Genomic DNA, 72,089 nt, shown 5'->3' on the forward strand with positions numbered 1-72,089 from the left:
AGGTACCTGCTGGCCCCGTCATTTTAGATGCTAGTGGCCGTGTGTTTGGATGTTGCATTCGTAGTAGCCGTGCTGGGTTCATGTCGTGTTTCTTACAAATGTTGCCATTTTCCTACATGTTTCAAGGACTGAATATTGTTTGAATGCTGCGTATCGACGGGACTTTTTTCTCCTTGCTGGTGCCGAACAGCTTCCATGTTGATGGTACTTCAGACGTCAAAGCCAGGTGATGGAATTCCGTTACTGACTTCTCTCTTGTAGGTTTTGAGAAGTCATGAGGTCATTCACTCACAGCTCATTTTCAAGACTCCGACCACCACTTGCCGCCAGCGTATGTATGTGGCTGTCCCAGTTCGGTTCCTGATAAATGGTAATTCCATCCATGTTTCGAGTCCTTGAATAAGCGTTTCTAAATCAATGAAAATGCAAATGTAAATGTGAGCATGAGCTCTATTTTGAGATGAAACAAACTGGCTCTTTCGGGCACGAATGCTGCTTGCGACTTAATTATTTTGAAGAATGTGTGGAATTTGGGTATTGACTGTTTCGATTTCATTTGGGTTAATTGTCCTGACCATTTTCCAATCATCAGTCGTGATCCACACTTCCGACTACATGATTGAAGCAAAGTCTTAGATGAATCAAGTGAAGCTATTTTATCCTTGCACAGTGTCTTGGGGAAATTCTGCAATTAAGTTCTGAAGTCACATTTTTCCCGAAATAACGTCGTAATCATCTTACTTTTTTCCACGTATGAGTTCAAAAATTGCTGAGTTTCCTCTAATTGATTCGAGTTTCGTTGGGTTCAAGGGAAACATTTGTGGATTGAAGTGTTCCATGTTTATAATTTTAGAGTTCGGAAATATGGATAAGTTTAAGTCAGTTTGTTTTAACATCACTGTGAAACACTGCGAAAAAAAATAGTTACGTTGGTTCAGGACAAAAACACTTGCATATGTTGCTGTTAGTTTGTAGCTCTCATGGTACATCAATTGTGCTTCAAGAGATAATCGCATGTAAATTGAATAAAGGTTGGAGCAATCCAGCATCGCTGCCAGAAATCTATCGCACCTTAAGACATGGAGGGCTTTTTCGAGGGTATATAATGCAAGAGGCAAGCATAATGTATATGAAGGGACAAATTTCTATCAGTATACAAAATGTAATAGGGTAACGAAAATGAATGTGTGACCCTTGGAAGATTGTGCTATGGTGTTAATTTTGGGGAAAGCATAAAGGACTGAGACATTAAATCAATAGTTTGCCGCAGTTTAAATATGGAAGACAATCGTCGTACTCGAGTGGTAATAGAAAATGCAGACATTATAGAAAAGAAGGAATGTCGAGCTTTCATATTCAATATGGGAAACATAACATACACATCTGCTGGAAGTCGCCATAGCGTGATGACTTGCATACTTTGTCTTAACGGAAGTGATTTGGGAGAGAGTGGATACAGTGTTTACAACGTTCCCAAAAAAAAACCCTGTTTGCAAGAAAAAGTTTGGTAAAGAAGGAATCTGTTAAAATCATGAATTTATTCATAAAGGGAGAAAAGTAAAATGTAGGAAGACATTGGCCATGTCGTGCAACATCTGCCATTGGGAAATTACGAGAACCAATTAATAAAGTTGCAATATAAGAACACTTTGAATGTCAAATTCCAATACATAATGGTTCTCAAAGAATGAAGGAAAATTAAAGCCAATCAAAGGAACAGGCCCTTTTGACATCCAAGCCTGTGCCGATGATTTTAAGCAAAGTAAACAAAAAAAACATATTCTGCCCTTACTTGGTCCGTATCCATGTATTACATCCCCATTCAGGTGTCCATCCAGTTGCCTCTATAATGTTGCTAATTAGCCTGCTTCCACTACCTCCTCTGGCACTGCTTTCCAGGCACATACCACTAATTGCATGAAAAGCTACCCCCCAGACATATCCCTTAAATTCGCCCCTCTCACCCTGAATCTGTTCTGCCTAGTAACTGATACGTCTACCTGTTGAAAATGCCTCTGACTATCTACACTCTCCATGCCTCACTTAAATTTGTAGATCTCTTTCATGTTTCCCTTCCGACTTTCTCGTGAAATAAAAATACTCCTAGTTCATTCAACCTCGCCTCACAGCCAATACTCTCCAGGCCAGCGAACATCCTGGTCAACCTTCTTTGCACTGTCTCCAAAGGTGCCACTTCCTTCCGGTGGTGCGGTGACCAGAACAGCATGTAGCACTCTAAATGAGGCCTTACAAAGTTCTTATGGAGCTGCAAAACTATTTTCCAGTCCTGCACTCAGTTCCCCGGCTGATGAAGCCACGAATTACATAGGACCGGATAATCTTGGCCTGTGTCCCCATTCTTTGGGAAATGTGTACCTTCACACCCACATCCTTATTTGTGTTATTGTTCCTCAGTGTTCTGCTATTTAGATTATAATTCAAATCTACATTTGATCCTGCAAAATGCATCACCTTGCATTTTCACGGACAGAACTCCATCTGTCATTTATTTCTCCAAGTCTCTTCTGACAATCCTGGGCACTATCAGCAACTCCACGAATTATCGTTTAATTCTCAAAACGACGAACCAGGTCAATTATATATATTACAAACAACAAAACTCCCAGCACTAGCCGTGCGGAACGCCACTATCAACATATCTCCATTTTTGAAAAGATAACACCCTTCCAACGCTGTCCCCTGTTTTCGATAACCAGCCAGTTCTCTATACATCCAGGCAGCGCACGCTGATCCCATGTGATTTTAGTTTATACGCAAGTCTGCTACATGGGACCATGTCTAAAACCATACTAACGTTAAGGCAAACTATATCCATGGTCTTTTCCCTATCAATTATGTTTGTCGCCTCTTCAAAAAAAAAACTCATTCAATTCGGTGAAACAAGATTTTCCAGTCACAAAACCACGCTGCGTATCACGAACGAGTTAATATCCTTCCAAATGTGCAGGTTCCCTGTCCTTCTGTTGATTCTCCAAAAGCGCCCTCCCCCTCCCCCCCCGCCCCCCCCCCCGCCCCGCCACCCCCCAACCCCGGATCAATTTCAAGCGCCTATATTTTCCTGCATTATCCCTGCTTCTTTTCAAATGCAAGAAAAAGCAGTCTCTATTGACCAGTCGACAGGAACATCGCTTGTGTTCAGAGATATTATGAAGATATCTGTGATGGCCCAAGCTAATTATTCCCTTGCCTTCCCCAGTAATCTTTGATAGATCCCATCTGGTCCCCGGAATTTCATTGATTCCCTACAATGAAGAAGGAGGGTTTTGGGCCCATCGAGGCTGCACCGACAACAATCATACCTGTGCCCGAGGCCTGAGGCCCCTCATATTTAACCCGCTAATTCATCTAAAGTACACATCCCAGAACATTAATCGTCCATTTAGCATGTCCAATGCACCTTACGTGCACGTCCATGAATGGGCCTACTCTTTGTCTTACTGCGCTCCTAGTCTATCTTCTATGTTTCTTTGTTTCTATATTTGGACTGTGGGGGCAACCTACGCACACAAGTGGGAAACGTGTAAACTCCACAGCAGACAGTGACCCAATGGGGATCTTGTCTACCTTAATGCAATTGAGGACAATCAACACTTCGTCCTTCAAAATATTGACATTCTCTCGGACATTCACACAGCTACATCTGATCTCAGCATACGCCACATCCTTCTGCTTGGTGAATACCGATGCAAAATGATGATTAAGTATCTCACCCACTTACTCTGGCTTCATTGTTCTTGAATGGGCCTAATTTTATCTTGCTATCCTTTTGCTGCTAAGATGTGCAGCCACTGTTTTGGGATTTCCCTTTACCCTGTTTGCCACATACGTTGTGTGGCCCCTTTCAAAACATCTAATTTGATCTTTAATTTCCAATCAACTTTAAAAGTACTCCTCAAGGGTTTTCTTAGATTTACATTCCTTGACATTTAACATGGTCCTTTATTTTGCTGTGCTTAAATTTCACCTTGTCTTCCATTGTTCCAGATTCCCGACATTTATATCCATATTTTGCGCACGGTCATGCCTCCCTGGATAAACTATATCGACGGAATCAACCTGCCATTAAAGCCTCCCACATGCAACACGAGGATATGCCCTCAAATAGCCGATGCCAAACCACATTCCTCAGTTCCTGTCTAATTTGGATGTAATAGTCCATCAGCCAATTAAATTCCCTCACCGGATGGCCACTTGTTGTCCTTCCTAGCCCGGTGCTGCACGGCATTCCAAGTCCATACAGGGGGTATTAAAGTCGCCCAAAAATGATGAGTGTAGGTGATGACAAATTGGTTTTATTGCTGAAAAATTCATCCCGCAACTCAGCTTATGTAGGGGGGTGTTCGAATCCCACCAGGGCTGATGGTGGAATTTGAGTTCAATAAAAATGTATTGAATTAAGTGTCTACTGAATACTCTGAAATCATTGTTGATCTGGTTCAATAATGTATTTTCAAAATGGAAATCCGCGTGAATTCAGAGCCACAGCAATGTAGTTGACTGCCAACTTCCCTTGGACAATTAGGCTTGTGCAATGAACGCTGGCCAGCTGGTGATTCACAAGTTCCATGAATGAATACAAATGCGAATGGGAAAAAAAATCACTACTTTGAGTGAGATTTTTGATCATGAAGAAGTAAGATATGTAATTGGTATCCTGTAGATATCGCATTTCTGGATTCCAGGAGAAATTTGTTCAGATGTCACACAGACGGCTGATAGACAATACAAGTTCAAATAGGATAAGAGGTATTTTATTGATTCAATGGACGATTGGCTAAGCATTAGAAAACAGGGATTCGAAAAAAATGTTGTTTTCATTATTCTGGTTGAAAAGATGTAATCATTAGTGTATCACAAGATTTGCTCCTCAGGCACCAAATAATTGCCATGCATATTACGGATTAGGATGCTAGTTAGATGTTCCCATATCATAGCAAGCTTGATAATTACACTAAAATTTGTCGACTTGTAATTTGCAGTAATGAAAAAAGAATAGAATTGCAAATGGATATAGGTAGGATAAGTTAATAGGGAAGAAAGGCAGAGCTGTTATACCACGAAAAAAGTGAAGTTATTCATTTTGGCACGAAACATTCAAGGGGAATTATTACCTAAGTTAGGAGACGAATTGGATTGTTTGTGAAACACGAATATGAAAATCGCGTATGAAGCTTGTGAGTGACATGCATTGAACATAAGTTGAGGAAGACTACCCAATTGGTTACAGAGTGCGAATCAAACGTTGCATGTTCGGCAAATGTCTATCCTCGCGATTCAATAATAATGAACATTCCTGATAATATGTTCCTGGAGGCTTTCAAATAAAAAAAACTTTGTTACCGACATTTCTGACAGGGTAACATTCTCAGATTCTTCCTTAAGTCAGTCCATCAACTGGGACCGTAACACCGTGACCATAGATGGGATATTCGGGAAATTTATGCACTAAATTTCCATGGACGCTTTGACCTCACCTGCCATGTTGAGATCTTGCTTTGTTTAATGACACTAGAATGACGTTAGGAGCTGAGCAAAACTGACATCGCAGAAGAGCTATATAAAGACAAATAATGTTTCATTCTGTCATTCCACGTGAAATGCAATCATATGATTACATCAAATGAGCTCTAGAGAAAGAATGCATCATGACATGTCATCTTTCTTGGTGAATTACTTGCGCAATTATGGCACTTCATCACAAATGAATCCTGTGTTAACATTAATTTTATTAAATATCAAGACAATAAATAACATTTCCAATCGTCGAACTAAAATGGTTAATTGTCCGAATTATAGAACTGACAAAATGCGGAGAATCACTCAAAGAGTTAGGTAAGAGATTGTGTTTTATATCTCTCCACCTCCCTCTGAAGATGTTCACGTCAATCTGCAATTGAAAATGATCCAGAGCATTATTGTGCTATTTAGCAAGATTGATGAGGAATTGTAATAATTGGGGGGAATTTTTCAATGACTTGATCGTTTTGATCATATTTTGGGACACAAAATTTCATTTCTGACCTGAAAGTTGTTCCAAAGAAAAAAAAAATTCAATGTTGCAAGGTAAAAAATTCTTTTCTGGCATTTTTAATAGCCAGGCGGTTTAGAAACTGTCTGGCTGGTGTTATTGGAGTTTCTGGGCAAGTACATCTTAGTAGTACTTGCCATCTCAGGGAAACAAATAATCAAAACATCACAGAGGCAATTCCCGTCGATTAATTGCACATGCAATTCTTCATCTTTCACACTATAACAGAAATCAAAAACAAAGAAAGTGAAGAAGGTAATTGCACAAAACGTGCACTTCGTGCAGAATCTTAAAGAGTGATGATTGATTCCTTAGGAGTGTTCTATTTTGGTTGACCTGTTCCAGGAGATAATGTAGATTGCTTTCAATGGAAGAAGACTCGTCATCCAATGGATGCATGAGAAATAGATCTGAGGCGACTAAGAGCCAAACTTGACATTCAGCATCTTCAACTTGCTCTGCCATCCCGTAAGGCGAAGGCTGATCAGATATTAAATTTAAAATGTCCAATTATTGAGCAAGTTATTAAAGTTTGCATTTTTATGAAAAAGCTGGTCTACCCCGGCCGATAAGAAATAAAAATGAACAGGTTTGCTACTCCGGAATGTTGAGGAAATGGGTTTGGAAACTCATCAACATCTGAGAGTTAAATAACATTACTCTACCTCAGTCTATAGTTAGTGGCTCTGCTTTTTTATATGGCGACAGCTCTTTCAAGATCATCGACACATGGATATTACCATGACCTTTATATACTTACATGTTTCAGTCACGATGTGGAGCAACCAGCGTTGGAGTGGGGTCGGCACAATAAGAAGTCTCACAACACCAGGTTAAAATGCAACAGGTTTTTTGACAGTACGATCTTTTGGAGCGCTGCTCCTTCATCAGGTATCTCACCAAATAAACCTGTTGGACTGTAACCTGGTGCTATGAGACTTTTTGCCGTGTTTCAGTCAATTAGCCACTTTTACCCTTTTTCGTAATCTTAATGTTCCTCCCACTCATACGCTTACATTTAGACTTGTTCTTAATCTTGATCTTACTCTTATTTTTTTGCTCTTACGCATTTGCTTACTTTTACTCTTACCCAAGCTTATTCAACACTTACTTAGACTGCTGTGTCACAGTGCCAAGGATCCAGGTTCGATTCCCAGCTTGGGTCACTGTCCATGCGGATTCTGTACGTGCTCCCCATCTCTGAGTGAGTTTCCTCTGGTGGCTCTGTTTCCTGCCACAGTTGAAATAGATCCGGGTTAGGTTGGTTAACCATGGTAAATTATCACTCAGTGTACCTGAACAGGCGCCAGAGTGACGCATTTTGGGGATTTTCACTGTAAATTAATTACAGTGTTAACATAAGATTACATTTGGCAAAATAAATAAATAATGGATAGATAAATGCATAGGTAGATGGATAGATAGATAGATAGATAGATAGACAGACAGACAGATAGATAGATAGATAGATTGATAGATAGATAGATAGATAGATAGATAGATAGATAGATAGATAGATAGATAGATAGATAGACAGATAGATAGATAGATAGATAGATAGATGTTTCGATAGATAGAAATATATAATTCGTTAGTTTGATATATAGATCGATACACTGACATACATACAGACAGACAAATAGATGAACAAACTCTTATGTATAAACAGATACTCTAATGAAATCCAGCAAAACATGCTAAGTCTTTTGAAGATTTAGAACATAGAACATAGAAAAAATACTGCACAAACAGGCCCTTCAGCCCACAATTTGCGCCGGTCATGTCAAGCCTACCTCGGCTTTCATATAGGCTTACATATAACCCTCAATCCTAATAAGTCCCATGTACTCATCCAGATGTCTCTTAAAATACCCTGTCGAGTTTGCCTCCACCACCACTGATGGCAACCGATTCCACTCACGCACCACCCTCTGAGTGAAAAACATACCCCTGACACCTCCCCATTACCTACTCCCCAGCACCTTAAACCTGTGTCCTCTCGTTTAGCCATTTCAGCCCTGGGAAAAAGCCTCCGAGAATCCACCCGATCTATACCTTTCAACATCCTGTGCACGTGGATCAGGTCACCTCTCATCCTTCGTCTCTCCAAGGAGACAAGACCGAGCTCCCTCAACCTATCCCCATAAGGCATGCCAACTGATGCAGGCAACATCCTTGTAAATCTTCTCGGCACCCTTTCAATAATTTCCACATCCCTCCTGTCATGAGGCGACCAGAAATGAGCACAGTACTCCAAGTGGGGTCTGACGAGGGTCCTATAAAGTTGCATCATTATCTCAGGACTCCAAAACTCAATCCCTCGATTGATGAATGCTCGCACACCATGCGCCATCTTAACCACTTCCTCTACCTGCGAGGCCAATTTAAGAGTCCTATGGACCCGGACCCCAAGGTCCGTCTGATCCTCTACACTGCCCTTGATATTATACTCCTTCATCCCATTTGACCTTCCAAAATGGACCACTACACATTTATCTGGGTTGACGCCCGCCTGCCACTTCTCCGCCCAGTCTTGCATTCTATATATGTCACGCTGTAGCTTCTGCCATCCCTCCAAACTATCCACAACACCACCAACCTCCGTGTCGTCGGCAAACTGACCAACCCATCCCTCGAATTCCTCATCCAGGCCATTTATGAAAATGACAAACATCAAAGGTCCCAAAACAGATCCCTGGCGCACTCCACTGGTGACTGACCTCCAATCAGAAAAAGACCCATCTGCAAGCACTCTCTGTCTTCTGCAGGCAAGCCAGTTCTGGATCCATAAGGCAACAGCCCCGTGGATCTCATGCCCTCTCACGTTTTCGAGAAGTCTTGCATGGGGGACCTTATCGAACGCCTTGCTGAAGTCCATGTAAATCACATCTACCGCTTTTCCTTCGTCAATGTGTTTAGTCACATTTTCAATTAACTCCACCAGGCTCGTAAGGCACGATTTGCCTTTGACAAAGCCTTTGCACATAAACCAGCTCGGTTTTTTTGTTCTGTCGTTAGTCTTGTAATTATTTTTCGGAAGTAATAAAAATACTCATCGCACAATTCATTAAAACAGGAGACAATACTGAAAAGCGAAATCCATATGTGGCCTGACCAGTGTCACTTTCATCAAATGTATAACCTCCACATTTGCGTATTCATCTCCCTCTCCCAACACCACAATAAATAATAGTCTGTAGTTCCATTGACTAATTACTTGCTCCATTTGAACACACAGTTTTTCTGACTATATTCGCACAAAAAAAAAGCTTACCAACTGGGAAATGTTTTTAAACCAACGTCCTGCACATGTATTTTTATGCTATCACAAAATGTGCAATAAATATTATATCATTTCCTCACTACCAACATCATCTATAATGCTTAGTTTGCTCGCAGACAGAGGTGACGAGAATAGCTGAATTTAAGTGTTGATTAAGAAAATGATGTCATGAAGCAGACCTATTGTTCACATGCTATGACTTGAAAAGGTGCAGAAACACGTTTCGTTGCTTAATAACTGCCGTCATTCGACCATTGGCCCTGTCAGATGTATATTTTGTTTGGGCAGATTAAGCATTCCAGACATGTTTGCATCACAAGCTGAAATTAGCGAATTGTAAATGGCGCTGGTTTACAAGTGAATGTTTCGCACTTTCCACTGATTGAAACTGAAATCAATGACTTGACCATGAGCAAAAAGCAGCGGTAAGTTGAAACATGCCCATGACATGCCATGCGTCCAAATTTAAACCAAGTCGAGTCACTGTGAAATTATAACATTTGGGCCAGGCAACATGTAGCAGATAGCGTCCATCCAACATCTTAGAGTGCAACAAATGCCTTGCAATTCATGACATAATAATACAGAATCCATTACAAAGGAGGGAAAATCAACTCAACAGTAACTTCTGTGATGTTATTTACAAGGAAATGGTAAAGTCACTTCGCATTTCCAAATCAATTGTGAAAATATGCAATTGACATTCATTGCAAATCTACGAACTAACGGAAAGCATCAATTTAGTGCAGCTCGATTTTGGCATTATGCAAACCAGGAGGCAAATTCGTCATGACTTAACCCAGCTACATCATCCAAAGTGTGCTCTACATAAGCCGACATACGGCACTTCTATATGTGCATAAATATATATGCATTCGGTTAAGGTTTTAAGGATTATAACTTTTCCTATCACCAATGTTGTTTTGTTTCTAAGAGAGCTCAATTTTAACCAGTTTCACTGATATCCTATAACGCCAATAAATGGATTGTTCCCTTTGCTTTGCAGATTTAAGTGAGTGTAAAGATGCCTTGAAAGATTTAGGTGAGCGAATAAATATGGTTCTCTCATCATTTTATCCTATTTTTTCCAATAAAGCAAAGACGCTTTCAAACATATTGTATATTCCACAGAGAACATTCCAATTTTTTTCAGTTGACATTGTTGCCCTATCCCTGAAACGTCAGGTAAAATTTGCACAAGTAAAACTGAGCGATAGAAACCATTGGTCATGTTTCTAATACAATGACTCAATTATTTTTCTTTTCTTTCAGAATTTAGTTTAATAGAAGTTTTGTAGAAGACATTCTGCATCTACAATAACATATCTGTGAATTTCAAGTCCACTGCCTTCAAAGGGGAAATACGATCAATCACCAGGGCGTTTCTCCTGTGCACTGGCGCCATGGCACATCAGTCATCACGTTATCATTTTGAGGGTGATTCTACCGTTGTTGCTGCAATCCGAACAACGTTGTATTTTGCGTTTTTCTCCATTGATTCTCCTTTGTTTCAAGCAGTTCATTAAGTTTTATAACTTTTCCAATCACTGATGTTGTTATGTTGCTAATAGAGCTCAATTTTAACCTGTTTCACTGATATCTTATAAAGCCGCAATGTGCATTCAGTTGGTGTGGCAAAAAAACATATTGTTGCCTGATGGCGATGTTGGAAATCCCTTCCTATATGCATGCTCAGCACAATCAGCATGAATGTCTTAATGTGTTCAATAATAGTTGCTGGCCCATATATAAATGAACACACCTAGTAAACTGAAGCAAGAAGGATGATGCAGGTCCATATATCACAAATGTTGCAAGGAGTTGTTCTTGCAATTTTGGTATTATTATGGAATGCAATGTTTCGGAAAAGATTATAACTTCCGCCCATGTTTTCCACAGAAATGGGGACCGTGTCAGAGAAGATAATAAAGGAACGATGCTTTTTACGTTTATAAATGATATCCATGTTGCTCAGATGAAACCACGTGCTTATGACGCTTTCAACTGCACAATTTGCCAGACTAAGAACGTGGAAAACGAAACAAAAATATACATTGCTTGAAAGGCGGGTGCAAATTATTTGACGTGCAGACCAATTATAAAGAGAACGGCTGCCTTGGAGAATCAATCAGATAACTGCCCTGCATTCATTAAATTCATGCCAGTCAGATAAAATCTGATTGGTCAAGTTTGCATGAAGAAAGTGGAACAATTTGCATGTGCTCCTTTTCCCGAGCAGTGTTTACAGCTGCATTCACCTTTCCAGAATTTAAAATCTGTCCCTTGCAGAAGGAAGAAACATACGGTAAATTTGTGCGTTCTGGCGAGTGCCAACGGTAAATGTTCACCTCACATAACGTTTCAACAAATACTCAAGTTCAAAATATAATCAGAACACTGTGCCTTCTATATTCTGTGTTAAAACTTAGTGACTCAGATTGCGCGATGCTACTAAAAAATGATTCACGCTCAATGATAATCGGCATGTTTCATCATTTATGTGGTCAACAGAAAATGTAAAAAAAGGTAAGTCAATGAATGTTGTGGCAATTAATAACTAATCATCCAAAGGGGTGTGAATACGCAAGCCTATCAGTGAGTGGAAACCTGTAATGCTAATTATAATTCCACAAATTGATTTTCCATTTATCCACTAGCATTAAAGTGAACACATAATATCACATGTATCCCGCAAATGTATTTGCAAATACTTCACATGCTGCAGACAGATAACACCAATTTTAAGGATGATTGAAACACCTGTTTTTTTATTCAACAGCTAGCTTCACCAGGTCTTCCTATTCAGATCCGTCTTGAAATTCATGGAGAAGTATCTTGTTTTAATTCCAACGCTTCTCCTTTCAGTTGACTTGAAACTTCTTGAAGCTTATTTTTCTCAGTCGATGGTTCGCAAAAGTAAATCGTCTTTAGATTTTTTTCTGACATTTTTCTTGTCTATTGTACCTTCTTTCGCTTCTGGCAGAAGGCAGAGAGCTATCCAATTTCGAGTGGATAATCTCATTCAGCCTAGATCCAAATAAAATTAATTCCCATGAACGATCCACAACAATGTCCCGTAGTTACTATTCAGGGTTCAGTTTTACCCCAAACACGGCAAACTCAATCATGACTTATTTTAACATGAAATCTAAATCCAACCCAAAAAGAAAAGCATTGTGTTTAACAGGACATTAACTTGCGATAATCCATTGAACAGAAATAAAAATAATCCTCAAGAATAGCTATTGTTTCTTTCCAATATCCATCAGCCTTACATAGATCGCTTAAGGTTAACTGTGCTCCCAAACACAGGGAGAAATATCTCTGGAAGTGTACAATCAAACTTGTGCGATCTTTGTTAAGACTCGCATCATGAGTGAAGCTTTGGCGAAAATTAAAGGCAGGTGTCATTATAATGGATGAAATAGAGAAAAGTGATATTGTGTGCGTAATTTGCAATTACCTTGAATTGGACTCGGGCTGCTAATGAATGGTGCGGTAGGTCATTGATCAGTCTACTGCATGCGTTTCTGTCCACGAAGTATTACAGAATAGTTGTGTGTTCTATTTTCTGAAAAATATATATAACACTGACAGCATTGATGGAGATGCACAGAAGAGTTTTCTTTCCGAATAAATCTGAGTCAAATCACAACGCTGACATCCACCCGAAAAATGTGTAACATTAGCGAGTTGGCGATATCCAATGATGGAGCACAAATCCATTCCACCCAATTGTTGCCCATCTGTCCATGTTTAATGATCGGAAAAGTCATGGAAGGATTTAGTGACATTGCTATAAAACTTTGCTTTGTGGACTCAGAACTGGCTTGCCCACAGAAGGCAAAGAGTGGTTGTAGATGGGTCTTTTTCAGCATGGAAGCCGGTCACCAGTGGAGTGCCCCAGGGATCTGTTCTGGGACCCTTGCTCTTTGTGATTTTTATAAATGACCTGGATGAGGAAGTGGAAGGATGGGTTGGCAAGTTTGCCGATGACACAAAGATTGGTGGTGTTCTGGATAGAGTAGAGGGATGTCAGCAGTTGCAATGAGACATTGATATGATGCAAGACTGGGCGGAGAAGTGGCAGATGGACTTCAACCCAGATAAGTGTGTGGTGTTTCATTTTGGCAGGTCGAATAGGATGACAGAATATAATATTAAGTGTAAGACGCTTGGCAGTGTCGAAGATCAGAAGGATCTTGGGGTCTGGGTTCATTGAACGCGAAAAGAAGCATCGTAGGTCGAGGCTGTGGTTGAGAAGGCGTACGGAATACAACCCTTCATCAATAGAGGAATTGAGTTTAGAAATCGGGAGTTAATGCTGCAGCTTTATAGGACCCTGGTCAGGCCCCACCTGGAGTACTGCACCCAGTTCTGGTCGCCTCATTACAGAAAGTATGTGGAAGCCATAGAAAGGGTGCAGAGGAGATTTACAAGGATGTTGCCTGGATTAGGTGGCATGCCTTATGAGAATATTTTGAGAGCAACGTCTTTTCTCCTTGGAGAGGCGAAGGATGAGAGATGACCTGATAGAGGTGTATAAGATGTTAAGGGGTATTGATAGAGTGGATTCTCAGAGGCGTTTACCCAGGGCTGAAATGGTTGCCAGAAGAGGACACAGGTTTAGGGTGCTGGGGAGTAGGTACAGAGGAGATGTTAGGGGTAAGTTTTTCCACTCAGAGGGTGTGGGTGCGTGGAATCGGCTGCCGGTAGTGGTGGTGGAGGCGGATTCAAGACGGTCTTTCAAGAGACTTTTGGATAAGTTCATGCAAGTCAGTAAGATGGACGGTTATAGGTAAGTCTAGTAGGTCGGGACATGTTAAGCGCAACTTGTAGGCCGAAGGGCCTGTTTGTGCTTTAGCTTTTCTATGTTCTAAAACTGTGGTTGCGAGGCAATAACCTGATCTACAAATCAGGACACGCCAGAAGCAGCCAGTTCCTCACCACATTGCAACATAAGTGCAACTATTGGCAAGTAGAGGTCAACACAAGAGGTCACCTCAAAGTGACCGCTCGGATTTCAAGGTAGCAACGTGTCGGACACCGCACAAAGGCGCTCATCAATACATAATTTCATAAATCGCGTGAGAGATACACCACTCTTTCCTGCCATAAACAGCGAAAACCTATCTGCTTGTGGTTCTTGGAGAACAATCCTTCTCGTCCCTTGACGATATACCAGCAGTTCCTATGTATTGTGGCTTCGATCCAAACATCCTGAGCGACTTGAAGAGTAACCTTCCTCCACATCCACTTCAGAAATTGAATGTTTGCAAAAGGACTGTGGTATTTTCAGCACCAGTGGCACCTCTTAAAATATTCATGCAACCTGTGGCCAAAGGCAACATGAATTAATCAGTCATATACCTGGTAAATTAAATGTCAATATCACAAAGGAGTGAATCTAACCTGTGCCATTGGCATCCAATGAAATTATCGGAATAAATGGCCCATGTAATCAAACTACAGTCTGTCTTGCTCAGCTAATGAAATGGAAATGCCACATCAGAGTTGTGGCTGGAGATCAGGTTTGATATTTTCAAGTTTTCTGGGAGTAAATACCCTTAAGTCTTCCCAATGTGTTTCCACATTCTATAAGGTACAAATCAGGCGTGCGGAGAACACTGTCTACAGAAAGAATGAGTGAAACGTGAGCAAAATCCAAGCCCCCAAACACGCCACTGCGGGCAAAACAGCCTAAGAAATTTCCACTCCATCCATCATCGTAAATAATCACTCCATTCAGTGACAACGCAGAAAGTGTAACATCTGTATTATGCAAGGCAGCGATGCACCATGAAACGTTCATGCGCACCTCCCAACGTTATGTACACTGACATCTCGATGGGCAGAATAGAGCCACGTATGGAAACGTTTTCGTCACGCCAACACCATATCGTTTTGGGACGATGTCAAAGTTAATTGACAGTTAATTTGTCACAATTTTTGCAGCATCCCACATCCCAGCACAATAGTTTTATTCGCCTCGTGGGCTGCAAAGACCCCAAATTTCAGCTCGCCATCACTTTCTCAAGTGGCATTAAGCGCGATAAAGGATAGGAATAAAGGATGGCCTGGATATCGCTCAGTCCCATCAATTTATTAAATAAAGACATGAAACCTATTTTTCTCCTTCGTTCCTCCATGCATTGTAGATGTTTCTCTTCGAGGATAGTGGCTCTATAATGCTGCTATAGGTGAAGATGGCAGGTTTAATTCTGAAATAAAATGCGAAAAAGTCTGACTTGTAAATGATCTGGAGCCTACTCCTTTTTTCAATCAATACTGGGAGCGGTGCAGAATTATTTGTTCTAGCCCCAGCCAGTTTGATGTGCGTCCAACTCGGTTAAACATATCATGAGATACAGCAAATTTTCAGATGATGTCCACAGGTTTTGTTCGTTCATTTGAAGGAGAAATGCGAAATTAATGATCGTTTAAGGCATGGCACATCTTTTAACTCGTCAGTATTGTGAGAATGTATTTCCTGCTTAACAGAATTAACGGATTGCACTTCATCTAAACTTGACACAGGTAAGTACAACACTTGTCCCTTGCCTTTTTTTCAGGTAAAACATTAACCCTTCAAGCAATCAAATGTTAAGGCATAAGTGCTCGGGAATTAGATCAACAAAGTGCGTTTTGCATTTCCACCTTGAGGGAGCGGCGGTATGACCCTAAACAAGAGGCCAGCAAACACAAATAAATCAGATTAATTTACAGCTAATATGCCGTCATGAATTGAAAATAAGTTAGCTGAAGTTTAACACAGACTGGCATTCATCTGTGTGAAAAGATGTAAAGCACAAGGAGCAGTTAAAGGCCAAAATCACTCCGAATCGATATGAACGTTTTTCACCCGGGAAGATCAATAAAATGTTTCCGATTTTGCTGAAGACACAAAGTGCGTGTAACTGCGCGTTGTAAAGAAGTAACAACCTTACTCCACGAAGGTACGGAATAGCCAAACAAGTTGAAAAACAAAAACGGATCAATTCTGTAGTAAGTTGTTCGAAGGTATTTTGAGCGACAGGATCTGCAGACATTTAGAGATGCAAGGACTGATTACGAACAGTGAGCATGTCTTTGTGAGTGGAAAATCATGTCTCACAAATTTGAATGAGTTTTTTGAAGTTGTAACCAAGAACGAAGATGAGGGCCGTGCAGGTGATGTTGCCTACGTGGATTTTAGCATGGCCTTTGACAAGGTACCTCATTGTAGGTTGTTGCATGAGGTTAAATCTCACGGGACACAGTGTGACGTCGCCAAATGGATACAAAATTGGGTTGATGACAAAAGACAGAGGGTGGTTCTAGAGGGTTGTATTTCAAATTGGAGGACTGTGACCAGCGGTTTGCCTCAGGGATTGGTGCAGGATGTACTGTTCTTTGACATTTATATCAATGATTTGGATGATAATTTAGGAGGTAAGGTTAGCAGTTTGCAAGTGACACCAAGATCGGTGGCAAAATGGACAGTGAAGATGGTTATCTCGGATTTCAACGGCATTTTCATCAATTGGGCAAGTGGGCTTAAGCATAGCAGAAGGAGTTTTCTTCAGATGAATTTTGGGAGATGGAACCAGGGAGCAGGCCTTCTGCGGTTCATGGTAGAGCTTTAGGGAAGTTATAGAACAAAGAGGTCTTGGGGCGCAGGTTCACAGCTTCTTGAATGTGGAATCATGGGTGGACAGAGTGCTGAAGACGGCATTCGGCATGCTTGGTTTCATTGTTGAGAACATTGAACGCCAGAGTCGGAACGTCTTGCTGATGTTGTACAACACGCTGGTAAGGCCACACTTGGAAGTCTGTGTACAGTTCTGGTCAAACTATTTTAGAAAGGATGATATTAAGCTCGAAAGAGTGGAGATAAAAAATACTCGGATGCTACCAGGACTTGATCGTTTCAGATATAAGGAGAGGCTAGATAGAATGGGATTTTGTTTTTCCTCTGGAGCGTCGGAGGCTTAGGGATGGTGTTATAGATGTCTGCAAAATAATGACGGGCATAGATCTGCAAGATAGTCAATATCTTTTCCCAAAGGCAGGGGAGCATGAAACGAGAGGACAGAGGTTTAAAATGCGACGGGAGAGATGCAAAAGGGTCCGGTGGGGCATTTTGTTTTTTCACACCGAAGGTGGTGAGTGTCGGAACAAGCAGCCAGAGGTAGTAGCACAGGCAGTTCAATCTTGTCTTTTAAAAAGCGTTTAGATAGTTAAAATAAGTAAAATTCGTACAAAGGGATATGGGCCAAACACATGGCAACTGGAATTGGTTAGGCGTAAAAAAAAGGGCGGCATGGAGAATTTGGGCCGAAGGGTCTGTTTCCATGCTATAATCCTCCATGACTCTATGACTCTAAATGCAATGCGGAGAAAACCGAGGCAACCTATTGGTATGGCAAAATTAAAGCCACAATAATTCTTAAATGATCAGTGCGTGAAGCATGTTAAAGTCAATGGGATCTATCTGTAATTTTTCGTTGCCAAATTAAATTCATCATGCACGCATGTTGAGCAACTAGAAGGGAAATAGTTGGTTTACTCCAATACAGTGAATTTTATTAGCGAAGTAAAGATATCTCACTGGAATTCAACAAAACATCTCCGAGACCGCACCTGGAGCAATGGTTGCACCTTTGGCCTCCTTGCCTAAGGGAATATATAGCACCCGTAGAGTGCATGCAGCAATTATTCCACAGACATATGTGTGGAATTCAGGATCTTCTGTGAGGAAATATAAAAATAGCTAGTGTCTTTATTCCACGATTGAAAGTTACTGAGGCGTGTCTGCCTTCAAAAATGCAGCATGCTGAGAGTGTCCAGCAGTACAAATGGTCGCAGGTTATTTTCCACAGCTGTTGAAACAAAGAAAAAAATATGCGAACAGTGCAGACCATTTAGAACTGAGATGAGAATACAGTTAGTTATTGAAATCCGGGAGATTCTTTTGTATGCACTTCCCCAGACTGAGGCTCAGTGGTGGTGTATGTTCTCTTCGGATATCAATATAATTAAATACAAATATAAAAAATACATCAAATGCAAAGGGACAATGCAAAATATTTTGTGGGATTTGATCTCTCATGAACTGGATGAATGAAAGGAACGTGTGAACGAGATAGACTATTTTGCTTCTCATGGCCTTACGTTCCATTACTAAAATACTTGCAATATGGAAACAATATAATCGGAGTGGTTCTAAAATAAGGCATGGTCATGTTAATGGAAGATTGGCTACGAACAAGTTGTTTTATTTCCGGACTGGCAATGCCCAGGTAAATAAAAATAAACTCAAATCTGTCCAATGCTTCAAATAATTGAGCACACGCCTGATTCACTGCTTAACAGAAAACAAGCTGAACGTGATGGAAAAAGGTATCAATAATTTTATTCAACGAAAATGACATAGACAACAGTTCAGCGCATGATTCATCACCTGTTTTGTTTGAGAAAAGATAATTAAAACATTAGTAAAAGTTACATAGCGCAAATTTTCGTGAAAAGGGTGCAGTTGATTTTTTTTCCGCCAAGCAATTGGCTAACTTTTATAATTGTACCAGTTCAATTGGAATATGTTTATTGACCCATAAATAATAGAATCCGTAAGTTAAACGTTGATGGCAAATTGAAAGAAGGTAAAAGTCAAGCTTATTCATTAGTCACAAGTCGGCTTGCATTAACACTGCAATTAAGTTACTGTGAAAATCCACTAGTCACCGCACCCCGGCTCCAGTTCGGTACAATAAGGCAAAATTTAGTAGGGCCAATGCACCTAACAAGCACATCATTGGACTGTGGGAGGAAACCGGAGCACACGTAGGAATCCCACGCAGACACGGGGAGAATGAGCAAACTCCACACAGACAGTTACTCCTGGCGGGAATTGAACCCAAGTTCCTGACGCTCTGAAGAAGCAATGCTGTGGCAACATGACACTTCATAAGGCAATATATAAGACTCCTGAGAGTGAATATTTCGCTGTCAAACCTGGTGTTGGGGTGGGATTTTATGGCCTCTCGGCCCTGAAACCTTAAATTCCTGCCCGAAGTGAGTGGAATAATTCATTTTCTACCCGTCACCCGCTCTGTTTTTGGGTGAGTGTGTGTCTGTGTGCGCGGGGAGGGTGGGGGGCGGCGGAGTGTTGGGGGGGGGGTGGATTCGTGGATGGTGAGGGGTTGTGGTGCTGTAAAATCCAGCGCTTGAGTCGAATAGCGAAGATGAAGTTATGCATTCGACAAATGGTCAAATAAGGAATTTTGGAATGGAGCATTGTTCTGATAGCCTTGAACAAAATGTTAGTTTCAAGATTTTTTTAACTTTTTGTTATTCACACGTCGGCTTACATTAGCAATTCAATAAGGAATTGTGAAAATCCCCCGGTCACCAGCGCCAGTTTGGGTACACTGAACATAGCATGGTCAATGCATCGAACCAGCACGTCTTTCTCAGTTTCGGTGGGATTCCTCGGGTGGATGGAGCTATTACAAGGGGGCATAACTATAGGGCTCGTGGTAGGAGATACAGGAAGGATATCAGAGGTAGGATATTTACGCAGAGAGTGTTTGGGGTGTGGAATGGACTGCCTGCAGTGATAGTGGAGTCAGACACTTTAGGAACATTTCAGCGGTTATTGGATAGGCACATGGAGCACACCAGGATGACAGGAAGTGGGATAGCTTGATCTTGGTTTCAGATAAAGCTCGGCACAACATCGTGGGCCGAAGGGCCTGTTCTGTGCTGTACTGTTCTATGTTCTATGTATACCGGAGCACCCCGAGGAAATCCATGCAGACTGGGGAGAACATGCAAACTCAGCACAGACAGTTACGTAAACAAATAACTGAACATGGATCCCTTTCACTGTGAGGCAGCCATGCGAACCACTGTGCCAAAGTCCAGCCTCAACTCAAGTAAAGAGCTGTGTAACATCTATAGATGATGTCGAGATGCCGGCATTGGAATGGGGTAAAAAGAGTAAGAAGTGTTACAACACCAGGTTTCAGTCCGACAGGTTTATTTGGTCGCAAAAGCCACTAGTTTCGGAACAGGCTGTCCCTTCGTCAGGTGGGTGGGAGTTCTGATCACAAACAGGGCACAAAGACACAAACACAATTTACAGGAATAGTGATTTGAATGTGAGTATTTACAGCTAATCAAATCTTAATGGGACAGACAATGTGAATGGCGGGAGCATTAAGCACAGGTTGAAAATAAGTTTATTGTCTCCAGACCGGACAACGAGTGAGATTTTGCAATTCCAGGCAGATTGTGGGGGTTACTGATACTGTGACATGAATCCAATATCCCGGTTGAGGCCGTCCTCATGTGTGCGGAACCTGGCTATCAGTCTCTGCTCAGCGAATCTGCATTGTTGTATGTCGCAAAGGCTACCTTGGAGAACGCTTACCCGGATCTCTGGGATGGATGGATGATTGGATGGATAGATGGACGGACGGACGGACGGATGGATGGATGGAGGGAGGGACGGGTGGACGGATGGACTGATGGACGGGTGGAAGGATGGATGGATGGATGGACGGATGGACGGATGGACGGATGGACGGAGGGACGGACGGAGGGACGGACGGAGGGACGGACGGACGGACGGACGGACGGATGGATGGATGGTACGATGGATGGTAGGATGGATGGATCGATGGATGGATGGATGGAAGGATGGATGGAGGGATGGAGGGATGGAGGGATGGAGTGATGGAAGGATGGAGGGATGGATGGATTGATGGATGGATGGATGGTAGGATGGATGGATGGATGGATGGATGGATGGAGGGATGGAGGGATGGAGGGATGGAAGGATGGAGGTATGGATGGATGGATTGATGGATGGATGGATGGATGGATCGATGGATGGATGGATGAGTGGAAGGATGGACGGATGGATGTTTTGACGGATGGACGGATGGTCGGATGGTCGGATGGTCGGATGGACGGATGGACGGATGGACGGATGGAGGGATGGATGGATAGATTGATGGATGGATGGATGGTTGGATGGATGGATGGATGGATGGATGGATGGATGGATGGATGGATGGATGGATGGATGGATGGATGGATGGATGGATGGATGGATGGCCGGATGGACCGTTGGATGGACGGATGGATGGTTGGATGAATGAAAGATGGATGCATGTTTGGATGGAGGGGTGGATGGGTGGATAAGTGGATGAATGGACAGACGGACGGACGGACGGACGTACAGACGGACGGACGGATGGACTGACGGATGGACGGATGGACGGATGGACGGATGGATGGATGGATGGATGGATGTTTGGATGGATGAATGGATGGATGGATGGATGGATGGATGGATGGATGGATGGATGGATGGATGGATGGATGCATGGATGCATGGATCTATGGATGCATGGATGCATGGATAAATGAAAGATGGATGCATGGGTGGATGGTTGGCTGGATGGATGGATGAGTTGATTGATGGATGGATGAATGCATGGATGGATGTATGGATGGATGGATGGACGGATGGATGAATGGATGGATGGATGGATTGATGGATGGATGGATGGATGGATGAATGGATGGCTGGATGGATGGATGGATGGACGGGCGGACGGGCGGGCGGGCGGGTGGGCGAGCCGAAAGACGGACGGACCGACAGACGGAAGGACGGACGGACGGATGGACGGACGGACGGACGGATGGATGCATGGATGGATGGGTGTGTGCATGGTTGGTTGGATGGATGTGTGCATGGATGTGTGGATGGGTGGTTGGATGGGTGAATCGTTTGATGCATTGATCACTGGGATCGCTGGATAGGTGGTTTGATGGGACAAACAGCAGAGGAATTGAACCTTCTGTGAATACAACGATTTTTCACAATGAGCCATTTAACACTTTATCTTTAATAGCAATTTAACTGTGCCAGCTCCATTTTGACTTGATTGAAATTCATCCACCCTGCATTTTTCTCTATGTTTCCATTACTTTCGTGCTTTTTTTTTGTTTGCTCGCCACCGTCTCACTTGTGATACCGCATTCACTGCACGAATACGATTTCCACGGTTAACTGTAAGCCATTTTCCCCCAGCACAGTCCAACGAAGGATGTTCGGTGATGTGTCTTTTATAAAAATGTCATACTGTAAATATATGATTGCAAAATATTCTGCTGCAAGTAATTTGCATTTTCTTTGCTCCCAATAGAATGACGTTTCTGTTGACTGCCCGTGACTGAAGCTCATTAATCTTCGTCGCCACACTTAGAAATTTCTTGAACATGCAATTTACGAAAAACCTCACACTTATATTATATCCTCCATGCCTGAAACATATTTAATCTTATTCCGGAGCTTTTTATCTCCCCCAGTCTGTTTGAATAAGTTTTCATCAACTGAAGTGTTGTCGTCTGTTCCCACCACTTTCTTTAAATAGATTGATTTGTGCCGAACGGCTGCAGAAAATCTCTGCCGCAGCGCCAATCTCCCATCATTTTAGCTGCCACACGAATAATGCGCACAAGTGTCCTCACAGTAAAGAATATTCCTAAAGTTATCAGATGTAAATGATGTTGGCTCTGCACAACAGGTTTTACGATATGCACATGTTTTGTAAGATGCATTCCAATAGGATAAATTCACGCATTTGTGCCTTGAAATCCCCACATCAGAATATCACTCTTTGGTGCTTAATTACTACCTCTAAGACCAGGTAATATTTTAGTCATTCGCGTTTTATTTCTGTTGTTCTATACGTGTTAATTTAAACAACTTCTCAGCATTCCAATTTAATGAGACAAACAGAAGACAGTAATTCCATCATTTATGCAACAAATTTAATTGAACATCAATTTTATTCAAATGAAAAATTATAGTGCGAGCTTCGGAAAAAATTGGCCAAGAAATATCCTCGCTGTAGAATCTATCATCCTCTTCTCTGAAGCATCCTTCAGGGTGGACGTCTGGTTGTGATGGTTGGGCCGTTTCGAGATATGCCTGGAAAAAAACGAGGAATACAGTGTTTTTTATCCACAATTCCCCACTCACTTCCAGAAGATTATCTGCCGTCCAGCCAACTGTGTAACTAGTAACCGATCACATGGCTCAAACCTCCAGTGAAATTCATCACACCGGGGCAAATTCTAAACATACTGACATGGGAGAAGGAGTTTGGGGGTTGAGGCAGTCAAAGATACCTGCAAAACCAGCATTCTCTTCGAGGTACAATCCACAACCAACGCCATAAACACCATCACCCCAAAACTCAACTGTCCCAAATAGAGACATCATCTCTATCTGCTATGAGATTTAGATTTTAATTTCCTAAACTCCTGTTCGCACTTGGAGTAATCAAAACGTTGATTCCTTTCGCTAACTTGATATTCTTTGAACTGATTCATAAATAATACCATTTCCTCATTATTTTCATTTGTTTTTTTCCCCTACTTTTTCACATAACCACTCATTTTGTTATTCTAACCTCTCAACTAATTCTCTCTGAATTAATAACTCATCTCTAACTTAATTTTCCCTGACTTCTCACTCTGTAACGTTTCTAAATCTAATAATCGCAATTACTTCAATTTCAACAAACGATTTCTTATATCGTTGCAATACAAGCAAATTATTGTGGATGCTGGAATCTGAAACCAAAAGAGAACATGATGGAAAATCTCAACAGGCCTGGCGGCATCTGTAAGGAAAGAAAAGAGCTGACGTTTTGTTTCAATCGTTAAAAGATCTCTGGTTCACGGATCCCGAACCGAATATACTTCTTCCCATTTCACTGGCTAAGTCTCTGGGGCACAATGACTGAAAGGGGAGAGCACCTGCAAATTTTCCAAACATTCCCTCTAAGTTAGCTGGTAACGAGAGCGTGTTGAATACATCCCCCCCCCCCCACCACCGCTCCCCAATCCCCCCCCTCACTCCCCCCTCCCCCCGCCTACCCGCCCCTCTATTCTGAGTTATGTTTTAGTCTTGCGACATGTTCGAAAATAGAGATCACACTTCCCCTTGACGATCCAAACTTCAAAATCTCTCTTCTACATGAACTTAGGAAGGAAGATATGCACTGAGTTCAGGAGTAATGCTCACGCTAAAATAATAGTTCCTACTCCCTTTATGCCTGGAATGCTAATCAGTCCACTCTGCACAATACTGCCCAAAATAAGTATTTGATCCCTTCTTCACGCTGTTTGAAGGGTTACCAACTCCGTTGGTTAAACTATTCTGTCGTGAATTTGTCAGACTAAATGAAATGTCTGGAACACTTTTATTCACTTAACAAACAAAAAGGGCTCGATCTCGGGGTTGGTAACTGTCACTACTATTTATCGAGGTCCCATCCGGGGTACGATTTTGTTGTACAACGTTTAATTTGATCACCTTCCAGACATTCTAGTTTAATGAGGCAAGCAAGGACAGTAATTCGCCAATATATTTATTTAAAACTTTTAGTACCAACTCGCACATAAGATTTGCAACTCTTTAACTCTGGCCTCTACATCGACTCGAACTGAACATCAAATTCCAGCTGATTGTATTTCATAAACAGCATATGAACCTTAATTGGACATCAACTTTAACTAAACATAAACTTTAAATATTTAAATCAAAATAGATATTCCCAAGTTTAGGAAAACAATAGCCAATAAATATCTTCGATGTGGAATATATCTCTTCTTCTCTGAAGCATTCTTCAGGATACTGGTCTTCTTGCCATTGTTGGGCTCTTCGATGTCTCGCTGGAAAACAAAGGACTGTAGTTTCTTTCATCCACAGTTCTTCACTCGCATGCAGAAGATTCAGTGTCATCCAACCAACTATGTAACCATAAATCGATCACATGGCTCTAAGATCCAGTCAAAATATTTCTGAACGACATGTCCCATACATAACTACCAAATAACTCGAAGCCATGCTATCTCAGTTAACGTCGCAACTCCCCTTATCTGGGAAGTTTCAGATCACAGCGCCCAGACCAGGGCAACTTTACGACCTGCTTCTTCTTTTAAACTATAATTCGACAAAAAATCTCAGCATACTTCACTTTCCACCAGAATAGCCATTTTAAAGCCACCGTTGCTACTGTTGCTGTTAAGAAACTGTTGTTGCCATTCTTACTTTGTCCGCACTGTGTAGACACATAGATTTGGCTGCCTAGTTCATGCCATCAAGCAATTTACAGCAAGCTAGTGGCATTTATGACACTTGCTGTCAGTGTCCCAAACCAAACTCTGTTTACTTTTCCAGTTTCATGCACTTCAGTTGCTATTCTTACATTTCGGCAAGGTTTGAATTCACTTTGCCTCTCGATTGAACAGATACCGCCAGAGTTTTTCAATCATAGTAACGATTGTCCAGACTGAATACGGTGAACGGATGAAAATGATTTCAGCAGTTTGTTGCACTGCCTGTGTGCACAACAGTAAACTACATTCAAGACGTTCTGGCACTCGCAGTAAAGGAAACTCACAATGTTACAGATTTAAGGAATAAGAAAAAAAACACATGCACCCACATGGAGCACGTCGTGCATTGCGTTGAATCAAACTCCGTACTGTCCTTCCATTCTTTCATACACTAAATGATAACAAGTGAATCTACTGAAGAGACAACTAAATTAAAATGCAGCTTGTTCTAACTACTCTGGAGCTTCTTGTGTCCTGATGCCATTGATGCCATTGTTGTATTTGGGGTGAGGTCATTGGTCATTGGAATGGTAATTCAATCACTCAGCAGCTACTCAGTTGATATGGATCAGAATCCTGTCGAGGCGATTGATGGAAATTCAATTTATCTCTTCCATTTACAAATCTAAAAGTAAATCTGGTATCAATAGTGCTCAATTTGAAACTTCCCTATTTGGAAGTCAAAAGCAAATGCGTAATTTTGCATTTTTGCAAAGGCCTCTGCCAACCGTGCCGATCCTGGCGATATGTATTTCCAAGCCAACCCAATATGTTTGATTCGTTATTGCCTTCTGAGGTTTTCTGGCAAGCATGCATTTAGGGAGCAATTAAGAGAGACAACAAATTCTGGTCTTGCTAGTTACACCCACAACTCATGAAAGATTAAATACAAGGTTTTCTAATGGGATCATGAACAAAATATTTTTAAGTTTTTTGATATATTTGTAATTTAATTTAGTAAACAACAGAAAGTTTTACTTTTCATATATTTTTGTATTTCACTTAAACGTGTTGTCTATGTATGCAGGGCGAATTTAACGCTGTTTGTAGTAAAATTATAAAATACCAAATACATTTTGCATCCTTTCATATTTCTATTTCACAATAACGTGTTGTGCACTTTGGTAGAATACATTGAACGCTGATTGTAACTATATGACATATTGCAAAATATGTTCGATCGCCTGGAGCGAGAATTAATTGATCCCGGCTGCAGCAAAATTTGTTACTCTATTTTAAAATTAAGGTCATCACCCCGCTAGACATCTCAACATCCGCCGCTACTTTGGGACATAATTACCTTATTTTATACCTCTCCCTCTGTATTATGCTGCACTGCCACGGAGGCTACTGCCTGTTCAGATTTTTCAAAATTATTTTATCTGTGAAGCTGCTTTACTTACATTTCTGCAGGTGGCAGTGCCAGGTCTGCCCATACAATTCGTGAAGCATCTCTCTATCCCATGGGCTTTGTTGTCCTGCTACTCATAGTTATATCTGTATTGTTTGAATATCAGCCACTGTGCATTAACGCTTTACCAGTTCGATAAACTATTGAACTTAGAAGAACATAACGTCAGTGTTGAAATAGATACATTGTGGAAATCTGCACAGAGCAGTAAACGAAACAACTGATTCCTTTGAAATGTAAACAATTGTTTTCTGTTTATTTTTGCAGAATTAAGTGACCAACTGGAAAATATACACGACTTAGGTGGGGAGAGTAGTTTTATGCCTGATTTTACACCCTAATGACCTTTTACCCCACAGAAAGCAGATAATAAATTTGCTTTTCAATTTTTCAGAGAGAAATTTAGTTTCAATTTAGGCAAATTGCTATTTTACAGAACACAATTTTACCGAGCATAATCTGCATTTCTGCGTTGCTCAGTAAGTGGCAGCAAGGGCAAATAGATCCCTGCATGGACAATTATAAACGTTGTAAACCAATGCTTTTCAAAGCAAAATATTTACGTGAATTCTGCCTTTCTTTCAAGATCGGCAGATTTGAAAGCAATATACTTTATTCAGCAACTGGCAACATATGAAACTAAATCAAACGGGATAGAGGCAGAGGGATAAAAGGTGTGGGGGTGGCATTGTTGGTCAGGGAAAATGTTAAAGCGGTACTCAGGCAGGATAGATTAGGGAGCTTGTCGACAGAGGCCCGAATGGGTGGAGCTGAGAAACAGGAAAGGTATGACCAAATTAATGGGGTTGTATTATAGACCAAACAATAGTCAGCGAGAATTGGAGGAGCAAATCAGCGGAGAGATAGCTGACAACTGCAAGAAACACAAAGTTGTGATAGTAGGGGATTTTAATTTTCCACATACAGATTGGGACTCGCGTACTGTTAAAGGTTTAGACGGGGTAGAGATTGTAAAATGTGTTCAGGAGAATTTTCTACATCAGTATATAGAGGTGCCAACTAGAGAGGATGCGATATTGGATCTCCAATTGGGAAATTAATTCGGGCAGGTGATGGATGTGAGTGTGAGGGAACACTTTGGATCCAGTGATCATAATGTTATTAGTTTCAACCTGATCATGGATAAGAATAGATCTGGTCCTCGAGTTGACGTTCTGAACTGGAAAATGGCCAAATTTGATGAAATGAGAAGGGATCTGGGAAGTGTGGATTGGCACAGGCTGTTCTCTGGTAAGGATGTAAATGGAAAGTGGGAGGCCTTCAAAAGAGAAATTTTGAGAGTGCAGAGTTTGTATGTTCCTGTCAGGATGAAAGGCGAAGTATATAGGAATAAGGAACCGAGGTTCTCGAGGGAGATTGTAACACTGATTAAGTGGAAGAGAGAGTTTTATGAAATGTACAGGCAGCAAGAAACAGATCAGATGCTCGAGGAGTATAAAAAGTGCAAGAAGCTACTTAAGAGGGAAATCAGGAGGGCTAAAAGAAGACATGAGGTTGCTTTGGCAGACAGAGTGAAGGAAAATCCAAAGAGCTTCTATAGATATGTTAGGAGCAAAAGGATAGTGAGGGATAAAAATTGGTCCTCTTGAAGACCAGAGTGGTAGACTGTGTATGGAACCAAAAGAGATGGGGCAGATACTAAATGGTTTTTTTGCATCCGTATTTACGGAGGAAACGGGCATGGAGTCGACGGAAATAGGGAAACAGGTAGGGAGGTAATGGAAACTTTACAGATTAAAGGGGAGGAGGTGCTCGCTGTCTTGAGGCAAATCAGAGTGAATCAATCCCCAGGACCAGACAGGGTATTCCCACGGACCTTGAGGGAAGCTAGTGTTGAACTTGCAGGGGCCCTGGCAGATATATTTAAAATGTCAGTATTCACGGGGGAGGTGCCAGATGACTGGAGGGTGGCTCATGTTGTTCCGTTGTTTAAAAAAGGTTCGAAAAGAAATCCGGGAAATTATAGGCCAGTAAGTTTGACGGCGGTGGTGGGCAAGTTATTGGAATGTGTGATAAGGGATAGTATCTGCAAATATTTGGATAGACAGGGACTTATTAGGGAGAGTCAACATGGCTCTGTGCGTGGTAGGTCATGTTTGACCTAGCTTTTTGAGTTTTTCGAGGAGGTTGCCAGGAAAGTGGATGAAGGGAAGGCGGTGGATCTTGTCTACCTGGATTTCAGCAAGGCCGTTGACAAGGTCCCTCATGGGAGGTTAGTTAGGAAGGTTCAGTCGCTAGGTATACATGGGGAGGTAGTAAATTGGGTTAGACACTGGCTCAATGGAAGAAGCCAGAGAGTGGTTGTGGAGGATTGCTTTTCTGAGTGGAGGCCTGTGACTAGTGGTGTGCCGCAGGGATCGGTGTTGGGTCCATTGTTGTTTGTCATCTATATCAATGATCTGGATGATAATGTGGTAAATTGGATCAGCACGTTTGCTGATGATAGAAAGATTGGAGATGTAGTGGACAGTGAGGAAGTGTATCAAAGCTTGCAGAGGGATTTGCACCAACTAGTAAAATGGGCTGAAAAATGGCAAATGGAATTTAACGCAGACAAGTGTGAGATATTGCACATTGGAAGGACAAACCAAAGTAGAACGTACAGGGTAAATGGTAGGACTCTGAAGAGTGAGTTGAACAGAGGGATCTGGGAATACAGGTACAGAATTCCCTAAAAGTGACGTCACAGGTGGATAGGTTCGTAAAGAATGCCTTTGGTACATTGGCCTTTATAAATCGGAGTATCGAGTATAAAAGTTGGAGTGTTATGGTAAGATTATATAAGGCATTGGTGAGGCCGAATTTGGAGTATTGTGTACATTTTGGGTCACCAAGTTTCAGGAAGGATGTAAATAAGGTTGAAAGAGTGCGGAGAAGGTTCACAAGGATGTTGCCGGGACTTGAGAAGCTGAGTTACAGAGAGAGATTGAATAGGTTGGGACTTTATTCCCTGGAGCGTACAAGATTGAGGGGAGATTTGATCGAGGTGTATAAGATTTTGATGGTAATAGATAGAGTGAATGCAAGCAGGCTTTTTCCACTGAGGCTTGGGGAGAAAAAAAACAGAGGGGATGGGTTAAGGGTGAAAGGAGAAAAGTTTAAAGGGGATATTAGGGGGCGGGAGGGGGGGCTTCTTCACGCAGAGAGTGGTGGGTGTGTGGAATGAGCTGCCGGATGAAGTGGTAAACATTTAAGAACAACTTGGATGGGTTCATGGATGAGAGGGGTATGGAGGGATATGGTCCAAGTGCAGGTCAGTAGTACTAGGCAAAAATGGTTCGGCACAGACAAGATGGGCCAAAAGGCCTGTTTCTGTGTTGTAATTTTCTATGGTTCTATGGTTCTATCTATTGCAGAATCATTCTTACGTTTGGCGCTAAGTACCTAATCGGAAGTGATTATTCATCTCTATGCCTAACTTTCCTGTTTTACATGACTACTACTCGTCCCATTTTTGGCATTTTCCTATCAGCCCACATATCAGTTACTTTTCTCATCAGAAAACTGTACATTGTTGTGACTTGGTGAGTAGAATCATCCTCCATCACAGTCGCCGTTGTTGCACTTCAGTTTCAAGCAACTGTGGCATTCATATATTGCTGCCAATCTTGTCGTCGCTGCTCATGATTCAAAGAGTTACTAATGTTCTTTTCTGTCAGGCACTGCGAGGTGTTTCTGTCCTGCCCTTACCCAGATCGTTTCTGGCAATACTCATGCAAATATTTCCTGCCCGCTATACAGAGGTGTCATTCTAACATTGGAAGAGTACTATATAGAAACTAAAACTGATACCCACAGAATACAGTTTAAAACCAATGTTGTGACGTTGTCAGTCGAATCATCTTCCTTCACACTCGCCGTTGATGCACTTCAGTTTCAAGCAACTGTTACATTAATATATTGCTGCCAATCTTGTAGTCGCTGCTGACGATTCAAAGAGTTACGAATATGTGCTGTCAGGCAATGCGAGGTATTTCTGTCCTGCCCTTACCCAGAGCGTTTCTGGCAATACTCATGCAAATATTTCCTGCCCGCTGTCCAGAGGTGTCATTCTAACACTGTACGAATACTGATATGGAAACTAAAACTGATATCCACATAATACAGTTTAAAACCCCACCAGGGTTCCATATCTAATTTACATGCAATTGATAACGATTGGTGATAGAAACTAAGCCAGTCTCAGTAATTGTCAAAGTAATGGCATCTTTGATGATGGATAAAAATGCTTTCGGTTCATTGAGTCATCTCCGGAAGAATATCAGCTATCCTTACCAGTTTCTGACTCCGGAACACCAGACTAAATACGTTGCTATTTTCTTTTGTGCTTTTGCAGAAAAAGCCGAGCAAATCACTTCAAGGGCAATGGAACAAGGAAAAAAAAATTAGAAAGCGAGATACCCAAAATATACTGGATGAATCAAGGCAATAAAACATCAAAATAGATCAAAAATCAGTTCTTAATCCTGTCCACATTTCATGAATTCCACAGCAGCTCTCTCTTGCATCCTCTCTAAATATCGAAGCCAGAAACTAACATGATATGTTTTTGTTTTTTCTTCAGGTTTTAGTATATTTCGCTGGGAAAGTGTATACGAAGCCAGATGGGTGTTCATGGCAATCGAACCATGTTCTTCTAAATAAAACCTTCAACTTCTATTCTGCTGGATTCGAAACCTGCTCGCCGTTGCCCTGTGCCGTTGGATGACTTGTCCATTGGGAATTTGATTACACCACCAGATCACTTGAATAACTTCTTAATGATAAAATAGAAAGATAGCAACGCAAAATTTGGACTGCAGCGTCTGCGGATCTGTCAACAACATTCTTTTGTGATTTGAACTTTATTTATTTACAATTTACAAATCTTCAGAAAAGAAGCTAAAGGGGAAGGAGAGAGGTACTTGCGTGAAAACATTAATAGGGTTCAGGAACGTGTGTTTAATTCATCATTATTTGTCACGAATATTCGGAGAGCTTTTTAAAAAAATGTCTTATCGACACGTTCAATGCAAGTCTTTGTCGATTTTCCAACTGGCTTGGTTTGCACGAAACACATGAAGGTGGACTTTTGGAAGCGTATGGAACATTTTGTTTCCATTTGCTGCAGAATCCAAAATGCTAACATCATCAACAAATACATGAGATTCATGGTGCAGAATATAAAATATTTGATAATGCGATAAGTATGCACCTCACTGCCGTGACGGTAAAAAGAAACGTGCTCCTGGGAAAATTGAGCAAACACATGTGTAAACAAGAAAATTACTTGCTCAGAGTTTGAATGAAGTTGAACATTAGTATCATTCAAATGCCATTGATAGGTTTGAAATGTGTGCTTCAGATGTTTTTGGCATTAACAGTCTCCATCCAGAGAAATTCTTGTACTGCTATAATAGCCGAACACATTTCAACATCGAATTCCCACATCACCATTTCATGTGCTGTTGTTATTTACAATGAACTAGACTAGGCACCCAAATAACATGGATGTAAGTGTCGGCGAATGTATTGGGAAGCTCTGGTGAACAAGTCAGATGAATGCCCCTACGCCATTCTCAATTTAATAAGGTAAAGGAAGATTGTGAAAAAAATGCCATCCGCTGCCAGGATATGCGTGTTTTCAAAATCAGGTGATACTGGAAACAGCCCAGTCAAGTACGCAATTTTATTGGCATGGTCGGCTGCAGAAATCTTGAACTTCCAAGAAGACTTGGAAGCACTGTGGCAGATTAGTGTACTAACTGAAAAAATAAATACATTGAGTATCTTACGGGGGTTACGGGAACATCATTATTCAAGCACCATAGTGCAACACACGGAAGAACATTGCCTGCTGAGACATGGATGCAATTCGCAACACCAGCTCTTCAAATAATTCACTATCCTGGATTCGAAATATGTCGCAGGTGCAGCATCCCTGGCGGCACAAATTTCTAAACGTCACTACGTAACACCATAGCGGATGCATCTCCATCGAAATGAAACAGGAAAGTTATAGGTGAGCACTCGAACCTTGAGACTGGGATAATAATTGAATTTCCTAAAGCAGCGATCACAATTGCACCGAAAAGCATAGAAGATAAGAGCTGGAAGAGGCCATTTGGCCCCTCGAACCAGCTTTACCATTCATTAAGGTTATGGCTGATCATCCAACTCAATAGCCTAATCCTGCTTTTTCCAATAACCATTGAACCCATTTTCTCCAAATGCTATATCCAGCCACCTCTTGAATGCATTCAAAGTTTTGGCATCAACTGCTTGCTGTGGTAATGAATTCCACAGGCTCACCACTATTTGGGTGAAGAAATGCCTTCTCACCTCCGTCCTAAATGGTGTAACCTGAATCCTCAGTCTGTGACCCCTGCCTCTGGACTCGCCCACCATCGGCAATATCCTCCCTGCATCTATCCTATCCTATCTATATGATATAATTTTACAAGTGTGTACGAGATCCCCCGTCATTCGTCTGAACTCCAGCGAAAGCATCCATCACCTCATCAATTTCTCCTCATACATCAGTCCCGCCACTACCGGAATCAGCCTGGTAAACCTTTGCTGCACTCCCTCGAGAGCAAGAACATCATTTCGCAGAAAAGGAGATCAAAATTGCACACAGAAATCTTGATGTGGCCTCACAAAGGCCCCGTATAGTTGTAAAAACACGTCCCTGCTCCTGTACTTGAAACCTCTCGCAATGAAGGCCAACGTGCCATTTACCTTCTTTACCGCCTGCTGCACCTGCATACTTAGCTTCAATGCTTCAGTGCGCAAGGACATCCATGTCCCACTGCAGATTCCCCTCTCCCAATTGACAGCCATTCAGGTAGTAACCTGCCTTCTTGTTTTTGTTTCCAAAGTGAATAACCTCACACATATCCAAATTATCTTGCATCTGCCATTGATTAGCCTACTCACTCAACCAGTCCAGAACATTCTGAAGGATCTCTGCATCCTCGTCACAGTTCAACCTCCCAACTAACTTGGTATCATCTACAAACTGTGTGATGTTGCATTTTATTCCCTCATCCAAATCTTAATATATATTGTGAATAGCTGGCGTACCAGCACCGATCCATATGGTACACTATTAGTTAGTGCACGTGTGCAATTGTTTATATTTATAAATTTTGCATAAATTAAGTAGACATTTCACACATGTTCAGAATGAAACAAAGGTTGTTTTTTATTTGTCATTGCATGCAAAAGCCACATGAACTTAATCGTCATGCTGACGTCAGCACAACGGACAATATATGTCCAGTCTAATTTTTAAACTTTGGTTCAAAATATAGCTATGATTGCAACACAAATGATTAATTTCTATGCTGTAAGATATCATCCAGGTCACAATTGGAGCACAGCGTGTAATTCTGGAGTCCGTTTTTTAAAGGTCTGATGAGGAGTGGGAATGTAAAGAAGAAAATAAGTTGCAAAGTGGATTCGTTTTCTGAGAAGAGTAAGCTGCTAGGAAAAGATTGAGAAGAGGTGTTGGCTTTATAAAAGAGAAGGCTCAGCTTTATATACTTAACTAATAGTACATATTTCCGTAAGCTGAACAGTGTTAAATACTTCCATTTGCACTGAGATGAATTGGAGACGAAACAGACAAGAAGAAATGTCACATTTTACATCCGATGAAAAGCATGTTGTTGAAGGTTGCTCTCGTGTACTGATCAGGGCAATAAAACAAATATACATCAAATTGCAAAGTCCTCTGTCCCTGGACAACTGTCCTACTTTCCAGGTCACGGTCTTAAGAAAATCAGGCAAAAGCAGCCTGGTTTAAATTTCTGCCAAGCTTTGCAGCTGATTACCAATTGGGTATTATCTGATGCCTTCTTCTTCGATGCAACTTCACTAATCAGCTCCCGCTTGACTATTCTCTCACGCAGTAAAAGTCATTGACAATTCGGTATTCTTCTAAATTCACCTGATCAGTGCTGGACAAAAAAAAAAGATTTGACATTATTCGTTGATAGCAACAAAATAGATTAAAAAGAAACATTCAGATGGAATTTCAGAAGCAAGTTATTGCCGTAGATTGGGAAGTAGCATAACCTGGTTAAGGCTTAAGGCTTAAGAGTTATCTGAATACAATAAAACAATGGTATTTAGGTAAACGCTGGAAAATTTGTAAAGGATGACCAAAGGCTACTTTCGCACCTGAGGTGACAACTGAATGGTGTTATGTTAACGTGGTGATCCGATACCACAGCAGAGGAACGTGGTTGAGAAGGCAGAACTTCATGTATGACCTCAGTGAACAGTAGTCCATGAATCAAAGCACGCTTTTGACATTGTACTGCATAATACACCAGTTGGCCAACAAACTGTACCATACCGACCCCGAAGTGATTTAGGATGGCAGGAAAATATTACTTTTGTGGAGTGACTGGTCAGACTAAATCTCTGATTATGTTCTATAAAGTTTCTGTATTGGTTTGGGTGGTGGATGCTCATTTTCTCTGAGGTAATAATTCGTACCACTACTTTGTAATTTTATAGAACTCAACGAATGCAAAGAAGATTTTAAGGAATTAGGTAGGTTTGGCTCTCTGCACTTCCGTTACGCCGCCATCTGTTTCCTAGAATCCCTACACTGCTTAACTTGTACATTCAGTTCATCGATTCTGCACATTCTCCCGACTAAACTATACCTGGCCGAGGCCCTAACATTGTAACCACAAGTATTAACCCCGCTAATCCCCTCGTCTACATGTACTGCTATGGTAAGGGGAAATTCAGCATGCCAATCGACCTCCGTGTTACTTGAAGTAAATACACATGACATATTCACTGTCCGGCTTGAAAAATACGAGGTTAATTTCTGTTTCTGCACAAACCTGGTCGTATAAATTCCAGCCTTAGTTACCCAGGAGGGAATAACGCTGAAGTTGTCCTATTTTCCACAATGACATAATGACAAGCCGGCGCAACTTTTTTAACGTGCAGTAAGGTTTAGCAAATTAGTGCTGGCCACGCCAATGATGCACAAATCCCACGAACGAATGCATTGAATGAATGCATTGCTCTTCAGACAAAATATGTCATAGAACTGAGATTCTTGGCAGACGTTCTGTGCATACGAAAGGCAAGATTCCGTTTTAAAATTATCGCATGACATATTGCAGTTCTACATTTTCTAACATTAATTAATAGCAACGTCTGACATACTTTTATTGACAACACAGAGCTTATCTTTAGCAATTGGTGCAAAAATGCATTTATTGCTGCGTGTTTGATTCGACTTCCATGATCACACCCGCGTTAACTGTTTGAATCTACAGAGGACGTACTTGACGTAACTGATGCAGGCGGGATGACATTGAGGTACATGCATTGTTGCGAGGAGGCAAGGCAGAGACTCAAAGTGAGTCGCTATGATATGGATTCCAATCCCATCATATCAACAATTGTATTTCAAACATAATTAATAATAAAGCAAACTGGAATGAACAATTACTCACGGTAATATTTAGCATTCAGATATCACAGATTGACACAAAACATTTCGTGCTCACGAGTGTTGCTTTTAAGAATTATACCTGCTGTCCATTTTTGTCCTGATCAACATGTGAGTCTACATTCGAAGACCTGTGGTTTGCTCTTTATTACCTCGGAAATTGCTGAGTAAGCTGTTCATAGAATCACAGAGCCACATAGCCCCACAGCACGTGGACAAGCTCTCCGGCCCTAACTGGTCCATGCCGACCAAAATTTCCATCCATGCTAATCACAATTTCTCTGCACTTGACCCACATCCCTCGAAACCTTTCCTATTCATGAATTTGTCCAAATGCCATTTCAATGTAGTTAATGTACCCGAACCAACCACTTCCGCCTACAGCACACTCCATATGCTTACTGCACTCTGTGTAAAAAAAAAGTTGCTTCTCGGGATCCCATTAATTATTTCCCCTCAACTTAAAAGAACAGCCCCATCGTTCACGATTCTACACTCTGGGTAAAAGACGGAGTGCATTAACCATATTCATGCATCTCATTATCTGTTAAAATTATGTAAGCTCCCTCTCAGTCTCCTACGCTCTAAAAAAATGTCGTTTCTCCCACCTGTCCATATAATGGAGTCCTCTGAGTCCAGGAAACATCCCTGTAAATTTATTCAGCACTCCTTCCAGTTTAATGACATCATTCCTCGAGCAAGGTGGCCAAAACCGAACACAATACGACCAACGTCCTTTAGGACTGGAACATAACTTCCCAACTTCATACTCAAGGTCCTGACTGATGAAGGCACCTGTGCCCAAAACAGTTTTCACTGCCCTGTCAACCTGCAACCCCATTTTTAGAAAAGAGTGCACCTGAACTCCAAGGGCCCTCTGTTCCACTAAACTCCTTCAGGCACCATCACTCAGCATAAAACTCCTACCCTGATTTGACTTCCCAAAATCCAACACCTCAGACATCTCTATTACACTCAATTTGTCATTTCTCTGCCCACTTACTCAGCTGATCAATGCCCTGCTGCAATGTCTGGTAACCTGCCTCGATTTCCACGATGCCGCCGACTTTAGTGTCATCTGTAAAGTTACGAATCACGCCTAGTATATGCTCATCCAACTCATTGATATTGATAACAAACAGCAATGGGCGAAGCACCGAGCTCTGAGGCACACCACTAGCCGCAAGCGTCGAGTCTGACACGCGTCCTTCCAATCTTATCCTCTTCATCCCACCATCAAGCCAATGTAGTATCCAATCTGCACGCTCTCCTTGCGATCTTCCATGCGATCTAAACGTCCAGAGCAGCCTATCATGTGAAATCTTATCGAAGGCCAACCTGAAATTATTGAAAGGGAATTTTCACAGTAACTAAATTGTAGTGTGAATGTAAGCGTACTTGTGACTAATAAATAGACAAATAAAATTCATACAGGCTACGACAACAGCCTTGCGCCCATCAACGATTCTGGTCGCATCATGAAGGAAACCTAACATATTTGTGAGGCATGATCTGCCACGCAAAAAAGCCATGCTGACTACTCCTAATCAAACCCCCTTTTTTCTAAATGAGTGTATATCTTATCCCTGAAAATCTTGTCAAGTAACTTGCCTACCACATATGTTAGGCTCACTGGTCTGTCGTTCCGAGGTCATTGTTTGAAGCCCTTCTTAAGTAAGGGCACAACATTCACTACCTCCCATTTTTCCGTGAACTCACCCGTGGTTAAGGAGGATGCAAATATATCAGACAGGGCCCCCGTAATTTAATCTCTTGTCTCGTATATGGTTTCGCAAATCGGCTTTTTAAAAATAAATTTGGTCAAGACCAGAAGACGTATCCAGCTCCATGTTTTCTAATACTCTAACTGCTCCTCTGCTGGAATATGGACTGACAGCAGAATTTCACCATTCACTTCCCTAAGATCCGAAGACTTTATAGTCTTCAATACAAGAGCAATTAGAAGACGGCAAGAAATGACGGCCGTGTCAGCGGCCTTTAAATGCCTTAAAACAACAAAATATAACGAAAAACGAAACGGCACTTTGCAGTTGTCAACTTCCGCGAATTCAGAGGGAGCTCCAACTCAACATTTTTTCAAACCCACCAACGACGTATTGCAATAATGTTCCAAAAGCAGCCAAATTCGGTTCACGAACTGTCTTACGAGCCAGTAGATAGAGTAAACTGGCGAATTTAATTAGTTTGATCGACGGCCTTCACGTTGTGCAGAGTGGGCAAAGTCTGAAAATGTGGTTAAAACCACGCAAATGCTGCACACGATTGCATTGAACTTTCTGACACGTTGAATGCCAAATGACCTAGTTTCATTTTGCATAAAATGTCGCGAGGCAAGAGGAATGAAAAATCATATCATAGTAGTCGGCCATTCGCCTTTTTGTACCAGAGTGAAGTTGGTGATAGACAAATCCAGCTTTACCTGCATGGTTGCGCTTTTATGTATAAAAAAGGTGTGGAAAAGGTGTTGCTTACAAACATTCATAATGTGCCCTTTTAAATGACACTAATTAAAAACATCTATATTTCCTGCATGCCAGTCGGTGCATCAATGTGTCCCGTAATATTTTTCGCGACCTTGAACATTTTCTCATCTCTCTGCTAAGTTTGTTGGTCAAATTGTCTCTCTTCCATTGTCAAGCGAACCTGCAATGCGTGAAATGCATGTCGTCACATTTACAGTGATATCAATCAGTCGTTATATTAAAATTCTCCTGCATGAACCTATCAATTGCGCACCATATGAAAAGGGTGACCATGCGAACATTCCTTTCATACCCATCCTTGCGCAAAGGGATTAATTGAGCATTTGAAATTCCGAAAAATAATGTTGCACAGATCAACCACCAGGTTATGGCATCGAACAGGATTGCACTTACAGGAGCTCAAAAAGTCAGTATGGGCCAAAGGACCTCGTCCAGAGACATAGATTTTCGATGGCACCATGTTCATGTTGTACTCTTTTCTACTCGAATGAAAACCGTCATATCTACGTTTCAGATCATAAAATGACTCAAAATATTCTCGATCCTACGGCTAGACAAAACTTCTGCACTGGGTTCCTCAAAATGTTGTGCTATTTGCTCATGTCAGGGGGCACGGTGGATGAACATCAGAAGATTGGAAAGGCTACGATCTGCACCATCAGCCAACCGTTATTTGACAAGGCGGGTCATTGCTTAACAGTATTTGCTAATCATGCATGTGTCAGAAAAAAGCTGGTTGGGCAGGGAACTTGATGTCGCACCCAAACTGAACATTTTGGCGCCACGTCAGCTGTATATGTTGCATTGTTTTGCATACTAACGAACTTGAAATACGTTTTGGTGAGCTGAATACGTCTCTCAAGCCGGTATTCAAGAAAGTAAGGTTACCACAAAATTATTGACTTTATTTTGTTTCTTCTCTATTATATTTACCAGAAGAAAAGCTGGAAAGGAAAGTAAAAGGTTATTGCTCTAACATTTACCTGCTTCTCAGATCGAAACATTTTATTTACCCGTTCAGTTTTTTTGTTCAACTGATTTATTTTCTGTTAGCAGGAAACAAGTCTATGCAGGCAGACTTGGAGAACATGTATTTCAATTTGTGTGGGTGAACTTACAGTGGTGTCAAGAAGAATTTGGAAATGATAAAAGTACCATCGGTGATTAAGATACTGGACTTGTAGTAGAATGGTTTGAACAGATAGCTCACTAAGACAGATGCAAATGTTAGACCAGCACTGGGTGAAATTGAATCACATTTTAAAGAACGTATTGATTGCCGCTAGGAAATACACACTGTCTGAGCATGGAAAAATACGTCCTTACGTTGTTTAGCCAAGTTGTTGCACAAGTCTAAAACAAAACATTTAACAATTAATTGCTGGCTGAAAGACTCTACCTTGCTTATTCACCTCTTTATACATGGCAATTTTGCATTGATAATACAGGATTGCATACTTGTTGACAGTCTTTGAATTTGGAACAATAAATCCTTGCATGCCTTATTTCACAACAGAGGCAGTTATTAAAACTCATCGAATGACGTTCATAGCAAGAGCGCCCATCCCGGAGCAATAGATAAGCGCATTTGAGCCTTAAAGCAATTAGCTTGTTCAGATTTTTAAAAAAGTAGCCTAAAATCAATGTTGAACACAAAGCAACAAGCATTCACGTATGACACATGGACTGCTTCCAACATGTAAAACTGATGACCGTCCTGAAGATAGATTACTGAATGATAATTGGTTTGCCATATTACCCTGTCAATAATGACAGTTCTAACATTGATGTTGAGTGAAAATGAACAACAGTCTGGAGAAAGGGCTGAAGTCCCATCAGTATCAAACGCTGGACACACGTCAACCTGTCGAAAATTGCCAAATTGTTTACGTTTTACTTTGGAGTGACCTGCTACTTTAAAGTCTGAGCTGAACTCATTTTCTGTACGGTACCTTTTGTGATTGGAACTAATAACCTAGTTCCAGCATCGGAATTAAACTACTGTCGGAAGATGACTGCTCAAAATCATCTTCCTTTGAAAGATCATTAAGGGCTGAAATGGCACTTAGCACTATTTTGTTCGCCATTGACACGTATGGCACGGACTCGTCCGCAAATCATCACAAAATTGATTTTTTTGTTGTGATTTATTCTCTGCAGCCAACATTTAATAACAATCGTCAACCGACCGGATGAAATGAACATGAGAATGTCGAAAAACGAGCTCGCATATGTGATGCCGAGGCAACAGCGAGAAATCCTATGATCCCTCCTCCGTGTATCCTCAGTCATCATGTGTGTGATAAAAGGTGGGCCTGGCAAGGCTAACAACGTCCTTTATTCACATTTTTTTCAATAATTCTTACGTCTGTTTCTGCCAGACCATATTTTAATTCAGTGCTGGACAATAGATAGCCAGGGACCTGAACTGAGTAGTTTTGGTTCTGTTTTGATTTATTTCAAAACGGACAGGATTTGACCAAGGTTGACGTCATTGAATAACAGCTTAATGGAAGCAAATGAAAATATTTGGATATTGTTCACTGTTTGGAGACAAATATCGAACAAAGGAAAGATATATCACTTGTGTCAAGTGACACGCATGCTATTGTTCTAAATGTTCAGTGCAGTTTAAAGGATATTCAAGTCCTTCATTGTCGATGATCAGTTCGGCTAAAAAAACGTCAGTAAGTGGGACTTGAAACAAAGATTACAAAACGTTCAGAACATCCGAGGTGCAGTAAATGCTGAAGGTTCTGGTGCTCTCATTAATGAAAGCTTGTCAGCATTCAGGATCCGACGTTTTACAGACAATTGTGCCTGCCAGGAAATTACGATTCGGAACACGAGTGAATCTAACTGAACTATTAGACGTCAATTTCATGAATCTTATTTCGGCCATCACCGCGAAGATTCTTGACATCAGTATTGTCGAGAAAATTAACTGAATCAGCCAGATGTAGAGAAGGGTGTGCATAAACGGTCGTAATTATGGAGAAATTTAAAGTTCAAAATCTTCCAATGCAAAACTTAGGAGTGTGAACGACTGCTCTGCTCGTGCTTGTGCAAGAGAAGCACCAATAAAAATAAAACTAGCGGAAAACATCTGCTAAAAATCATCTGCAGTCATCCAAACGATATTTCCCACAATACAATTTTACTGCCTCGACTGACGGCGAACAATAGCTGCATTGTGGAGCTTAGAGATAATGTAATCAATATGCTTGCTAAAGCTCGAGCCATCACATCTCCAGAAAATGTGAAATCTACATGCAAAGAGAATAGAGTAGTTTATGTGTTCCACGACATTTACTTCATCCACAATTTTGATACAATCTTTTTATGGTACACATACATTAATATTGCAGAGCCACAATAATTGAATTGCTTCGTAATAAACTGTGTATGTGCATAAGCCGTTTCAGCTCCAGCTATCCAATAACTTTGTCAAAATCACGTTCCAGAGGACAATTGCGAATAGACATTAACTGCTGACCATGCCTTTGACGCGAACATAAAGAGGGTCAATTAAAACAATAAAGTATTCCTTTGTTAGCGACTCGCATATCTGTCGTAAATGCGCCACACAAATAAATTTTAAATTCAGCAATGTCCGCAGTCACACTTATTTATCTGCTGCAAATGATTTGCATGAGCTTACTTCGAAACATTTAGAGGTTTTTCAAATCTAAGTATCATTGGCCAGATTTTTTAAACCACTGTTCTGGTGTTAATTATTCATTCTCTATAGGCAAATGAAATCGCTAACGACATTTGGAAAATATATCATTTTCGAATCATGGATTTTCCAAACAATGCGGCTTTCTCTCTTCTTTTGTTAGAATTTAACGTTCTCCAGGAAAAGTGCAGTAAGTGGCTAATAATTTTGCTGTTCTCAGAATGCAACGATCCCAATGTTGTTTAATTCATTGAACTGTTTTTGCATATATGGTTGTTTTGGCTAAAATGCACTAAACCGCAGAAGTGTGGAACATCTTACGGCAAAGGCATTGAAGATTATCAATAACAGGGAAGGTAAATAGACAGAGTCTCGTTTCTGCAGAACTGAAAACTGGTTTAGTGACAACAGACTTATATATAGTTATGTATCTGTTCTGAAAGTAAATCTGGAGAATTATTTTTCACTTCTGAGGGAATTTTAAATCTTCCTCGCTTATTGTTCAAATTAGAAATGAAATTTCAATTAAGGTTTGCTTCGCTCGCAATGTCTGATTCATTAATTAATCAACCAACTGTTTCCTCAGACTAAACATAAACTCTGTTGGTTTACGTGCGATTGGAAGCTGTAGAAAGATCATGCTGAAAATATATGTTATTTATAGATGAATGTTGGAGGTGACCTGGGCACTGGCCGAGAAGACATGAGTGATTTTTCTTTATTTTCTCGATGATGAACGTTTTGCATTAATTCAGGAAATGTATATGAGCACAATTATCCTTATTGAATTATGAAATATTGCATGTGACAGCAGATACGTGCGGCCACGACGAGCGTGCATCGTCTTCTTGCTCGCAGATGATCATGTGTTTGTCATTCTGACAAAAAATGACCGGTGTTACTGCATTGAATTTAGCAAAACAGCTTCTCAATGTAACCTGGACCTCAATTAGTAACTTTAATTACATAACAACTGCAGAGTTTTGGATTACCACGATAGTGAGAACAAAATTACCTGTACCTCTTACAGAAGCTGATGTGGAGCAAAAGATTTCAGGTGAAATGTAGTTATAACTTTCTAAAATATGCTGTCTGATCGAAAAAGAATAAAAAGCTACGGACAATTTGCCAGTGGAAAATTTTAAACTAATGATATAACTCAGTGTTGTGATTTTCTCAATAGGTAGTAGTCTATGTACTGTCATGTGATGTGCTTGTAGAAATACTCCGAACACATGAACTCAGAAACTAAACTCGACCTGCAATTCTGAGTTCCGCTGACCTAAATAATAAATGGTACGACATTAACATTTTGAATTGGGGCGAATGGGATCAAAGTTTATGGGTAAAATAAGGATTAGCATATCGAGTTTTATGATCAGCCATGAATGAACTGAATGGCGGAGAAGGCTCGAAGGGCTAAATTGCCTCGTCCATCGCTTATCTACTATGGTTCTGTGTCAATTTGCTTTTCATCTCATTTTCAAGGAAGAGATACATAGACCTCCCCCACCCCCCCCCCCCCACCCGTCTTCCCCTCTCCCCCTCCAGCCCTCCTCGCTGCCCAACAACCATTTCAAGAGTCCTAGTATGTGTGGATGATATTTGTTACGGAAAAAATAACGTCGTTAATGTTAGCTGCAGCCTTCTCCGCTGTACAATGTTAACCGTGCCACAACCCGTAATTCAAATTGGTGTTCCACGCTTTACAAATTCCAGATGTCGAGAAAAGTGAAATAAAAAAGAATATTGCATTCAATGTGCGCTGCATTCGCAATGGGACAACTAACATCTTGATGTAGAAATGCGACTAATTCTTCAATTGCACAACCCTTAGCAAACGAGGGCAGAATGTATTCAGTCCATCCCGCCAGTCAATCAGGTAGTGACAGATGTACTTCAAAGCAGTTTTCCTGCACAACGGCATAGGATGTTTATTTATTCTACTATGTATATTTATCGTCCTCAGGTTTAAATGTATAACACGCCCCCCCCCCCCCAACCTCCCTCCCCCCACCCCCACGGCCACAGTCTTCTGAATAAATAATTTCAAAGATTCACCGCCCTCTAATTGACGATAATCCTCGTCTCATCCATGAAGCTTGCAGCTTATTATGAGATTGTCTCCTTTGTTTCTTTGCCGCACCAATTCCAAAGATCACTTAATTAAACCAATGCCAGAATATGAATGCACCTTTTTCTGGTTTACAGAACTGAAAGACACAAACAACAAACTTCAGAAGTTAGGTGAGCAATACATTTAAAAAGAGATACCGAAATAATTGAACTGAATTTAGAATGATAAACAGCTTTATTGAAGAAATTATACTTTATCTGGAGCTTCAAACAACACGAACAATTTTGAAATTATATTACTTCATCGAGGCATGGAGTTCTGAATTTCAGTCAGACTGATGTTCTACATTGTTGGGGAGGATTGGTCATCTGGAAAAAATGATCTTCATGATCAGAAAGTTGCTTTTAGAAAAGCGTGACAAGATGTGTGTTTGAGGTTTCCCATCAGTGCGATCAGATATTGCTGAAATCAGTGTGCATGTCTTGGGTTATGGTTCGGATAAATTAAGAATCATATTGGGCACTGGAATATATGTAACGTGACTCAATTTTGTCAAAGTCACCTTATTTATTAGCAGCATTATAAATGTTTTGATTTGGATTGCCCGTGCGAACATGCCATTCAGATGACATCACACTGATATGCGTTCTGTGCTTTCAATGCCGATGACGTCACATAATGTGTGATGACATACAGCAGCGTGTTGAAGTAACGGGCGATTTTTATTTTCTGATTGTGATCAGTAGTGTTAAAGTGCTATTATTGGTCAGAGCAAGTAAAAAAAAATATATGGCAAGGATAAATAAGCCAATGATCCGATCGTGGGAACAAACGTCTTGTTATGATTTCAAACGTGATCGTGACATCTTTGCCGAGCATTGGCTATCGTTGACGCATTCTGTTAATGATTGATCTGAATCGGAATCATCTTTGGGTGAGAGTGAGATCGAATACCGTAACTTCAGTTATAATCACGATAATTGCATGGAAAGCGGGAAGGTCATATATCTCATTGCGCAGAAACATCTTGCAAAATCACAACGTCCAGCGTTTGCTCATGAGCCGTGGAATTTAGCACATACAAACCACTTGAAAAAGGATGGGTGCTTCCTATTCTGCCACCATTAAAGGCTGAATCTGCACGCGCATCATCACACTCTGGTCAGATATAATGTTCCTCATCGATGCTCTGCAGAAGTAACAATCATTTTACATGTTCCGGTCTCTGACGTCTATGCTGAGGCCAATTGAGTTTTCCCACGCGCTCTTTCAGAAAGCACACAATTTGATTCCTTGTTCCAAGATCCACATCCAGCCTTCAGCTACTTACTCATCCATATATATTTCAGTCCTCGCCATGTCGTCATTCTGTGGAGATTACATTTCGAGCAAGTGAACCGGGTATAGAGGTAAATATTTTTGCATTTGCTATATAGTGCTCTCTGCCGCATGAGCCAGCACCATGCACAAAAGAAAGATTTGATACAAAAGATAACTTGGGAACTGAAATCGTCTTTGGATGCATTCTATTATCGTGAAGATAAATGCTGATCCGCTTCATCTCAAAATGTTATTTTCAGGAAGCCGCTGGAGAACTCGGCAGCATAACAGAGCTCGCTGTGTAACATTGCATGGAGACCTTCCAGGGATTAAACTTGAGGAGGGAACGGAATTGCACCTATTCCCTGAGGGGTATCCATTGTGGGATGGAGACTTATAGTCACGCGTCATCAGTTGATACTGCTGCACACAGAATGTCGAACGAGCCAATGTCTGAATGTCACTTTGGGTGGTGTTGATGTCGGCGACATTCACAATAACTTCATTGAGGAGCTAATGCAAGCCGACTTGTGGCGCAAATAAATAAGTAAATAAATAAACAAATAATTAAATGAGTGGACAAGCATGAAAATAAGCAAGTACATAAGAAATGCATGTCACAGAACTGATATCTCGTTGTGGAAAATGCTTCCTTTCAGAAACATCTAACATCAATTATCTCCGGATTTGATCACGTAATCAGAAGCACACCAGTGTTGGATTTCGCTCACTGATGACATACACAACCTTTTGAAACTCATGAGTTCAGTGAGTCTGCCCTGGCAATGAGGCAACAGAGTATTGCCACACAATATTACTGAAATCATGTCAAACCGTTTTGTACTCAGAACGAATTAGCCTCACAGCGCAAGGGGCCCGGGCTCGATTCATGGCTTGGGCCACTGCATGTTGGGAGTTTGCAAATTCTGCTCTGTCTGCATGGGTATTCTCCGGGTGTTCCGGTTTCCTCCCACAGTCCAAAAGTTAGGTTAATTGGTCATGCTAAATTGCCCCTTATTGTCACGGTGACTGGCTATGTACATGGTTTTATGCGGATAGGGCCTGGGTGGGATTCTGGTCGGTGCCGACACCATGGGCCTTCATCACTGTAAGATTCTACGATTCTATGATCCCATTTATGGCATATATGTATCTGGTGGTAATTTTTCGCCTTCCAGATGCAGCTGACATCGGCATCGAGGAGCAACAAATTGAATTGCTGGTTTAAAAAAAACTGCTTCATCTTTTAAGTGATTTGGACTGTAGAGAATATCAGAAATTTCAATATATTCAATTGGCCGGGTAAAACAAAAGCACAAACATTCTCTAAGTATCGTCAATACAATGGAATCTTCATCTGATGTATCATCTGACAATCGCCCGTGCGACGTGGGAGTACGGTGGGGTCGCTGGCGGAAAGCGACGCAAATACAGTCTCAGAGACGATCATTCCGGCATCCGTTCACCGTTTTACTGCACGCAAGTAAATTATTAAAATGTGGAGGGTAAAAACTACATAACATCTATTCAGGGAGTTTGTCGGAAGGCTGCGTAACTGGAGGGATAAGACCAGCAGCTGTAAACTACGCAGTGACACATTTTCCTTAAAGGTTTGAGGAGATTCTAAATTTGCTGTGTCCTGTGACACTGCTCTATGTCTCGCAGTTCATGATGCATGAGTCGCGTGGTCGCTCAGAGACATGGACAAAAACATTGTTGGCTGCGCATTTGATCCACCTTCACGGTTTGGGTATGGTGACTGGGTATCATTATGGGTTATTATTATGGGTATCCGCAAACTCACCATGAAAGTAAACAAGACGGTATTTACGATTTTAGCGGCCTTTTCTGAACGAAGGCTGGACGTAAAAATAATGCAATGACCAAGGGTTCAAACTGACTCTAATTATCGCGGAGATCAGGCAAAACTTTTACCACGTTTTGAAGTGGCTAGTAATCCGACCATTAGTGCTAACCAAGTTCAAGGGCTGTCAAGAACCCTTCATCCATTCAAGGAGTGTTGGATTGGTGCCCGAACTCCAATTTCGTAGGCTGGGACCAGTCACAGAGTCACGTCTGGTATTTTTAAAGCTAACCGTCCCTTCCTGGCAAGAACCGTTGTCAGGCGACCAAAGAAATGAAAAATCCAGTAAATTCCCAGGTAAGAAAACAATGTGTTCATTGAGCAGCATGCATTTTTCTCAGTTTAGTGTCTGCAGGATTGTTGTTCCAATGTCAAGCAAATTGCTCTGGTTTTGCTGGGATAAGGCACTGATGAAAAATAAAGTCCAGTGTGACAGGAACAAATGCATGCAGCGAAATGGGGTCCATTCGACGAAGAATGAGGAGATACCAGATACATTCATTTCGATCCGTACTCAGCAAAGTCAGTGACGAGGTCACTGCTCAGCTGAACTGTGTACTCATCTGAAGATTTTAAAATCGCCAAAACAAGATCAACAACCGAAAACACATATTCGCACTCGGAGTTGTCCTGACTTCATGGTGAATTCTAGTAGTCATTCTGTTCACTTTACAGAGAGTTCAAAGTCAGTTTAGAATATCCTGGGCAGTGTTCGGCTTTCATTCCCGGTTATTTTACACCGACGTGATAAAGTTTTAAATACCAATCCAGAACAACTTAAGTTAAAACTGCTCCAGTTTTGGAAGAGCAATACGAAACCCAATGATTTTTTTTGAGGTTTTGCAAGGGGTTAACGTTTCGAGCCACAGCTGCACTCGCTACTCTTAACCATTTGAGCTCTCAGGGTTTTTGTTCCGGTCCATTTTTTTCGAAGGGCGTGGGCTGTGATGGGGCTGGATACAAATTGCAGTCCTATGCAGGTAGTGGCGAAGCTTCTGGTGAATGTTAATTTCAATTCTGTAAGTGAAGGCAGATAATTTGCCGCATTTAGAATTTACATCCATTTGAATTCACTACCTTTCATTTTCTGTGGCTATTTGTATTCATGTCATGAGTGCATTGTTCTGGCAGACTGCCAAACGTTATTGCAAACGAACAATCAGTCAGTTTCTGATTTGGGATCTTGTGATGCCACTGGCTGATTCGAAACATAATCTCTCACAAAACATAGACTTCACAGTGACTTCAACGCGAAGGAGATCCCATGGTAGTACTTCGATTTCGCTGGTCAGCCAGAAAGAAATTCTGCAGATTTCACTGAAACGCATTGCATTCAATGGCGTTGTCGAACGGTTGTTGAGGAAAGATGTTCCGTTTCGTGGGAAAATTGAGAACAACAGGGGTGACCTTTGAAAAATGAAGGAATACGATTGGAAAGTGCGGTGAAGCTTGTCCATTCTGTCAAAGCATGGCATGTGTTTTGAACGTGTTTTCCCTAAAAAGGCAATGAAAGTAGCACAGTTGAATATATTTCAGCTAAACTAAGATAACAACTTGAAAATCAATGAGCTGTAAATTTATCGGTAACACATAAGAATGTAAATTTGAATTTAAAGTTAAATAAGCAGGCTTCTAAGTATCGTATCAACTGCAACTTTAGAAAGTCATTCTCCAAGCGATTATTACATATGTTAGGAAGAACAAGTTTCTTAATGATGAAAGCTGGTGAATATTAATTTAAAGCTTCCTGCAGTCAGGTACCTTACCATATCTCTCGGTTTCCCACAATCAGCAAACTTACTGGAATAACATGAACACAAACGCCCTGCAGTACAAATGAAGGATGTTCAGCCAAAAAATCTCAGCGCTCTATGTCCCAATGCGCATTGAAACGGCGTCACTCTCTTGCATTCTCAATTAGCATTTTTTTGTGTTACATTTCGCAAGCAGGATTTCACTCTCCGTTTAATTCAATGAGATTCGGTTACCGCTAACATTTGCTGAGCCGCATGTTATCAATTGTCCTCAGGAGGTCAATATACACATCGATAGCACTACCGTTGGCAACATGCTTTATGTCACCAACTAAAAGTACAATCCTGTTCTTTATTGACACTTTAACAATCCATGATGATTTTATTAAATTAGCTGATCATTAGCCAAGCGACTATTAATTGCATCATGGACTTTCTTTTCTGAAAGCTTACATCTACGAGAGTTGAACTGACAGTTCTTTATTCAATCAACTAATCTTTGCACCTTTTAAAATATAAGGCGTGGAAAGTTCGTAATTCAACACATATCTGGTACCTGCCCAGAGTAAAATGAATATTGCAAGAAAATGTGGCACTGACTTCGTTATTTACATTGATTTCCGTCAGTTAACCGGCAGGCATTTACTTCACTCTCGGTACGATATTAACATTATGTGCAGAGAGTATCTTACCCTCTGTTGAAGAATTCTGAAATCCACTTTTTCACCATGAAGTTCTAAACATTCTTGTCCCTGGTGAAATCAGGAACATTGTGCTCCTTTTCTTCACGAACTGAAAACATGATCCCGGATGCACAGATTGGTGGAGTAGTGGATGAGGTGGAAGGCTGTTGTAGGCGGCAAAGAGACGATGATAGGATGCACAGCTGGGCCGAAAAATGGCAGACGGGGTTTAACCCTGATAAGTGCGAGGTGATTCATTTTGGTTGGACAAATTTGAATGCCGATTACAGGGTCAACGGCAGGGTTCTGAGGAATGTGGAGGAACAGAGAGATCTTGGGGTTCATATCCACAGATCTCTGAAGGTTGCCACTCAAGTGGATAGATCCGTGAAAAAAGCCTATAGTGTGTTAGCGTTTATTAAAAGTGGGTTTGACTTTGAGAGCAGTGGGGTTATGCTGCAACTGTACAGGACCTTGATAAGACCACATGGAATATTGTGTGCAGTTCTGGCTCCTCACTATAAGAAGGATGTGGAATGATTGGATAGAGAACAAAGGAGATTTACCAGGATGCTGCCTGGTTTGGAGGGTAGGTCTTATGAGGAAAAGTTGAGGGAGCTAGGGTTTTTCTCTTTAGAGCGGAGGAGGATGAGAGGCGACTTAATTTAGGTATATAAGATGATGAGGGGGATAGATACAGTGGACGTTCAGAGACTATTTCCTCAAGTGAATGTAGCTATTACTGGGGCGCATAACTATAAGTTTCATGGTGGGAGATACAGGAAGGATGTCAGAGGAAGGTTCTTTACTCAGAGAGTGGTTGGGGTGTGGAAAAGACTGCCTGCTTTGATAGTGTAGTCGGACACTTGAGGAACTTTCAACCGGTTATTGGATAGGCACATGGAGCACACCAGAATGATATGGAGTGGGATATCTTGATCTTGGTTTCGGACAAAGCTCGGCACTACATCGGGGGCCGATGGACCTGTACTGTGCTGTACTTTTCTATGTTCTACGTTCTATCCGATATTCTTAGCTGTGGGTCGGACAGATATTTGCTCTATGTTTCACGTATTTCTGTTACTCCTGTCTGAGCTATGTCAGTTCAGTCAGATTTTCAATTATCATTTACTGGACATGGACCACAATTAGATTCTGCAATTATGTACCAACACATTTTGCATCACTCGAAATATTTGGCTTTCTTTCAACAACATTCACGCTTTTTATGACGTAATCGGGCAATCTCTTCGCTGAAGACATCCCATCAATCATTCAGAGCTTTGCCTGCTAATATTAGATTTGGTTTTTTTTCTTGTTGAGATACATTATTGCACAACTTAATTTGCAGTATTCCCCGGGGAATTGTTATTTTTCTAGATCGTGCGAAGTGATTCACTTTGGAAGGAGTAACAGGAATACAGAATACTGGGCTAATGGTAAGATACTTGGTAGTGTGGATGAACAGAGGGATCTGGGTGTCCATGTGCATAGATCCCTTAAAGTTGGCACCCAGGTTGATGGGGTTGTTAAGAAGGCGTACGGTGTGTTAGCATTTATTGGTAGAGGGATTGAGTTTCGGAGCCAGGAGGTCATGTTGCAACTGTACAATACTCTGGTGCGGCCGCACTTGGAGTATTGTGTACAGTTCTGGTCGCCACATTAAAGGAAGGATGTGGAAGTGTTGGAAAGGGTGCAGAGGAGATTTACCAGGATGTTGCCTGGTATGGTGGAAAAATCGTATGAGGAAAGGCTGAGGGGCTTGAGGTTGTTTTCGTTAGAGAGATGAAGGTTAAGAGGCGACTTAATAGATGCATACAAGATGATCAGAGGATTAGAAAGGGTGGATAGTGAGAGCCTTTTTCCTCGGATGGTGTTGGCTAACACGAGGGGACATAGCTTTAAATTGAGGGGTGAGAGATATAGGACAGATGTTGGAGGTAGGTTCTTTACTCAGAGAGTAGTAAGGGCGTGGAATGCCCTGCCTGCAGCGGTAGTGGACTCGTCAACATTAAGAGCATTCAAATGGTCATTGGATAAACATATGCATGATATTGGAATAGTGTAGGTTAGATGGGCTTCAGATTGGTTTCACTGGTCGCACAACATCGAGAGCCGAAGAGCCTGTACTGCGCTGTAATGTTCTATGTTGTATGTTCTATGATCCTTGTCTGATTTCAGCGAGATCGTGAAGATATTATGGACAGCAGACATTGTGGATGCAATTTTCTTTGGTGTCACTCCACGGCTGCTGGACTGACTCTTAAACATAGGTGCAGATCTATCAAGATGAATAAAGGAACGTTTCTACACAGAACACGATGCGAAATTTTGGGGTTCACTTGCAAATATGAGCAGCAGTACCTGATCAATTGTTTCCTTAACTCCGAACATGATAGTTTCTTGTTTCTGTAATGCAAAGTACTACCGATTATCTCTCAAAAGCCAAAAGCGTGTTTTGTCACTTTACACAGAAACAGTGCTATGCACTTATCTGTTTATTAATTTTCCGAATTCTATGATAATTCTATGAAATAGCCAATGCCGTATTTATTACATTATTTTGGCAAAATGTGTCATTTTGGTTAAAATTAGATTGATTGAAAATACCGAAAATAGTGAGTCCAATGATTAATGTTCCATGAACTTCTCTGCAAACATTTTTTTTTCCTTATTGATTGAACCTATCGAACCTATCGACAGAAAAAGAAAAAAAAGGTAAGCTTGACTTCCATGAGTGAGCATATGGAGTGCAGGTCAAAGTATTTCTTGAGCAAAAAAAAAGTCTTACCATCAGAAGATTTACCCCACTTATTAACTATTGCTGTTAAAGCTAGTTGTGTTAAATCTGGCCAGGTAATCTGGTGGGTGCTGCTTTGTTAAAACTCTTATTTACCTGAAAATGTTGTCTGATGGCCTCATTACCACTTTTGTATATCTATAGACATGTCCCTGATGATCCCAGTCCATGAAGTAACTCCATCTCCTTCCACTTGAATGATTCTATTTGTTGGACATTAGTGCGTGTCATAAATCTAGTCGACTGAAAGTGCTAAACTTATTTACAATGGACGGACTTACAATAAAATTTTGTTTGGAAAGAGAGGACTTCGGCGTATTTGTCCCGAGATGTCTTATGGTGGAAGAACTTTTTGGTCGTATGGTGAACAGGGCCGATGGGAGACTTGGATTTATCGATCCAGGCATAGATTACAAAAGCAGCAATTGCATGTTGGAGTTGTACAGAAGTGCGTTAAGGGCAACGCTAGCGCACTCTGTGCAGTTCTGGTCGTCACATTATAGGAAGATTGTGACAATAAGCAAGTATAGTGATAGAATAGAGCATTTCCTTTTTGAAGAGTTTGCATAGGCCTGGATCAGCACAGAGAAGACGAAGGTGCAATCTGATCGTTGTGTACAAATAATGAGGTGCATGCACAGAGTGGACAAGGAACAGCTATTCCCTTCAGTTGTAGACCAGTCACAAGGGGCAACAGGTTCAAGTTGAGGGGCAGGATGTTTAGTGGGATGTAAGTAAACGTTTTTTTCACAAAGATGATGGTGATGGTCTCGAATGCGCCGCCTTAGAGTGGTGCAGGGGCGGGTTTCCACATATTGTGCCAAAGGTACCTTACTGAGCTCTTGAGACGTCACAACATTGGGTCAAATGTTGCTACATGGGATTACTTGGAATGCCAGGTCTTTCTCGCGTGCCGATATTACTCGATCGGCCGAATGGTCGCTTCCTCACTGTATGATTGGAGATTCAATTCGGCCTCGCCCTCATCTGTAGATGCAGTGCACTATTTTCTTTTTTGATGCAAAAAAATATATAACCACTTGGTTCGGCATTTTTTTCAAGCTAACACGTTTATTTATTCGATTCATAAAAATCTACTGAGGACAACTTAATCGCTCAAAGTCATTATCGTTAAAGTTGTAAGACTTATCCACTCATTGTTCGGAGATATGTGTGGCTTATATATCAGCATGAAGCTTTCAGTCATTCAGGACGAAATGTTGACATTCTCGAAGTTCACAATGCTGTCATTCTGGCTGAGGTGCATTTGAATTATCAGAATATGACTGATTGTTTTGAGAAGTGTTTAGCGCAAGCCGGTAGCTGAAGCTTACCTGAATTTCACCTGAACTTGCCTTTCAATAGAAAATCGATGTTCCGTTGAGTGTTGATTATTTCTTCCATTGTGTTGTTAAGTGATTAACGATATGCTTTGTTCAATACTGTCCATAAATATTTAATCTGTTGTTTTATTAAACAATTATTTTGAAATGCATATTTTTGAATGCAAATTCGTTCAGAAATCTGCCATAGATCTTCAATTTATGAGATTATTCGGGCGTAGTGCGTTGTGTTTACTTAACATGATGAAGGGCAATCCTGCAGGAAAAATTAAAACTTCATCTCTCAATTCACGTTAATATTTTAGTCTTCTCTTATTTGTGTAAGATCTCGAAGCAAAGGAGAAAATCGATGGTGAGGAAATAAATTTAGTCCACTTCGAGCCTCCCGTCAATGGAACGAATCACTTGTAAATTGACGTTGAAATACGTAATTTTGTCATTGTTACCCTGTGAGTACTTGCATCACAATATTTCCCACCTCATCAGTAACGAAGCATATTAAACACGACTTCGTAAAGCAACGCAACGAAGTGAAATGCGTCATGGCGGCCGACACGAACAGCATAAATCACATTGCATTGTCAGGATACCTGTCAGTTAAGATTAGTTCATATTTCCACGAAAGGATTAGGGTATTGAATGGTTCTTACAAATCAGTGCTATTTAATTTGCTGCAACAAATATTTAGGATGTCGCTGAGCCTGCTCGCTTGATGGACTGCAGGTTTCCAGAGAAGTTATTCCGCACTTTCTCATTTACTTTCATGGAAAGTATTTTGAGGAGGCCCAATGTTACTTGCGATTTCATGTCACTTTTCAGCGATGTCTTTATCAAATGACCGAAAACCCATCTGGAACTTGTAATGGTACACTCTAAAGGCATTTGAACTTGTTAACTGCTCACGACACAACAATAAGACTATGAGAATGCAATAGTATGCATTTTGCGTGAGATTTGCAAAAAGCAATGGTGCTTCTGTTCTTTTTAATATAAAACAATGTGTGCAATGGGCGGTATCTACATTTCCGCTGCGACCAGTTTCCTTAGCTTCTCGGTCTGTTTTCTACTCGAACTGTTCAACTGAGTGCACAATCGTGCCCTTTCTTTAGATCAGGAGAAATCGCCACGCCATTCGCCGAATTTCTTTGATTGTACATTGAACACTCTCAGCATGAAAATCCAAAAGTGAAGTGTGCAACATTGAGAGATGGAAGGGAATTGTCGTCTAATTTGGGGGCTCAAAACCCAGTGAGTCATACAGAAGGAAGTTTGAGGAATTGGGTGAGATAACACAGGCAATAAGGCGATGAGCAGAATGGTGCGGTGTTCCGGAAGTTAATGGAGCAAAATCAATCTCTGGTGGACAAATGAATCACCAGGGTACCATAGAATGAAATGTGGCAGACTTGCTATACAGGCAAAGCTCGAGTATTCACAACCCCAGAATAAAAATCTACCAGAAGAACAGTTTTCGGATGATTTTCAGATTTTAATTTGTGACTGGGACTTCACCCTTTGAGATGATCACACGCGATGGCTCGTCCAATTTGGAGCCACCAATGGCAGTAAATTTGAAATTCGTTTCAAATACGTACCTCATTGCGATAGCCCCATTCTAGACAAAACAGAAGTTAATGCATGCAATTTCTTTAGGTATGTAAAAATGCAATGCTCTGAAGGGCGAACAAATTACCCTCCCCCCCGCCCCACTCCCCCCCCCCCCCCCAGCGACAGGATGTGTAAGTTCCATTGTTGCATCCCGGTGGTTTGCTGTGTTTGCTTGTTTTCCCAGGTGTCATGGAGCCACTGACTGCATGTCCATATCAGCTAAGTCGATGACTGAATATCCATGTACTTTTATACATACAGAGTTCTTTCACACCATCAAATGGTACTGGAAACCGAGCATAATCCGGCAGACATGCATTTACCACGAGGTCTCCCGTCAGCAGTTAATCTTCAAGTAATATTCAGAAATCAGAAATTCCACTTTTATTTTACTGACACAAATTCATGCAGGGACACCAGAAGATAGGTGTGCCTCTTGGAATGACTGATCGTGACAATTGTGAAATTATCCCAGAAACAGAGCAGCACGAAATTACAATGTGAGTCCTGCCAGTACTAGGATCACTGTAGAGCAGCACACTATTCGACACCAGCATGTTTTCCATGAATGGACAAAGCTGAAGCTGTGGTACAATATTGCCCGCCCTGTGTGCCCTCACTTATGTGTTCCTGCTGTGCAATCCATCATATTGCTATCAAAACGGGAGATGCCATCGGTGATCATAACACGCCTCGGAGAAGGGAACTATGTGAGGACCAGCATGGTGATTATTCGTGAGCCTGACTGTCATCACCTGAATGCATTTAACACCAGTACTTGCTTAACACGGCATTGCTTTCTGTGGAACATCCTGCAAATGCTGAAGAATCATATTGTGAGCATTTGGCCTCCATTCCGAGCCATCGTAATTTTAAAAAAAAATCGTAGTCTGGAGAAAGGCGGACTCAATCAATCTGCAGTCATATTTTTCCATTGTAAATGTTTCCTTCCTTTAGTGCGATTGGGTAGAATATATGTATCCAGTTATATATAAGATACAATTCCTTAATTGCAAACAAAATTGAGAGCATTCCCGATTCTCTCTCTCTCTCTCTCTCTCTCTCTCTATATATATATATATATATATTCCATGAGTATTGGCAGGATTGGCACTTGGAATTTAATTTGTTTGAGCTGTTTGGGCTGGAAAATGTCAAAGTGCTCATTTGCGCCAAAATCAGTTATCATAAGTTCAGGTGTTTTGACATTCAGTTGTCAGGTGTGTTCCTATTCGTTCACTGGATATATGTGATGCTGGCTAGGGTTGAATGTGTTTTCTTGATTTACCTTTAATAGTTGTTTGCCGGCAACCTTCATGTTGGCTGCATTTTCTGTTGTGCACGTTCACCCGCAATGAAGGATTGACGGGAATCTGAGCCAGCGATAGAGAGAAAGTGCCAATTATTTCACAATCAAAATGCGATTTGTGCTGGAAGCCAGCCCCTTAGTGTTGTCATTCCCATTCATCTTCTGGCCTTGTAATACTTGGTAGTACTGGCAAAGCCTTGATGAAGGCCTGCACAAGGAGCAAAAGTGGATTTCTGCTGTGACATGCTTCTTTGCAGGAGTGCGCGAATGTTGTCTGTGGCCACGAGGGTGTTTCTGCACCGAACAGAATGTCCTCCGTCTTGTTGCAGTCACTTGTGAAGATGAAACATATGGAATAATTCCGAGAGCGCATATGCAAGCACCAAACCACTGCTGAATGTAGATTTTTATCTGAGGAAAATTATCATATATTATCACTTCAAATTTAACAAATTAAATTAAGTTATGAAAAACTAAGTTCATTAATTCTCCACGCCTACAAAACCTTCATCGCTGCAATATTATTTAAAATTCCAGATGAAGAGACCCGCGAGAAAGACTCAGGTAATGTAATGTCTGGAGTCACATCCCAATTTTCTTTCAGAGATTTCCCATCTTTGGATACATCAATTCATTTTCAGCAGTTCCAGAAAAAGTAAAGTGTGTGTGTGTGTGTGTGCGCGCGTTTGCATGTGTGTCTGTGTGTGTGTGTGCTTGTGAGAGAGAGAGAGAGAGTATGTTTGCTTGTGTGTATGTGTGTGCATGTTGAACGTCGAAAAAAAGAGAGGTTGATATAAAGGCAGAAGCTGTTTCCTAACCTGAGGTAATATCTGCAGGCATATTTTGAATGGTGGTCAATTTATTACCTTCGGAATGTTGTCACATCAAGGGACATAGTAGCCGCCCATACACATCAGCGAGGAATATTTATCTGTCAGATTACCTTCAAGATGTATTTTGACAATGGGGAACGTGACGTTCACCTATAATAAATGACTTGGTACGTTGGTTTATGGACCCAACCGAAGAGCTCATCTATCGTTGTGTCACAGAACGTAAGGGAAAGTTGATGTGTCATGATGTACATTGATCCCACATTCATGACATGGGATTTCCACCTCAAATGTTCCCAGGCAGAAGTTTACTAAAGTGCACATCAGAGAACTGCCTAAAGTACATGCTGTCTCGGTGCGCGGATTCCACAATCAGATCAGAGGCGTCAGTGAGGAGATTTTGCAATCTTCTGATTTAAACACCACCCACCAAAATTCTCAGAAGGATCAGGGAGATAAAATTAGAGAGAGACCTTCGACACTGTTGAGGGCGAGATGAAAACGCACTTAATCACTTACTTTTGACAGTTCGCCACCGTTGGAATCCATTTATCTGTGGGTGTGCAAGTGCCATTGCGTAATTATTGCAAAAGTACCTTGCTGGTATCCAAAATGGATATGCCGTCGTGTGTCGCTTTCATAAAACGAGTAACTGATCGAATGATGCATTATGATTATCCTGGGCATATTTGGAGGCTGATTGCTGCCACCACAGTCTTGCGTTGCACTCCCCTCCGAAATCGTCTGTGTCCCCATCTCTGCGAGAACATCTACACAACGCTTCCCCTGGTGCCAGAAGTCCACTGATTCGATTGGGAACCTCACAGCAGAAGAAATGGATTGCGATAACTGCATCGTGCTTGGGGATTGATTTCACTGCACATTTGACGTGGCACACTAAGTCAGAAATAGAGGCATAACAAGAGAATATAAATGCGGAATATCCCTCCTATTGATGTTGGGGAGCTGGGCGGGCAGCATTAAATCTGGCCAGTCATTCTCCGTTGAATAATCTGCAGATTCACAATAGTTTTTCTATTGAGACACAAAGGCAATTCCGGTTCAGACGTCAAGAAACCGTTTTCCTTTCCTTTTAGAAATAGCTGCTTTGAATAAAGATTTAAAAGATACAGGTGAGAATGAAAAAAAAAAACTCTGCAACATGAATAGCCGTTCAAAACTTTACTCCAATTTCGTGAGCTTCTACGATCATTTAGTACGAGAACCGTGGAACTGTAATTTATCAATTTTTGTACGCCCTTGTGGAATCACATTCACTGTTGCTTTCTATGTTGATTTCATTTGCCATAAAGCTATTTCTGGAAGACGGCGATTGATTTTAAAGCAAGAACCAATTCCAATAATCGTATAGAGCTAAGATTCCGAAAAGTCATAGTTATTTTCCTCAGCAAGGTACCTGCTGATGAATTATTCAATTAATTATTATCGCTGTTGTGTGCAAATTATGAGCTGCAATTATAAAGTTCACCTTCATATGAAGGACTTCATCGGCATATGAATTGCTTCATAAGGTCATTCTGATGCCATGAAAAAGATTCGAAGGCTGAATGTGTATAATCCTTGTTTCATTTCGATATCTTTATTGTCAGGTTATTTTTCTTCGGCTGCATTACGCGTTTGGAAAAGCAAAAAACAGGATAATCTCATATCTTCTTCAAAACGCGCAGATTTCACGGACATCCTGATAAGGCAGAACACATCGAACAATCTCAATGGCTGCATCGGCAGGTGTACTAAAAAGACTTATGCTAACACACTGCATTGCATTTTTTCCCCATTTGGCACATGCATGTTCATTGCACATTCTCGCAAATTGATGTCTCTGCAGTGTGTGTGAGCTTGAGTCCGTACTTAGGTTCTCGCCGAAATGAATGTTCGGTGTGTGGTTCGGTGGTTTACGGTGTTTGTACTGTGTGAGAGTTTTAACGAGGAGGAGGAGAGAGGTGCAACGGCTGTGTGCCATGAATTGTCATTTACTTGCTTTGTTGCACAGTGTGATTAAATGGGTAGCAGAGTTGGATTAGTCGGGTGAGTGTACAGGAACCACGAAATATAGAAATTAGAAGCAGCGGTAAGTAATTTTGCTCGTGAAGTCTGCTCTGTCATTCATTTTGATAATTGCTGATCACCACTTGCAATATCCTGATACCACTTCCCGCATACCACTCGATCTCTTGAGCCCGAAGAGTTATATCTAAGTTATTCTTGAAACGACACGAAATTTTGGCCTCAACTTCTTTCTGTGGCAGTGAATTCCCCAAGTTCAGCACGCGATGGATGATGGAATTTCTCCTCGTCTCAGTCCTCAACGGTTTGCCCCATAAACACAAGCTATAACCCCTAGTACTGAACTCGACCACGATCTGGAACATTCCTTTCGAAGCGACCCTGTCTATTTATGTCATAATTGGAGCAGAAGATAGACAGGTAGAAAACAAAGAGTTGGCATGATTGTTTTTTTTTCAATTGGCTGACAGGGAATTACAGGGTACCGAGGGGATATGTGCTCAGACACACGATATGCAGTTTACAGGTTAATGGCTTGGAAGATGAAACTAAATGAATTATCTCCTCATTTGCATGTGACACAATGTTGGGTGGGAGGGTGTGCTGTGAGAAGGGTGCAGAGATGCCTCACTGAGATTTCAACAGGCGGAGTGAGTGGGCTTATGTTTGGCAGATGCAATATATTGCGGATACACGTGAGGTTGTCCACTTCCGTAGAAAGAATGTGAAGGCAGATTATCATTTGAATGGGTGGAAATCTGGAACAGTGGATACACTGAGCTGAGTTGGTGTCCTCCTACATCAGTCGCAGAAAGTCATCATGCAGGTAGAGCACTAAAACATGAGGCTAAGCTTTTTTTATTCCAGCCCATTGTGTGTATTAGCACGTGTCTGGAATCTCGGTGAAGCATCGCATTCTGAGATGAATAATTGTACATATTATTTCTTCTTAACCTCATGCTCCTGGGTTCATCAAACACTGGGGAGATCCTGTACCTTCTCATTGAACTTTCTGTCCTCCGAATTTGCAACCTGTGTATTACTGACAAAGAAACGTGCCGAGCATTCTGCCTTGTGGTTGTTAAACCACTTCATCAAGATATCATTAAGGGTGAGACATGTTTTCAGTCAGAGAGGGGAAAACTAATTGCACGGCGTTAGAAATTCCGATTTGTGGAGTTGTTGCCATTAAAAACACAGCAAATAATTTCCATTAACAGATAAATGGCCGGATGGGCGTCGAATCAGGGACATGAAGCTTTGCTTACATTCAAATCGCAGTTCTTCCACAAAACGTCTTAAAAATCGTGTTTAAATATTGGGGCTGTGTCTTCGGAACTGCAAAATGAAAAGTGTTTTGAACAATTTAGAATGCACCATATCTGTCTTTACAAAGGCAACTGTTAATGTCCAATATAGTCCAGCTGATAACGTGATATATGCAGAGTTAGTGGAACTTACAATGTCCAACTGGACATAATTTGAGGTGGATTGATCTTTCCACATGAAATTTTGTAAACAAATTTAAAATGGATAACACAGCGAAGCGCCATTCAAACAATAGCATGCATTCAGTTGTGATGAGATTAAATTAATGCATTTGTTTCGATCCATCAACAATTCATTTTTTCTTCTTATTTGAAAGGAGAAAAATTACAACAGAAGCATAAGGGTAACAATTCAAACTGCTATTTTCAGAAACCTGTTCATATAAAGCCATGTCACCTTAGCGCCTTCAATATTTCTTCCGTCACGTTTTCTCTCTGCGTATGTCAGTCGACTTAAATGTACTTGCTGTCATAAAAAATTATGTCAACATATGTCTGACTGCCTGATTAGGCACACACTTTTTTCTAAATGACATTCAGTTCGATGATAGAAGTTGTTTTTTTAGTGGCTAATTCAACGGCAGGATGGGGAACTTTCAAAAAGATTCAAACACTAGAGACGGGATGAATCAACATTTTTACCTCTAGATATTCGCGTCCGACTAATGTTTCCCTGCATTGTTTATTTTTTATATTTGCATCTGTATTTTAGGAAAGTACAAGCATGGCCGAAATTCATGGCACAATTTATTTTAGCTGAGTGTGGAAAACTAATTCGAAGTTAAATTTGCAGTAGTTACAACCCTCCAGGTGAAATGATCGTTTACAATGGTGTTCACAGTTTTGTACATTTATAAAGCAGATCATAAGGCAGGAAACTGTTCCATTCCATAAAATCGAGGCTCCGCGGTTATTTGTAGATCATAATGGACAGAACGATATTTCAATTATTGTCAATGCCAGGAAGTAAGTTCACAACTTCGAAGCTCTCGATGAGAAATCTTACGAATCTTCCAGTGATCTGAGCGGAAGAGTTATTTTTGATTCTATTACAGAATATGTGTGTTTCTATCCATGACAGCATCCATTCCCTATTCCTATTTTCCTTGCAGAAAGTGGTGGTTATCTGCTTTGTTGAACGGTTGCAGTTACTGAGTTATAGGTGCACCGACAGTACTATTCGGGATGGAATTGCACGTCTTCCACAACCGACAATAACTGAACTGTGATATGTTACCAAGTCAGGATGATTTATGAGTGATTGGAGGAAAAGCTAAAACTTGCGGGCTTCCCACATATCAGCTGCTCTTATCCTTCTGGTTCGTAGATGACATGAGTCTTGCAAGAGTTGCCAAAGGAAATAGAGGACTTCCAGTTTTGCAGCTTGTACATCAAAAACTCAACTGGTTGTTGGCTTTCAAGTTTGAGGAAGTGATGGAGATCAAACATTTTTTTTTCCTGGAATGGCCTGAAACATCTTCAGTGTTGATAGAGCTGCACTCATCCAGCCAAGTGCAGAGTACTCAATTACATACCTCAGTTGTGCCTTGAAGACAGAAAACAGGTTTGTAGTCAGAAGCTGTGGTTCCTCACAGGATTCCAAGCTGCTGACCTGCTCTGGTACCCAGAGGTTGTTTATGGCGAGTCCAGTTCATTTTTTGTTCAATGATAACTGCCACTGATAGTGAAGGATCAACGCGATTGGCATGTCATTGTATATCAATAGGATATATTGTTCGATCGTGTCTTTTTGGCCACTGTCATTGCCTGGTCCTTGTCTTTCGGGAATGTTGCGCGTCAATCGTTAGCCGTGCTGTGTCTATTGTTTGGGCATACAAACATGCACTGATTCACTGCTCGTGAGGTCACAAATGGTGTTGACCGTTTTGCAGTAAACCACAGATATTCCATGTTTGGACTAAGTTTTAAATAATGTACTTTGTGAAGCAACTGGGCATGCCTGGGCGTAACACTCTACCATTATTTACTGCATTGATGTACATGAGCTGAAATGATTGAATTACAATCATTACAGCAAACTTCCCTTAAACCAGTAATGGTTCCAATCAAAGGAGGTTTTTAAGCCTGATTCTCATTGATCCAAGCTGCTGCAATACTGCTAGATTCCATACACGGAAAAAAAAACGTTGCCTTAATGTCAAAGTTAGTAATTCTGAACTCGTCTGTTATCTGCAGTCATTTTGTACGATTTAGCCCACTGCTGTAATGGCAACAGGAGGTGAGTGACTCAAGTGCAATACAAAATGAGCCTCCGTTTGCAAGTTATATCTGAGTGTGCGACGCTTTCCACCTCTGCTGATCACTTATATCACATCAGTGATGACCCAATCATCGAGGATCATTGGCCACTGTTTCAAATCGGGCTAGTTTCTTGTGAGCAAAAGACACCAGGTAAATGATGTGTGCCAATGTTAATTTTACAGTTGTTTCAGTACCACTGGCTAGATTATTGGCATGTTCCTGAGCACGATGTTCAATTGTATCGCAGGAAAAAAACCCCAAAGTATCCATAACCTTTCTGGGATTGAATGCCTTCAACCGTTCTAGGAGATCAGGTGGTGTATTTCGGAATGACTGAACGCTGACATTGATGATGTTGGGGACTGACAGATGAGATCGAAATGGATGATTCATTTATTGCTCCTTGTCGAAAATTGTTGTAAATGTTATATCTTATGCATTGGTATGCTATGCACATTCTTTTTTGAGGGTGGAGATTATGTGGAGACCCATCCTCCAGCGAGCTGTTCAGTTTTCAATCACCTTACACGGCTTCATGTGATAGAACTGTATGGCATTCAAACATTCCTTTCTTGTACCTTCACCCTGTTTGACGCATCGATTCTGCTGATGCCCGCTGTTGCTCCTTGCATGCCCTCCTGCCCTTATGATTGATACTAAGTTGGTTGCTTGGCCTGGTGATAATGTTGCTTTCGTTGTATGCCAAGATATTGCGTTGCATAATTACTGTTAAACATACAGAAGTTGAGCTTCAGCAGCTGTGGTGCAAGGTTGCCTGACAAGCACAAAGGTGTTTTTTTTCAACATGGTCCACCAAGAGCCAATATTAAACACTCCGAACGTAACTCCCTCTCCACTTTATACAACTGTGTTGCCACCTCTGCTGAGACTGTCCTGATGTGGAAGCGGATAGAATCAGGGGTCGTCATGGTGATGCCTCCGACGTTAACTTTCAGTTATTTTGCTATGAGGAAACATGATTATGACTTGGATAATTTATAATACAGGCGAAACTGTGCACGGTGGTTAACCCTGCTGCCTCACAGCACCAAGGACTCGGGTTCGAGTTCCGGCTTGTGTCAGTTTTTCTGCAAAGTTTGCCTGTTCTCCCCGTGCCTGTGTTGGTTTCCTACGGGTGCTCCGGTTTCATCCCACAGTCCAAAGATGTACAGGTTAGGCGAATTGACCATGCGAAATTCCCGTTCAGTGTTTCCGAACAGCTCCCGGAATGTGGCGATGAGTGGATTTTCACAGTAACTTCATTGCAGCGTGAATGTAAGCCGACTTGTGACGAATAAATAAACTTAAACTTCATATCTCTGCCAAGTGTGGAAAAAAAAGCTGTAAGTTTAAAATAAGCTTCACGGCCAACAGGGCTCGTTTTTCCTTTGTAATTTCTTGTGGTTTTGTCTATGCTATATTGTCTCACAATTTTAGTTGCTTTTGAGAAGTTGAATGCAACAGAAGGGATAAATTGCTAAACAGTTTCGGAGACACTGGAGTAACAAGTAGGTCAGGCCATGAATGGACGACAGTTTTCCTTCGCTTAACGATGTTAGTGCACCAGTTGTATGTTTTACAGCAGTTGACAATCAGACAACACTGGATCGCTGTCTTTCCAATCCAGTGCCACCCGTCCTGGAGCTGTTTTCTCTTATGTTCTAACAATAGTTGTGATTTGTGTTTATGTGTTGCATCCTACTGCATCAATTAAATGTTCAGGACTCAGTTCCAAGAAAACTGTTGCAAATATGCCAGCATAAGCAAAATGACCTGTTCCCAAGAGAATGGCAAATCTTTACTCAGGTTTAGGTTCTGTAAGATTATTGCTTGTAAAGTAGGAATAGCGTTATTTGCATTCATTATTTTTTTATTGCAACTCATCCTATCATTTTTCGTAAGAAAAACATTCCATACTCATTTTTGCTCTATTTTAGCTAATTTTCGTTTAATTACATTAACAAACGTGTGTGGATGTGATACGTAATCGACAACCACAAATTCTAAAGAAAACATGCACACGCAGACATTTTATATCTATCTAGCCAATATAACCTTTGAGAAATTATTTGCAATAAATTAACAGAAGGTGAGATCAGAACATGTTAATAGCTGTGACCATTGACTATCCAAAGGTGATTGTAATAGTTTCGTAATTTTAACCATTTTAATTCAAATTGAACATTAGAAGATTCAGCTTGCCTTGTTTTATCCAGTTGGAACATAACGTGTAGAATATTATATTTTATGCGTTGAATAATGCCAGTAGTGCATCCATAGTAACGAATTGAGAGTCAAAAAGTACTGTTGCTTCTCAAACTTAAAAACAAATCGGTAAGCTGGGAACCACTTGAACATTTTGCCGATAGGAATGATACTTTCAGATGTGAGATGCACAGCGATATAATATGTACTGGGAAATTTAGACTCGGTTGCTAATTTTAAGAAGGAGACGGCAGAGCATTTTCCCTGGAACGTATCACCGCATTAGATGCATAATGTGATTCACTAAAAAGTGTTGTAACAAATTTCTGGAATGCATCTTTTCAACAAGAAGAAACGGTTAATGACACAGGAACGATTTAATTTAGACGGGGCAATCAAGCATCTGATTTATAAGAAGAATGTAATTGCTGTGCACCATGAGAGGGAAGACGACCAAATTCCAACAGGAATTCAAGTTGTTTTGGCAATTTGCATTTATACACGCTCTCGAATTAAAGATGGTGATACTGATGCTTCAGTTTTCTTCCCTTATGTGGCTGACCCTTTTCTCTGGAACGACTTCAAGTTTGTTCTCCACCTTCAACCACTTTCTCAAAGCATCCGCTGTATCTATTTAATTTTGGACAAAGAAAGGAAAACTCAACTCCTGGCTGAGTTGCAGATTAAAAGGCTATCACTGTGTATGATTTGCATTTTAAAAGATCCAAAAGTTTGACTTCAATTTTATTAGCACCGAGGTCAGGAATATCGAGGAATTCGTTAAGATAATTAGTCTAATATTATGGAGGAATCGGGAGTCAATTATTTTCACAATTGCGTTTTGAGCCAGAAAACATCAGCTGCTGAGGTAGAGGCAGTAAAGCTCTCCCCACTAAATTAATAATGTACGATGTGTTCGTAGAAACCACTATTTAATGTATGATATGTAGAACAATAAGTCTCACCCAATTAACATATGTCACATCCAAATCTTAGAAGCAGACAACTTGAAAAACCTTCTGGCTGAATTTGGTAAGCAAAAATTTGTGTGATTCTCAGTGGTAATAGGAGTGAAAAGTAAAACAGATTTTGATGATCAGAACCATGTACACAAGGGGGAAAACAGACACAAATACAGACGATGTTGGGGGAAGTAGATGTGCAGCAGGTTCACTGAATCTAATGTGCTGGCATGCAAAAACGGAGCAAAAATCATTTCCTGTTATGGATTGCTCTCATGCAGTGCAGTAAGTAACATACGATTCTAATGTGAAACCTTGCTACTGCATGCTTTAACCCAGGCTGTTGCAGCTTTCAGAGGTTGTGGACAATGCATCTATATTTACACTTTTAAACGCAACCTGCTCTGTCTTTAGAATTTAAACACAGCCTGCTGTGCCAGATGCATGCAAAGTGCCCCATTATTACATTGGATAAAGGCGGAAAGGTAACCTTTCTCAAGTGGAGGAATTTCGTATTGTTTAAAAAACATGGGTGAACAACGTCTAATTGTTGTAACTGTGTTTACTGATGGTTCAACTTATTGGCACTTCGGCTGTCTGATTACGAAATGCATAATAAGAAGTTTCACAGTACCAGATTTATTAGGTATCACGAGCTCCGGAAGCGCTGCTCACCTGATGAAGGAGCAGCGCTTCGAAAGTTCGTGATACTAAACAAACCTGTTGGACGTCGACCTGGTGTAGTGAGATTTCTTACTGTGCCCACGTTAGTCCAACACCGGCATTCTCCACGTTACGAAATTTATAAGAGATTACACTTCAAACAACTGTTTCGGTTCTCAAAATATTTTTTAAGTCCTGAGGAAATTTCTGCAAGGCCAACATTTGCATTGTTTCACTTGGCATGGCAATTGATTTTTAATGACCAATGTTCTCGTTGTAAAGGACTTGCATTGGTAATGCTTTTTGAGAGGCCAACATATAATATGTTCGGGGCATGGTCTCGAAACCCAGCTGGAATGTTAACCTCTTTAAATGGAATCGAGCTGTCAGTATCAGAAATTCTGTCCATCGGGCGATCACGAATTCTTCAAAAAGCCCGTCAAATGTCTCTATTTATAGAATAAAACATGCCGTCCTTAAGCTTTTCCTGGCTACATCACAGATCAGCTCGCAATCTGGTTGATATGAAATGAACTCAAAGTGATCTGCAAAGCAGAAATAAACATTAGAACGTATGAACTTGGAGAGGTTTTCGGCCATTTGGCCCCCGAGCCTGCTCCGCCATTCAATAATGGCATTGGTGATCGTTTCCTTGACTCAGCTCCACTTACTCGCCCACTCTCCATAACCATTAATTCCTTACCTGTTCAACAATCGATCTATCGTTGACTTAAAATCATTCAACTTGACAGCTTCAACTTCTTCACTGGTGAGGAGATTGCAAGATTCACAAACCTTTAGGTGAAGAAGTTCCTCCTCAACTCAGTCCTACATTTCCTCGTCCCTAATTCGAGTCTATGCCCCCTCGTTCAGGTTTCACTGGCCAGTGCTTCCATCTTATCTATTCCCGTCGTAACTTTATCGGTTTCTATAAGAACACCCCTTATTCTTGTAAATTCCAAGAGTGTATTTTCAGTCCACTTAATCTTCCGTCATATTCCATTCATCTCAACTTCGGAATAAACCTAGTGAATCGACTCTGCACTCCCTGAAGTGCCAGTATATCATTTATCATTTAAGGAGACCAAGACTGGATACATACTGCAGGTGTGACAACACCAGTACCTTATATAGCTGCAACAAAACATCTCTGTTTTTAAACTCCATTTTTTCTAGCAATGAAGAACAACATTCTATATGCCTTCTTAATTACCTGCTGCAACTGCAAACCAACTGTTTGCGATTCATGCACAAATGAACTCATATCCCTCTGCACAGAAACGTGCTGCAATTTAATTACCATATTAATAATCGTCGATTTTGCCGCTTTTCCCAGCAAAATGGATGAACTTAGATTTACGAACAATGCACTCTATCTACCAGACTATTGCCCACTCATTTCAACTATGTACGTCCTTTTGAAGTGGTTCAGTATCCTCTGCACACTTTGCTCTACCATTCATTTAATGCCGTATACGAACTATGGTACAGCGCACATGACCCCTCGCTTTAAATAATCTATTTAAATTGTAAACGGCAAGTTAGAACGTGAAATGCATGAGACACTTGAAAGAATTGTACAAAAATATACATTTTGATCAGTTCCATATTATGTTTTACTGTCATTTTATTTTCCACAATAACTTGGAGGTGTCTGGAAAAGATGCCAATTCATCAGACGACCGTTTTTGTTCCCTTGGCTCAGAACGAGCATACATCATTCAGTTTTGGAGGAGCCTTGAGATGTGTCACAAATCGGCGTTGTAGCAAATTCCGTGCAACGTATTTAAATACAGCAATGATCTATTTTTATCTTTTCTTTATAATAGCCTCCAACCCCATCAATCTCCTCAAATTAGTTGCCTTGACAAATGTTTTGCTTGCTCACCGACAACTAGCAGCTATTTTAATTCATTATTTGAAACTCCCATCCCCACAGAGGCCTTTTTTCCTTGTGCTCCATTCCAATTGTGCACGAGCTGCAACATTATGATTCATACCCTCCTCTGAATTAACTGTGGAGGTTTTGTTGCTTTGACGTGAGGTTATGGAAATAGGACAATTTCTGGTTTCATGTAAGATATATTCGAAGATCAAATTTCATTGCAATTCAGACTTATCTGCAGCTCAAATTAATCAACTGGAGAATCCGAATTACCATGATGGTCACAAAGTTTACGTTCTTCTATTGGCGTGCACTGACCAAAAGATAAACGTTGTTCTTTGATCAACAATGATATGAAATACAAATGTTGCAAAAAAATATTACATGCTCGTCCACATGTAGGGTTCCTTGTATTGCGTGATCTTGTATACATTATTTTTATTATTATGAAGTTAAAAATTGAAGTTTATTTTATTAGTGCAACAAGTATGCTTGAATTAACACTGCAACGCAGCTACAGCAAATATCCCCTGTTCGTCACACTCCAGGACCTTCTTCGGTTACAGTGAGCGAAAGTTTTGCATGGCCAATTCAACTAACAAGCACTTCTTGCAGACTACGGTGTGAAACTATCCCACCCAGAAAAACCCCAGGGAACGTGCAAACTCTTGACAGATAATGAACCAAGTTGGGAATAGAGCACGGTCCCAGGGGTTGTGAAGCAGCAGTGCTACCCACTCTGCCACCATCCTGCCAATGTTGTAAAACCGCGAGAAAAAGAACTCGAAGAAGAACGCACAACGCTACATCAGTTAAGAGCAATGACGACTGACGTGCTACAAAACCTAACTTCTCAGCATGTCGATTCGTTAACCAAATCCATGAATATATTGAAACTATCAAATTTTGTTGTGAATTTCAGCAACAGATTAGCAGTGTTGGACAAGATCATTCCAAACTTGCTCAGTACCATGATTGAATCCATCTCTCATCATCGTTGTATGTAATTTAGAAGCACATATTCCAACATAGTTCCAGGAATAGACCCATCAACTTTGACAACTTTGCTTCTGGGCATAAACTTCTAATCCAGATTTGGAGTTGCATATATTTACAAGCAGTTTACTTCGCATTCCTCGAAATAACAAAAATATAGAGTCAGAGGGTCGTAAAGGTCAGAAACAGCTCATTGAACGTACACCATCAGTCACAAACAATAAATTGCCCCGAACACTATTTCCCACCATGTGTCCAATATCATTGAATGCTATGGGGATTCACTTGCTCATCAAAATATTTTTAAAGGTTGAAAACTTTCTGGCCTCCCCGAACTTCGAGGGAATTACTTTACATATTAGCACCACTCTCTGTGCGTTTTGTTTTAGTTCTCTCTGAATCTCCCGTCCTTGTCCTGAAACTCTGCCCATCGACATTGACGATGAAAACCATTGGAACAGCTGCTTGCTCGCTACTCTGTCCATACAAGTGATCATTGTGTACATGTGAATCATGTCCCTGCTCAGTCTTTTCTGCTCCAATGAAAACAATCCAATATTGCACAATCTCTCCTTGAAGCTCACATTCTCCATCCAATGCAACATCCAGGTGAATCTCCTCTGTATGCCTCTCGCGAAATCACACCCTTCCTACAACGTGATGACCAGAACTGCAAGCAGCATTCCCAAAAGTAGCGTGACAAATGTTTTGTGCAGCTCTGAATGACCTCTTTGTGATTATATTCTTTCTGACGACTGCTAACATCTAATGTTTCAATAGACATATAATCTTTACGATGCACTACTCTGCCACCTTCATGGATCTGTACAGAAAGGTACCGAGGTCCATCTCTTCCTCCGAGGTTCCGAGCGTCCTGTGCTTAGTTTAATCTTTCCATCTGACAAACCCATCTACATTTTAAAATGACCTACAACCTTCTTCTACATTAGAAACGACCTTACCAATCGAGGTGACAGCTGGAAATATGCTTTCCATTCCCCTAAATTGTCATCTATATCATTAATGTGGCTTCACCTTTCTGACCACCACCTCCCCCCCCCCCCCCGCCACGCCCGCACTCCACACCCCCCCCCCCCCCCCCGCCCCCCGCCCTCCCCCGACGCCATGCGACATTGTTAAATGTTTTGGTGAAATGCACATACACTGCAGCAACAGTAGGTGCCACCCTCCGCCCCCCCCCCCCCCCCACACACACACACAGACATACACACAAATACGCACACAAAGTCACACGTTGAACAGTTCTATTTTCTGGCATGAAGTCCCTCTGAATAAATCGCGATTATCCATAACTATCCTATGCAGTTCAAATAGAGATTAGTTTTCTCCTTCAGGAGCTTTTGAAATACTTTCCCTGTCACTCGACCACTGATGTGAGTCTCACCATTCTGTATTTTTTTTGTTCCTCTCCAGCACCCTTCTGATAATGTGGAACCACATTCGCAACCCCCTGTTCTCTGGCACTTCGTAAGAGTTTCAACAACACCAGGTTAAAGTCGAACAGCTTTATTTGGTAGCAAATGTTGTTAGCTTTCGGAGCACTGCTCCTT

Source organism: Mustelus asterias, chromosome 20 (assembly GCF_964213995.1).
Source record: "Mustelus asterias chromosome 20, sMusAst1.hap1.1, whole genome shotgun sequence".
Taxonomy (NCBI): domain Eukaryota; kingdom Metazoa; phylum Chordata; class Chondrichthyes; order Carcharhiniformes; family Triakidae; genus Mustelus; species Mustelus asterias.